Source organism: Liolophura sinensis, chromosome 1, assembly GCF_032854445.1.
Source record: "Liolophura sinensis isolate JHLJ2023 chromosome 1, CUHK_Ljap_v2, whole genome shotgun sequence".
NCBI lineage: Eukaryota > Metazoa > Mollusca > Polyplacophora > Chitonida > Chitonidae > Liolophura > Liolophura sinensis.
In genome coordinates this window covers 47,628,311-47,700,399 of record NC_088295.1, presented here as the reverse complement: position 1 = coordinate 47,700,399, position 72,089 = coordinate 47,628,311, and the positions used below count along the sequence as shown (strand labels likewise).

Below are 72,089 nucleotides of genomic sequence, written 5' to 3'. Positions count from 1 at the left end.
TCGTTCCTTTTCAATCAGTGATAGGACACAGACCCCCATTACAACTTCCGTTTTTCGGTAGGGACGATTGTAGTTCTGTGTATTTTAGGGTGTAAAGTCTTTTTTTGCCGCCAGCCTGCCGTTTTTGGTGTACAGGTGCATGCTTGGTATCAAAATGATGGAAATTGTCTAAGCTTTGGGCAGGTATGAGTTTTAATGGTGAAAGTTTGAAATTCTGAGCGAGAGGACACAAGGAGACAGGTGGTGATGAGGCTGCGAGTGACGTCCCCTTGGCGTTGCTAGGCACCCCTCCCAGCTGCCGGCATGGAAAGGTCCAGATTTTGACGGTCAACCTATGTCAAGACTTTTACAGCTTCTTTCTCACAGGCTGGGCCAGGTATGCACCAAAGCTTATTGGCCTCGGAATGTTTGGGACTGAGCTACAGCGCTAAACGTTAACATTGTCGCTTATGGAAAACTAATGGGGGTCTGTGGCCAGTAGGTGAAGCAGGAACGACAACTCTGGGGAGGTTAAAAATAAACATGCGAAATTCCCTCGGATGACTGAAGACACGACCCGTACTTTGGTCAGTTGAATATCATAAGCAAACCAACAATTACCAGTGTTTTTTTTATTTTTTACCCTAAACCTTCAGAATGCGTGAGATTTTAAAGTAGCTGCGTGAGAGCGTGAGATTGAAGCCGAATGCGTGAGTCTCACGCCGAATGCGTGAGAGTTGAGAGGTCTGAAAAGAGCCCATTGTTGTCCGTCATGATGTGTACAGGGAAATCCAATATATACAAACAGCACTGTATTATCTCCCCTGATCATCACTTTTTTCTCAAATTCTCCAGCCTCGCTTCCAAGTCAGCGTCTGCGTCTAGTGCTCATCCTCCGCCACCTCCTGCAGCTGCAGTGGCCTGTGGTTCCTTAGATGCTGCTGCAGAAAGACTGGCACCAATACTAGGAAGATCTGTAAAAAGAAATTCACAATGAGAATAACTGGAACAAAATTAGTTATGGTATGAAGCCGATTTAACAGGCAAAGATGAAAGGTTTTGTCGATCATGAAACATTTCATTTCAATGGTTATGAATTATCCTAGCAAAGTCTCCTCAAGAATTATATCTGGGTGAAAACCAAATTCTATTACCCTCTAAATTCAAAAACATCTTTTTCTTGGCTGAAAATAAGACTTCAGTACTCGGGAGAAATATTCCCTTATTGTGACAAGGGTTAAGTTTGTGTGCGGGCAGCAAAGGTAGACTAACTGTGGTAGTCCAGACCAGTTGTGTATAGCATTGGGGAAAAAAAGTTTATCCAACAGGCAAGTCCAGTAAATAAGTCAAAATAAATATTTTGACCTGTGAGTTGGGCAACAACGCCTGCAATACATGCACAAACGAAAAGCAATTACAAAATGACACACTATGGTCCAACAGACACATGGACAAGCTTTTTTTTTGATAAATCAAAAATATGCACCGCTGTGAGTGTAAAGATCCCCCACAATTAGCTTTCACAAGATATTTTTCAGAAATTACAGAAAACATGTCCTACAGCCCACAGACAAAACAATCCCTGTGTATATATATATATATATATATATATATATATATATATATATATAGCTAGAAAACTTCTTTTGACATCAGATTACCTGAATAACATGCCGTTAATTGCCTATGGTTCATAAAACTCACTGTACATAGAATTCAAACATTTGGTTGTATTTAACTCTCCTCCAAAAAATCTAAAAAAAAAAAATAAATAAATAAATAAATGAAAGTATTTGTATACCTAGTTATCACCTATCCATCTGATGAGCCTTACTTTTTTTTAGATTTATTTCATTCTAAATAATCAAGCAGTGCAATATTGATAACACTGACTATTTAATAGACAATATATACTATAGATATTTATTTACTTATTTGACATGTGTTTTACGACGTACTCCAGATTATCTCAGAATACGTTTATTATTATTATACGTTTCATTCCCTGCATTAATTTGGAGACCACAAAATCTGATGTGTAATCAACTTGCCCTTCTAACTTACATCTGTACGAGACCGCAGATAAGTACGACCTTCCTGTAGAGTAAGTTAGACCTCGTATTAACAAATGAGCTATGTATGAAACAATGAACTGCGGCTGAACTGAGGCCAAACATTTTGGATGTCTACTTGTACACAAAATTGAAAATAAGAAGCTAAACCAGTTCTTTGGGTTGCGTGTGAATTTTTTGAGACTGCTGCTCGGAGGAGTCTGTCAATTTCATGCTGGAGATCGGAGTATGGAACTCGACTTGGACCGGCTCTGGTGATACATGGGTTGAAGGGGACACTTCTCTGAATCTGTCCCACTGTTTAGGAGAAATTGCGTCGGCCGTTAAATTAACTTGACCAGCAATATGCACCTCTTTAAATGTTATGTTGTGAAGCATTGTATTCAGAACAAAGGGCCTTTACTAGCCCCATGACACGTCTAGATTTAGATGTTTGTCTGTTCAGGATTACAACCAGGGCTTCGTTATCGATATTTAGCAGCACCTTCTTGTTCGATAACTTGCTACCCCATATCATAATAGCTAAAATGACTGGGACGAGTTCGAGAAAAGTTATATCACACGTAACTTCCATCTCAGCCCAAGCAGCTGGCCATGGGTAAAATACCCAGTCTTCATGAAAAATTGCCCCACATCCTAATTCAGTAGACCCGGCACTGTCAGTATACAATTTCAGAACCGATTCAGACGACCAAACATCACTCGAAAAATACACTGTTCTATTAAAGTGGTCCAGAAAATGTGACCACATCTGCATGTCGGAACGAAGCTCTTCGCCAGTTCGAATAAAATGGTAGTTTACTCACTCGACTTGTGGCGTCATGAAAACGTCTAATGAATGCTCTACCTGGCCGAATGGCTTTGCAAAAGAAATTTAGTTTCTTTGCATTTCACGTAAGGTTACTTTCTTACGAGTTAAAAATTCACCCAAAAGGCTTGACAATTCCTCACGTTTGTTTGGCAGGAATTCGCACAAGCATTTGAACAGTGTCAATTTCGAACCCAAGGAAATGTGAAAGTTGTTGAAGGACTAACTGTCTTTTCGGAAGCTAAAGGGACTCCTAATTCAGAACACAGTCTTTCAAATGTTGACATGATATTTTCACATATATTCGTACCTGCAGCTCCAGCAAAAATAAAATCATCTAGGTAGTGATCAATGGTGTTTTCATTTTGTGGTATGTACCGTTAGCCAGTGTAAGAAAGATGAAAATATTTCAAAAACCCGACACGAAATGGCACCACCCATTGGCAAACATTTGTCGATGAAATAGTTACCCTGGAACTTCGTGCCGAGTAAATCAAAATCTCCCGGATAAACGGGTAGTAACCTAAAGGCAGATTTGACATCCATTTTACCAATCTGTTCCCCACAACCTAACCCAGCTATCATTTCTAAAACCTTGTCAAATGTGTAATTTACAGAACACATTTCTGGATCTATAAAATTATTAATACTGTCTGAAGATGGAAATGAAAGGTGAGTAATGAGCCTCCAGCCCCCGTCCGATTTAGGAATCAACCCCATTGGAGACACTCTCAAGTTTGATATCGGACGCTGCGAGAAAGGCCCAGATATTCTACCCAAGTTTACCTCTTTCTGCATCTTTTCCCATAATTCAGACTCATGTTCAAGAGCTCAAATGAGGTTTCTCGATTCTGTAAAAAGCCGAGGGCCATGATAATGTAAACGAAAGCCGAAACGAAACCCCTCAGAAAGTGATCGAGCTGCTTCTCTATCAGGATACAATGCTAGATGTTTACCTAAAGCCTCCAGGTTGACTGGGGTTCGGCCTAAAGCCCATATATCTGGGGGTGTGGGATGGGTTTCGTGCTCTGGGGTTGGTATAGGTGCACCGGTTTGTGTTGAATGTTTGTCTAGTATTAGCGAGAAACTGGAGTGAAGTCCTTCTTTCGCCAAGAAAGGGCTGTTGCTGAGGGAGAAATGATTTTTGCATGTTGCACATTGAAATTGGATGGTCACCTCCACAGCGTATGCACAAATGCAAATATTGACAAGGATGCTTAAAACATGTGCCTTCTAAGTTGTAGTCATAGCATTTGCTCTGACTGCTGCCCTGCTTGTAAGTATGAGAAACAGCTCTTCCACTGTTAGAACCCATGTAAAGAAGCCACAGCTCAATGTCAACCTCTCCCCACGAAGTGGATGGGTTACCTCCCTTTCTTAGCCTGTATTATACATCATACTCTTTCCATCCTATAGCTTCCCTCTTTGCATTTAATCGAATTGTGTAAATGTATTTCTGCATACTACGCGTAGCTATTGGGTGCGCACTGATATAAATATCCATGTAAATGAGAAAAGCATCTACCCATTTGTCTAATGTGTCGATAGATTTGGACTGGACTTCCTTGGAGACAATTTCACCATTATCATTTAAAGACAAACGCCTCTCATTTTGTGTGTCCGTGCTGGACGGAAGTAGAGAGGCCAAATCTACAAATTGACCCTCAATGATTTTTTGTCTAGTTTAATTCGACACATGTAATCCCAAACTAGGTGCGTTACAGGACATGACACTAACAGGGTTGTTTGTATCACCTGTTTCAAGCTCAGGGGCCTGGGTGGGACTGGCAGTTTGGCATAAACTTTGACATATGTCCCTCTGGACCATCCCATCATAACAGGATGTTTCCTGTCCATGATCCACTAGGCCTACATCATCGTGACTTCCTTCACACTGGGGTGGGGTGCTTTACGTCTTTTGGACGCAACAGAACCCGAGGGAGCTGCACTCTTCGATTTGCTTTTGGATTTCGGCATTCTCCTGACCCAACATGCAATTTTATACCTCACAATTAACAACTTACAACTTCTCACACACAGAAAGAGTACGTGAAAACATGGTCCGCCATTTTGCTTAACATGTTGCTGAACTGCAAGATATGACATAAATCAAAACTTATCCACCAAATTCATAACCTTTCAGAACCCATCCGTTAAATTTTTTCTCTTACAACGACAGAACGGTAACCATGCTTTGTAAACAATACTTTATTATTTGGAGATTTTGGTAAACACTGTCATATTTCTGGAGATAATATCCCCTAATTTAACACACAACCCTATCCCTGTTCGTTCATTTAGAAAAGGACTTACGCATTGAAAGCCTTTCGGTATATTGACAATGGTCATAACTCTCAGTTCTGCTACGGAACAAGGGGAATACCTCTAATTTCATTCAGATACAACAGTTATCTCCCTTCGACAACATAAGCTATTTTGGACTACGCCAAACAGCTATGGTAATATTTCACTTATACGACGGCGGTCAGCATTATGGTGGGTGGGAACCGGGCATAGCCCGGGGAAACCCACGACCATCCGCAGGTTGCTAACAGACCTTCCCACGTACGGCCGGAGAGGAAACCAGCATGAGCTGGACTTGAACTCACAGCAACCGCATTGGTGAGAGACTCCTGAGTCATTACGCTGCGCAAGCGCGCTAACCAACTGAGCCATGTATACTATAGATAGTATCTGGTACTACTTGTATAATTACTATTAATATCAGAACTGAGCCTTAGAGCCTGAATCCTTACAAGAGATTTGTAGTGAAGCATTCGTTCTGAATCATTGAAAGATAAATATATACTGATTATCAAATATAAATATATACTGAAAAAAAGACAGTAGTCTTCTTGGTCCGCCCACAGTCCTAAGGCGGGCATTACAGCCGTCAATCAGCCAGACTCCACGCTGATGATCGTCTGAACTATTTACAGGAGCAAACCCACAAAGCAAATCTTAGACATAATTCTTTAACCAAACATAAATCTGATCCAAAGTCGAAATTATTTTAGATTGTTGAAACAGGTTTATTTGAACTCTGCACTATGACCAAGAATAAAACTATATGTCTTTGACAGACCGATGCTGCTCAGAGAGAGAAGGAAATGACAATGTTGCCGAGGAAAAAACAAAACAAAAGGAAACAAATTTGTACTTAAGTCTAACATGAATCCAACAATTCTTGGTTAATAGCCCATTCTAGAAACGTTAGCAATTGGAGTAAAGGATAATGCAATGTATGGTACTATAAAAGTAATGACAAATCAGCATTTAACAGGCATGTTACAGGTCCTGAACTAAAGAGGTAATAATGTAAAAAAAAAAAAAAAAAAAACTAAAGCTGTGGAAATCTTCCCACATGAAGTTTAGAAAACATTAAGTTTAAACTTTGTAATGTTGCATAACCGCTATATGCAACCACAGCATAAAATAAACAAAATTACACACATTGTGAAAGTCAGTGGAACGCGCCGTCATGTTATCGTCACCAGAACTGTGGTTTGCCCTTTAATCATGTGTGCGTGAGGTACGAGTGACGCCAATGTTTTTGGTGTGTCTGGTATGGCACATCTCATGACCTCCTAAGAATCTCCTCTGTCAAGGTTAGCCATGTCAAGAAAGGACAATGCTGACGTTTAACAAGACCATTTTTTTAGCATGAAGGAATAAATGAATGATCATGTTCTAACGTCGCTTCGGCGGTATATTTTAGCAACACATTGCAAAAAATGTATCTGTTAATTTTAACAGAAATTGTGATGCTAGAATGTATTTTGTTATTATGGCATAATACTCTGTTAGTCTAATAGAATTTTTATGTTAAATTAAGCTACATATATGTTGTAACTAACAGAACAATCTTCTGCAAAACGGAATGCATTCTAGCATCACTCAAGACAACAGACTTTCTGTTAAAATTAACAGATGAATGTTTTTAGTGTGTCGAGGAGAGAATAACATGTTTGAACCAGGAAACCGTTTCATTACAACGAAAAAGCAATAGTTGACGGTTTTCTCGAATATACGTTGAGCCGATCTTCATTACATGGCAAAAAAAAAAAGCCCACTACTGGTGTTTTTGTCGAAAACACAACCCGGACATACACGTTTACAAAAGATTTACAGATGTGATAATAACGTAAAACAAACAGCACTCGCATATGTTTGTGCTGGTTTCAAATATTGACAGAATGTCATCAAAGGTATCGCACTCTCTTGCGAGACACAATACCGACATGCAAGTATTGACGGCAAACACTGAACATTTCCATGGAAAGCGGAACCAACAATGCACAGCCTTGTTTGAGGATTTTATATTTCCTCATACACCGTGTTGTTACATAAAATGATAAGTTTCCTAATATACTTTAGTGCTTCTGAAGGCCAATGTACTATAGTATATTACACATAGAATGTGCTGGTCGGGAAGCAAAACAGAGAATGAAACACATATATCGTGAAAGCTATTCAATAATTTTAAATAAACATTAGATTCGGTTTCAGTCTCATTTCGTATTGTTCAGACGTTACACTCAAGACAACAAGCGTCGAAGAAATAGCTGATTATAGACAAAAAAAAATTATTCGCTAAACGTCACATATTAATTTCCGGTATAATATGGGGAAGAATGACTGTGTAGTTCTTAATTTTATCTTACATACGACTCACAAACTCAAAGGGTTCGTTGGCATGTTACATATTTCTTCGTTTTCTTAAGGTCTCTCCGCTTCAGGAAGCGGAAGGAAATCTGCTCAAACATTAGCACAATCAAAGACAACACAGTGCCAGAAGCCACAACAACAAACAGACTTTGCACATCCACCATGGTTAAGACTTCAGACTTCGTCTTTGCAACTGTACAATTGCGCTTTGGAATCCATTTCCGTTTCCATCGCTCAATCTGTCCGTTTTCGTGGAAGTTTCTTATCCTAGGGCAGAAAATAAAAGTATATGCCTGAGAACATGATCGCATTAAATTTTGGGGGATGTTATAAAATTTCGGAGCAAAATGATTTTTTTTCTGCGTTTTCACTAAGCAAACTCTCCTTATTGCCCATTTGGAAGGCGGGAGAGAGGGCCCGAAAGACATGCTTTTAATTTTGGTTAATTATCGTCGACTTAATTGGCCAGTGAAAATTCTTTCTGCATAGAAGGACCTGTATACATTCTACTTTTGACGGGTGTCAGATTGTAAGACTAAATTAAGTATGTATCCTGCAGATTGAGACTCCAAAGAATCTATCACACACTAAAGCGCCTGATCAGGCACTAAAAGTATAGTACCACATTTTTGAAATTCTTATATCGTATACATACTATCAAGTTTTGAACCAGTCTGGATACTTATGTTTTCTCATTCATTGCCAATTACAAATTTATAATTAGACAAAAAAGCACTATTAATTATTTTACTGTAACCTTTTCTGTGTCTCACCATTTTGAGATAAAAGGTGTAAAGGCTGAGCCTTTCGGCAGCGGAAAAGCAAATGGAAGTTCAGCCAATTTGTCGACGCGTACGACGTCGCAATGTTCAGCAACGAACGACTCCATGCTCATAGATGTGGAGATGAAAGCATATTTTTCAGTCAGAATTTTTCGTTTGTGAACCTCTACATTCGCACTCAGCACTTCGCTGTCTGACTTGTTAAAATCAATTATACCGCGATACAATTCTTGAAATTCGGGGGCGGAGGATCTCTGAAAAAAAGATAAATGCATAGGTATAGATTATTTATTTATTTATTTATTTATTTATTCATTATTTGTAATTTCATGTTGAAAAGCATATTTTGTATTCTTATAGTATGCACGGAGGTCAGTTTTATGGATAAAAAAAAACAGAGTAGGCAAGGTAAATCACAGAACTTTGTCAATTTACCAAGAATCTTTTTCACATGTGACATACAGATTTGCACGATAAATTGGTAGAATCTAAGCCTCAAGTCCGACATTCGTATACCACTCGTAAACAACAGACCTCGATAACAGCATAAAAGGGTTCCAAAACAACCTAAAACACCAGTTCCGAAAGGAATATGCAAGAAGTAACATATAAATATTTTATAAAGTAGATAACGTGTCACAGGGAAGTCGTCAACAGTTTTCAGCAATGCATGGAACACAGAAAAGATATTGTAGGCATGATATCCAAATTCAAATTTCAAACTCCTTGTTCGGGAATAATTTCCAGGTCGAATACAAACACAATGACTGTTCATTAAAGCATCAAGCCCCGGATTAAGCGGAACACCGCGAATGATCCAACAAACACGATCAACCGCATATTGTCATCAAGAGGGAATCCAGAAGCCCCTGTCCAGGGATCGGAACTGAGCCCTGGAGTGTCCTAAAGACTGAAAGATTTGTTTTATTTTTGATTGGTACACGCCGTACTCAAGAATATTTCACTTATACGACGGCGGCCAGCATTATGGTGGGTGGAAACCGGGAAGAGCCCAGGTACGGCAGGAGAGGAAGCCAAAAAACTGAAAGAAGAACAACAACTGTAGATAGCAACAGAATATCTCAAAAATAATCGAATGTGACGACCATATCTCTCTGTATCTGTATAGCATCTGTAAATGAGGAAAATGTTTCCTGCACATTTGGTTTGATCCATTCGCACCTGCCTTAAAACCATACCTTGAGAAGCGAAAAGTAGTAACTCTCGTCGCTCCAAACACCCCATTTATACTCGCCATGGTTGAGAAGATCTCCGATGGAATGAAACAAAATGGGCTGTTTGACGAAACCCAAAGCGGGGACGAGATAAGCCGTGAAGGTAATGCTGAGCACCAGGCAGAAGACACACCAAGCTGATAGAACCAGTCGTACAGAGAAATCTTTCTGTGCTTCGTGACTCATTACTTGACCTAAAAACATATGTACACATACATTCATAGCTTTGAGTATCCATAGGTGATAAATAACATGGAGCTAAATGGGCGAAATGCCGATTTTTGCCAATTTCTCAAGTTTAAAGTACTGCGGGAAAAAGAAACTATCATATTAGATGGTTAGGCATATTCTAATTACTTTTCCAGAGAAAAATTCTTGTCTAAAAGCAGATATATTTTTCATTATTCACGCTAAAATCTTATTCAAGACCTATTTCGCCTGAGTTAAATTCAATTTGTTTTCACCTCTAGCACTATAGTCACGTGACTAATAGTGTGCTTATGATTGGTTCAGGGCACAGCTATGACATAACTTCAAAACTATGAATAGGCATATATATATATATATACAGATATATATATATATATATATATATATATATATATATATATATATATATATATATATATATATATATATATATATATATATATATATATTTATATGAAAAAGGCTTTAAAATATTTCATACTCTAATTTAGGTAATTGTAGGACTGGATCTACCTCTTCATTGATTTGTTTAATCATTATTACGTCGTGTTTCAGGGGAAAGCTGGCAGAGTCGTGGGTAGAAAACATTCTACAGTCTATACATCCAAGACTTAACTGATCAACTTAATATACCTGATATAAAATTTACAATTCATATACTGAGAGAAAAGTTTGGGTCAGACGACTCAGAAATCTAAGTTACACAATTGCTCTAATTCAACTCATAAAACTCAGGACAATATGATTAGATCAGCTAACCAAGTCCGACTAACCAAGCGAGTCAGTAATATAATCAGTTGAGATGCATGACTCATCTGATCTGGTCATATGATTCTCTTTCCTGAGATGAATTAGCCCAGTTTTATAAGTCAAACATTTGAGTCAGTTGACCCAAACCAGTTCACCTTCCAGTGAGAACGGAATAAATCCAGAATTAAAAGAGAGTAGTGCAAGCTGATGTCCAGAATTTTGCTAAAGGAGTGGAATGTAATGGGAATATATTGGTCTTTTGGTCTTTGAACGTCAAGGCTAGGTTTTACGAAACTCCCTAACTTCAGTAAAATTGCTTAGGTCAGGAGAGTTTCTCCAAAAAAACTTAAGCACTACATACGTGTGGTATTATGCTGCTTCAGCAAAAACACCTTTGCATAATTTCAAATTTAAAGAGTTTCTTAAAACCGGACCCTGGGGTTGGATGAAAGAAGCACTCGTACATTTACATGTACATAATTACCATGGCAACCAGCCTTGTCGACAGTTAGTCGCCATGGAATTTATATGTACATGCACGTGACGTTAAAATGGTTTGGTGAATCCGATTCCAGAGATAAACTGAATTCCTTCACCCCATACGCTCACCTTGTTTGAACAGATTCCCAAACAAGAACCATATCATATCACAAACTCTCCCTCTACATCCTTCCGCACTGCACGTTAATCCCTGAACATTTCGTACGCTGTAGAAGATCTGCGGCACGAAGGCGGTGCATAACAACGACAAGACTGTCAGGATGAGGGCAGGCCAAGACAGCAGGTCAATCAAAAGCCGCCATCGAAGATCCATCTCTTGCGGAAGCCTGTAGTATATGTGTACCCTATTGAAGTCTGTTGGATAAGTAAAGTCAAACCACTGGGTCCTGTCGGGTGTGATGAAATACGAACTAGCTGTGCTGTCAAGTTCCTAGAAAGGAAATTGTTCTGCATTACCAAAAGAGTAAATGCCTTTGTTGTTTATTTCACATAATAAATAAATAAGTTTTAACTAACACAAAACAAGCAAATAAGAAAGTATCAATGGAAAGGTCATTGGAAACCAAATATATGTATACTTAGTTTATTTTTTGCAGTGGATACAATGGAATGAAGTGTTTGAATATGATATGGTGGGCTTTTGGACCACTTTAGGTTTCAATGAAGTCACAAATTTTACTTGTATTTCAAACACCCTATTTAATGTTCGAATTGCCAGTTTATTGTTTATGAGTACATCATTTCAGACAAAATTTCTCTTAGATTTAAAAATAGGACTAGTATACAGGAAAATATATAGGAAAGTATTTTTAAAATAGATGAAAATTGCCGTACCTTTTTTTTCACCATCTCTGTCAATTTTGACCAGGGATCGACTTCCCCCTTGAGTTCCACGTACTGGATACTGCGAAGGAAGGGTGAGGAATCAAGCGGTTTAAATGTCTAACTATCTGATTGTCAAATGTTTGGCTAAAAAAAACATGGTTTAGCAAAAGGACAAGAAGTGCACTAGAAATTTCAAGTAGTCTTTTTATATTTCACCCATGCATATCTAGGAAAGTTCATCTCCAAGTGTCAAAAACCAAGCTAGCATTGGAGTCTACCGTTTGACATATTCATTTTTTCATTTCATTGGTGTTTTAAGTCAAAGATCAGTAGTTAGAAATCGAAACCCTCAGTTTATCAATGTGTTTAGTTATTTATTTGTTTGGTCAAAGTTTTAAGTGTACTCCTCTCCCCAAATATTGTTATATATGATACTGTTATCACATTTATCAGTTTGATATTGGACAACGGTAAGTTTTGAAACATATAACTGGGAAAATCTGTATCCTTTGGTTAGTATATGCCCCGCCCATGCAGATACCAGCATGGTGATGTTCATACAATCATTTAAAGCGCACATATAGATTCACCTGACATTTAAATACTTGGCCATTTCTTCAAAGACATCAATGCCTAATCCGACGAATCTCTCTGTTCCATTGTCCAGAACTTCTTTTTCGATGTAGGGGTACCACTGCAATCAAATAACATGCTAAGTAGTAGGCAACCACGCATTTGTTAATCTCCGTGTTATTTTAACCATTTTTGAGTTTTACTTTATCAAGAAGCCATATTTATTTATTTATTTATTCGATGGGTGTTTTACGCCGTACTCAAGAATATTTCATTTATACGACGGCGGCCAGCATTATGTTTGGAGGAAAAAGGGCAGAGCCCGGGGGAAACCCACGACCATCCGCAGGTTGCTGGCAGACCTACCCACGTAGGGCTGGGGAGAACAAGAAGCCATAAATCACCTTTGTAATATCAACTGTTTTTCTTCGCTTCTTTGCAGTAGACCCCTTGAGTGAATTGAACGATTATCATTTGACATGAATACTGATTGATCACAGCGGCTTCTTCGCTCTAGCATTTGTAATGATCTCGACGCACTACATGCATTTTAACCGAACTAACGGAATTACCCACTAAAGATGCCAGAGTAAACCTTTAGAAGATGAAGTGATATGACCTTGGGCATAGAGAGAATACACAATATAGACGTACACATATCCACGCCAAATGAGACATGGACGAGGAATCATCGATAGCCCATGTCCTTGGGGTTATCAGATACCTTTTACTGTACGCATGACATACTTTGAGCTCACTCGGCCGTTGAAAAACCTTTGTGTATATATATACTTGTCGGTTAAGTCTCAAAGATCGCTGCATAATTGAAACTTGAGTATCTCCTAAGAGTGTATAGACTATATACATAGACCAAAACGTTTCTGTAAGTCACCGTCTCTTACAGCCATTAACTCACCTCAGCTGCTCCAATCCGAAATGTTTGACCAAAGATACCCCTGTGTACACCGGGGAAAAGCCTCTCCCGGTATGTTCTGCACGAATAATCTTCGCCACCACAGACATCGATGTCCTCAACCTGTCTCATTACTCTGTTATCATTGCTGCGGTCTAAAGTCGTCATTTTTGTTGAGCATCGAAACTTATCCGTCTTCTTGGACTGGGTAACAAAAATATCGTGTTATATAGCAAACTAGAAGACGCTCGAAAAACTCCTCCACAGCTAAATGTACAAATTAAGACACTACAGACAAAATAATCTGCATTTGTATCCATCTCTCAATGGTGAAGGATCATTGGAAAAAATTCCTGATCCAGATCACGATCATACGGCCGAACAAATGCATTTGTTTGATATGTATAAAACAATGCCAGCAGCATTGTGGTGATTATAACCTCTGATGGGAATTTACATGGTATGTGGTTACCATGACAACCGAGCAAGTGGACAAATGTGCCAAACATGGAAAACAGTTGTAGCCCGGACACGAAATCATTTCTATTTATGTAGCATATATAACAAAAATGGCTATCTGGTTAACGTGATAAAAGTGAAAATTGACAAATGTGAGACGCGACATATCTTCATCTGTATATCTATGTATCCTTCAAAAATTAAAACTCTGTGTAGAAAACTGTTGGAGTTACAGCCCGGGCACAAAATCATATCTATTTATATGGCGTACATAGGAAAAATGGTAATCTGGTAATCATGACAACGATGCAAATGTGAGTCGCGCACACATTTTCCTCTGTGTATCTATGTATATACCAAAAAGTAAAATTCTCCGTAGCAAACAATTGGAGATACAGTAAGTACACGAATATGGGCGGACAGACTTACAAGACGGACAAAATCGCCATAACAAAATACGCTCCGTTTAATGGCGCTAGGTTCAAGACCAAGCTGTGCCCAAAATTTCATCCATCGTGCTTAAATGATATATAAAACTCTTGTGCTTTTTTTCTTCTTTTTTTTTTCGCAATTCGGAAGTGCGTATAATGATGTGTGTATAAAACTACAAAAAAGCTTTTCAACTTTATTCTTAATGCTAAAAATGGCATGTATGGCAAATGTATAGGTTTCCTGACCTTAGCGATCAGTGTGGAAATTAAGTAGGATGTTGTGGTGACGTCAACCGATGCTAGCCATAAACAGAACTTTGGCCCTCAGCTCATTTCGAGTTCTCAGTATGTTCATCGACGTCTTTCCGAATATTTCCGACTATTGACGGAAAATATGGATAAAATAGAGGGGTTAATAAGAAATCTGAAATATGCCTCAAAAACAACAACAAAAGATTTTTTTTCGGCATACCTTTTTCCTTTTCCTTAAAACCATGATCTTTATTTAATAGTACCTTTTTATGTATTCTTTAATAGACAAGCAATGATAAGAGTCAGACAGCTAGACAGGTAGATCCAAACACGCCGGGAAATACAATACCTCATTGTTAGAAGCAATATTGACATTTTTGGACAAATATTGACTGGAACTGGTCAAATATTACCAGTTGGCATATTAACAGAATTAAGAATACAATGTTTGCATTGGATCTGCAGTAATGGTATAGTCCTCATCGCAATCTGATTCAATACACCACTGGAAAATGCCATAACCACATGTTAATGAAACCATCTGAAAGGGTAAAAGGGTTGAGAACAGTTAAGATATGTTATCCTCAATGGGATTCTGTTATCTCTTACCTCACGATATAAACATGCGACGTTTTCCAGCTTTTCCACAGTGGATAAAGACAGGCTAGAGTTAGTAATGAATAGCCACTTTGATAAGAACAATTTTTCTTTGCTGACTTCATTTGTAATCTGAAAACACCACGAAAAGGTAAGTTGTAGTTTAGATCTATATCAATTATTAAGAACAAATGCACGTGAACATGCAATATTCATAAAGGCCTATACATGAAGTCCATAAATATAACTATCATGAAGCGGGTTAATTAGTGGCTTACACTACAAGCAGCTTAACTTGTGCTTTACTCACCACATAATTTAAAGGGGAAGATAACTTAAAAAAATGGCACTATAGGCTGAAAAGAGCACATTGTTTACTATCTGGTGGTGTCTGCTGCATAATTTTGCGATATTTCCTCACCAAACACATAAGGCCTGAATACGGCAAAGATAGCATAAATCGCTCAGTCCATGGTGACCTCCATCGTTAACACACTGTAATTCATGCTGTGGGGCGTGCTGACTCTCAGCCATTGAGAGTCCATAAAACTGCTGGCTTGTTCGTGATATTTAATTTTTTTTTCTCCTTTAACTAAAAAGCTAACCAGTGGCTTACTCACCAAGCCGCTTAAGTGGTCGTGTAGTCGTCAAGCCAATTAACTATCTTACTCACCAAGCGTATGATCCTTTCTGCACATTCCAGTGGGCACACAATTATATGCAATCGTTCATCAGATTTTTCCAAAATGTTCCTAATGACGGGATAATGAGAAATGACAGTGTCTAGCCTTGAAAATACTGTCAGTCGAAATATTCCCGCATCTGTTAACGCCTTCAAAAGCATGCTCCACTCTTCTGAAATTTGATAAGTGAAGATTGTTGATAGCAGGAGCTTCGCTCAATGTATAGCAGAATATATTCCACAGTGATAAAGGAAAACATCGGCAAAACAGACATATGGTTTATAATAAGTTACATTTGCAGTAGTCATTCAATACATTATGAGCCAAACCCAAAATTTATACAAAATTCTGAAATTCTGAATATTTTATATTGTAACATTTATTTAATATCTGTTCAAGTAGGACATAAAATCGGCCCCAATAGCTCAGCTGGTAGAGCGTCCGCTTCGGGTCGATAGATTCAGGGTCAGTCCTGGTTCGGGTCACACCTAAGACTTTAAAAGAGGAAGTCGTGGCTTCCTCGCTTGGTGTTCAGCATTAAGGGGATAATGCAACGACTGGTTGACTCGTATCAGTATAATGGCACGGGCTGGGCGAGTTACCTGCCTTAGATAAAGCAGCACTGGAGAAAAAAAGCGCTGGAAACCCGCCTGGCAACAAGGAAGCACATTAAATGCACTCTAAGGACTATTACATTGCCATATGACTGAACAATTGTTAAGTATGACGTTAAACCCAAAGCACTTATTTACTCATTCTGAGAATGTACAAAATTAGTTCAATTAAAAAGCAAAAAAAAAAAAAATTAGTTCGTTGAGGTGTTTCAGAGTAATCATGAACATGTACTGATTTGTTAAAATTGCCCCTGAACACACATTGTACATTCGCAAACAAATGACCAAGTGCAAACACACCTGTCATAAATTGTGATTCTGTATAAAAACTGAGCGATGTCCAGTTAAGACCTCTCACTACTTTACACACTTCCGCCGTGCGGCTTTTAAGCTCTTTGTTTCTCGCTGTAAGTGTTTCCAACAAACGTCCTGTAAAAAAACGCAGAGAAAATCTATATAAGTGATTTCATCAAAATTTTGCCAATGGAGATATAATCAAGCGACGTGGGTGCAAACAAAGCAGAGACGACAGTGTGATAACGGGGTATAATGGTAATCTCAGTTAAAGCTGGACTGACTAGTCTTTTCTTGAAATACATGTGTACTACAAAATCAGTTGTCGTATGAAACATCATGACAGCATGTGGTGAACAATGTTAATGTGACTACGCAGCTTAGGCCTGAGGTAAGGTGACAAGAGGCTGTAATTTATTGGTTACGTGTGGCCATTTCCAGATAGAATACTGTCGTCGTCGATCTGTTTTTTCTCTCTAAATTACAATTCAGATCATTGATCATCACTGCACTTTTTAAAACCTAATCCTGCTTAAGCCATGGTATAAGGGGGCGTGTAGTGTTTAAGCATTTACATGAACAGTTAGAACAAAATGCTAACTGACGTGAATTGACCAGAGGTCGTGTCTCACTGATTACTTCTTTAAAAAAATGAAAATAAATAAATTATTCAATTCATTACTTGAGTTTATATTCTGCCTCTTCATTAAAAGCTAATTTTTAATACATCTTTAAATAATCAAGAAAATATGCAGACATTACCTGGCGCTGATCCTTGCGGACTATATTCATTCTCGATGGAATTTCCCAATATAATAAAGATCACAATCAGTTTGAGCATGGTTCGTACATTTCACGTGCTGGCAGCTGTATACAACTATGCCTTCTGAAGTCGACTTATCGGATGGAAGTAATATTACACCGACATGACCCCGGGATTAAAGACAACCGTCACTATAAGTTATAGAAATTAAATCGCATACATATTGACAGTATAGGACTGGGGCATTTGCCGTGCGGTGATGGTTTACATGGACAATAGTTAAAACCTAAAGCAAATACAGAGCACATACACACATTAGATGATCAAACAGAAGCCTGTATGTTCTGTTGATGGTGTATAGGGTAGTTGTTGCTATTTAATTGTTTGCTGTGCTTTTCACTTTTTCTGAAAGCCTGGAGAAATAGTCTGGTGTAAAAAGCGCATGTAGATTTCTCCAATGAATACTCGTATACCGGAATAATGTAGTTTTCTGCTAAACTGCATGCGCACCTTTCTTAAGTCAATACAGTCATTAACACTGCAACGAAAAAAAGAAAAAATCTGCGAGATTTTCGTGATACCCGTGCTTGCTCTAAGATTTCACGATGGTTCAGTCGCCTGTTTCAATTTAATTTTGATTCCAGTGAACAAGTTCTGTATGTGCATATAGGCCTACAATGTGCCATGCTGTGTATGCTAACTGTATGGGTTGACTTTACGTGATAGAAAGGCAAATTCCAGTACATGCGATAGCAGTCTATCAATATTTGACATATAAACAGACTTTCATGGAAACAAGAACAGCTTTTCGACAACAGTACGGATGTATGTTAGGCATCAGGAAATGTACCAGATGCCAAGAGTTATATTTCGACAAAAGCAAGCGTCTTGTTGGTTGAGCTATAAAGAACTGATACAAAGATCTGCATACTAATTGGTCATGCACATATCAAAGGAAGGCTTACTGCCATGTGTGAACGTGTATGAGGAACTCGTAAAACTCCTTCCCGCCTGTATCAAGACCTGTATAAAACATATATGAAGTACACACGCATTGCAGCGTCACGGGAGAAAACGATTAATTATTTACACATCAGTGAAATCCCAGCATTTCCTTCACTGATAAAAATGATATCTTAACTGCCCTGCCGTGCACTTCCGCACAATATATAGTTCGCCAAAAAAGAGGCAGAAATTCTTCATGTGCTTAATTTACGTAAATACCTATACTGCATTAGCATTAAGCACCTTTGTAGAATGTATATTTAACTTACAGACAGCGTTTAAAACTGTAAAGACGTTTTGTACGGACGTGAACGAAATTGCGGCGCGTATGAATAGAATCAGAAATATGACGAAGATGGCACATTGCTTACTTTTTCACAGATGCAACAGATAAACTGAAACGCATTTATACACATGTAGAAAAATGTCAGGATATATATAATGAATAAAATATTGCACAGTGATGGTTACACACCATAAATATTGTTCTCGTGAAAGGTAGAAATGATAACCGACGAGACGCGAAACGTACATCCTCTATATGTTCCACTGTCATTTGGACCGTCTAAGTGGCTCGTCCTCGAATCTCCCATAAACACATGCCACAAGTCTTGTGTTGTGCAAGCCCAAACATGTTGCGTGCAGAGGTTTTATTGGTGACGTATTTGGTCTACCCTCTGTGGCGTCGCCCTTTTGGCACTGCAGTGGAATGGTCAGCGTCATTGAAATGACGTAATACGTCCCACTTCGGACTTCCCGCCAGTATCCCATCATTGCAGAGCATATACAGGCCTTAACCTTGTCTGTCTTGTATCGAAATGGCTCACGTGCAAATTTCTTCATCTAATATGCACGGAAATTGCAGTGCTTGCCATAAAGAGGGTATTTTGGAGATTTGGGGTAAAAAATCAATATTCACTAATCAAATCAAATTTTCTGGATTTATAAATTTTATATAAGTCATATATGTGAACCCCTTTAAATAAAGTTTAAAAACTTCATTACCGATTTTGAACAGTAACACGTGCACAAATGGAGTTGGCATTATGTGAAAGCTAATTATTTGTTACATTAATGATGTTTTCCCAAAAATCTCAGGTTTACATCTTTTAAGTTCATACTTTGTGTTGTATGTGATTCATGTTGTATGGTTAAATTACCCGATTTTATCCCAGTGGATCATATTGGGCGCGAGATATTTATTGATTACACCTGTACAATTTCTTGTCTCGTGCAGACAGTATGATATTAATTTTTTGTCCGCCTATAAGACTGGCTTTTTACCATGAGATTGTAGCATTTACCATTTACCAAAATGAGATTGTAGAAGACAATTCCTATTAACAACTGAAGGTGACTTAATAAAATTCAAATCCCTGTTTTGGAATTGTAAAGGTGATTTATTTGTTTATTTCACTTTTGCAACGACTACCAGTATTACAGTGGGAGGAAACCGGACAATCATCAGCAAGCTGGTGGTATGGGCCTTCCAACGTACGGTCGGACAGGAGGGAAGCAGTATGGCTTATCACTGGTGATTTTGTGCAAACATGAAGGTTTCCAATAGAGTTGCATGCCTGATGATAGGTGATAAAGATGACAGCCGATCAACATACCTTAATGACCAGCTCTCGACTGCAATATTATTTCTTTGTCTGGTCAATTTTTAAATATCTTCAAACAAAAGACTGCAGAAATTACAGATTTTATTGCAAACCCCTTACGCCAAAACGGGTTTCGCAAATATCGGTTGAAGTATATTTAGACACGTAGACAAGTTTATCCTAAACTGCATGGACAGTAGACGCCATTTATATTCCACTCCATTGTCAACAGTTACCTTAACCTAAATATAAATTAATGATGTGCATGTATACTCAAGTCATTTTACCGTTTAACGGCGTTTTAAGCGTAGCTTATACCGAAGATTATAAACGCGGTGGATTTCCCTTGGGCTTAGCCTTTCACCCCAATGGCGCGTGTCATCGTATGAGTTAAATTCTGACCGCCACCTGTCAGCGTACCTGCATGACTTTGCACGACAACGCGGTACATTCCCTGTGCCAGACATCACTAGCCAATACGTCTGGCAGCTATCTGTGATCGCATGCATTCTCCTTAAGGCGCACGCTTCGTTCTCCACTTTTACGTTAAGCTACTGCCGCCACTAGCAAATTTTTGAAAGGAAAACTCGAACATTGTCAAGGTCACTGGCGTTACGGTGATGCCACAGGGAAGGGATGTCATAAAACACTAAAACTTTGTCGCAACCTTTGGTTTACCAGTATAAAAAAATTAGTGAAATTTTCTGAGAATTCGGAAGCATATTCTATATATCGCTCTGAGGTGGTCGAGTTGTTACGGCATCTGTCTCGTATGCAGTTAAATGCCGACTCAGGTCATGCCACTAAGACTAAATAATGGACAAGCTTGCCATCCGGCATGGAATCGTCGACGTGATGTTCAAATGGCTCGGCGGAAGTACAGTAAGTAACACAATTGAATTCATTTTTATCATGCAGTCATTTTCTGTGGATGCCCATCCTCCACGTGGTGAATTTTTTTTTCATGCGATCCATAGTCATTACAACCCATGTGGCACTCATTACGGTCGCTTTACATCACTGTCACCGCTAGACAAGCTTGATCTTTGGAGCCTGTGCGGCGCGCGTATGCTTGTTTAGCCAGTACGTTCCTTGCCTGGGGGTCCGAGCATGAAGATGGTGGACGACAGTTGCACTTCTCGATTTAAAGTTCTCAACAGCAGGATTGTTGTTAAAGGATAGGATTACACTGTTAATCTGATTTTAATTTTGAACTGGTCACGATCGGGCTATAGTTGTAGCTTAACTCCCAATCAGCCGTGTGTTCTTTATAGCTACTGGTTGGTGTTGACCGGTCAGCACGTGGTTATCCCTTAACCATGACTGGACAGGAAGCTTAACTGGGAACCTTCAGAGCTTTTATCTTAAGTTATGGGCGCTGCTGTAAGCTGACGAGGGCTCTCTGATGTCATTGGCTGTTGTGACAGAAGAAGTAGCAATCGGGGGTGGGGCCTACTTTTGTTTAAGAGTTACTAAGAGTTGTTTTCGTAAACATGCTACTTCTTTTATAGTGAAAAATCCAAAATTGTCCAAATCCAAAAGCATCCATAAATTTAGCATTGTTGTGGACCATGTGTCTAGATAGCGAACACACAATTCCAAATGATGGCCAAGTGCATATAAACCGGCTGCCATGCCTCAGCCCACCTGCATGATTTTGTACTACCACTAACAGCCAACATGCTGTTGTCTTCTCATTTCCTGGGGTAATAATTGAAATAACCACCCTGTCCGATTTCAGAGAAAAAAAATTAGTTAACCTCATGGAAAATGGGCAATTACTTTAGCATTTCCGCATCGACGATTGAACATCACGTTGAAGACAGTACACCATAAGCCAAGCTTTTCCATTATTAGGTCTTAGTGGCATGACCCGAGTAAACATACGAAGTGGGCGCCTTAATAACTCGGCCAGCTCAGTGCGCTATGTAGAATATGCTTCCCAGTTTAAATTTAAATGTCGTCTATGTTATTATCGAAAACTGAATGTTCCGAAATTCATATTTAAATCAAAGAGCCTGTTTAATTTTCCAAATCACAACACCTAAACCGTTCCTTTGTGTCAAAATCAGAATTTATTTTGGAAAACAATATGACAGGCATACAGACGGAGAAAATGACAGACACACAGATTGGAACGGTAAAGTTGGGTGATCCCGAGGACCTTCAGGTACGGACAAAGAAGGCTGAATCCGGAAACCAGTTATATAAGCTTGTCAGAAACTGGCTTGGCAAATAACCAGTTGTCTATGGGGCAGAAAATTACAACATTCTTTTTCAAAACTTAATTTAATCTATGTTTGCTTCCAAAGCACATACAGTGTATATGTAAATTTAAATTTCCACAAAGAGTTCTTTTGACGGGACAGCTTATATAACCAGCAGTTGTTCAGAATAAAACATTTACAGATCAGTTAATTGAAGATATAATAGTAAATTATCGTGGTATTGGTTAAGTTGGATAGTGGTTAAGCTTCCATGAAATTCATTGGCAGCACGGATGTACATATTAAATTTGTACTGGTGTAGAAATATCCATAAGACTGGAGAAGATATACGGCGGTAGTGTTTGATAGTATCTTTTATTCTGAACAACTCGTGACGTACCCCACCTACCCGGAACCATACAGGAGGGTTGTACCTTCATCCTGGAGTACAAACCCCCTGTACGTCACATGGTAGGTCTGGTAACACACCTCCCGGATCAGGCCTCTGGCTGGCCCCAGACGCTGGACCTGAAGATTGATACCCTCCCCCGGGACAAGCACGGCCGCAAACCTGAGGCCCTCTGTGGCCACCCCGACAAACTCTGGGGTCTGGTCCGGGCCCATCTTCGTTGTCCATTTTTGGTCTTTCTTTCGAATACCAATCATTTCAAGAAATGTACTAATCACTTGTCTCATTGCCAGAAATGTGGTTGAGACAGGTCCAATCAAAATCTCACGATATCGTTCTTCACCTTTCGGTTTTCCCTGCAAAAAAGTGACACGCAGCTGTCTGAGTCAGACAGAATTAAAACTTAGCACTTTTGTGCAGTTAGAGATCTATAAAAACCAACAGGGTCCACTTATTATAAGTTTAAGTTTTTATTACATGTTCTAAATATATCTACAAGTTGCTGTTGTGCTTTTCCAACATATTTTAAATTTCTTTTTATAACGCTTACATGTTTGACGAAAATTTCTCCATCGATGTTGGGCTTGCCTTTTGCAACCAGAGCTCTGCTCAAGCAGTTCCCGAACACATCGTCATCCGGAAGTAATCCTTTTGTGTGATAAATATGAGTCATTATAACATACATATAACACACTTCATGATTTAAACTCTAACCACGAAACAGAAATCTTACCACCATAGCAAAATTAAGAAATTTATTGCAATCTTTTAGTCAATACTGAGTCTTTTTTTCTATAACTTTCGTTACGTATATTTGAATTTACGACCTGGGAAAAAGACATAAATGATACTTACTGTCAATGGGCTTTGGCATTGTTGTCGGCATGTCGGGCGGGGCGCATTTGACTACAACAAATAAATACCAAACTAAAACATGCTTTGACCTGCACGGTCATTTATTGTTGACACTGAGTTTATACAGCAGTGTAAGTTTATACACAAATTGGGGTAACATTTAATTACACCGCTATCACAATTCTCAATAAACAACGGTATAATAGCGATCATTCACTTTATCCAAAATTCCGGAAACTCACCTTTTGAGCTAGAGACATTGATTCAATAAAGCATTTTTCCAATGAACGTACGGGCGAAGCTAAACATAACTGTACGGTACTTACTCATGGATTTTCCCCAAATCCAGAACAAAAATATGGCCAGAACCACCGCCATGTGTTGAATGTAGGCTATGAATAAAAGAAAACTCATTACTACATTTGGGTGATTGCGATAGCTTTATAAAATGAAGTGCCAGTAACTCCGCTTACACACGGTAGACTCATTTCTACACACATATTTATATGGATTCAGAGTGAAGCCAGTGTGACTGACAAGTTTGCTTACTCAATAAATTAGGGGACTACATCAGCAGGGCAAACACAGGATAAGTAACCAGGAGCTCCATTCTTACAAGCCAAGACTATTCCCAAACTCAGACAAAATGAACCAGTCCACAAAAAATTATACAATACTTTTGTAATATTTGTTATGTATATAATGTAAAATATATTGTATGTAAATATGTTTACGCCTACACAGCTTCGCTTGCTGATCAAGAGGTCTACACTGTATATGGTTATATGTAGATCACCAGGACAATGAGGCCTTTTGCCATGAGTTGTGCCAGCTACCTTATGAGGTCCCCTGGTTTTAAGCAACTTAAATCTTCCCAGTTTTACCACATTAAGTTAGATACAGCAATGAGATAAACAAAAGACAATTTCTTCCAAAATCAAGAACTCAGGACATATTTCATAATCTTAGCGACTAAGCAGTAAATTTGCTTTAATAATTACTTCTGGTACTGTGTTAAAATATTCGCGAACTTTCTAACAACATCCAAATCACATCCAAACAATGCAAATTATAGCAGCAGAGACAACCACCAATGCCTGGAGCATGTTGAAAGATCGCCATTCCAAGGACACATACAAACAGACATACATGTAAATCTACAATACGAGTTGTGAATCTTTGTCCCAGATTAGAAGAAAAACAGAATCTACATGCACATATATTTATTGTCTTATTTAAATGAATATGCGTCATATTGGTTATTAGTTGATCGCCTGTGGGGAGAAGATTTAATTTGTAAGTGGTGATTTACCTCCTGGTGGGTGGTTTATCCAGCCACAAAGGGCAGGCTTCCACCAAGGCGGTTTTGGCTGCGGAAGTCCGACCAGTCGCCGGAACTTCCCTATCACACTTTCCAGTGTCGTCGGCTCCCTGCATCTGCGATAAAACAGACCGGTCAGTATTAAGTATACACCTGTTCATGCTACCATCTGATAACATGCTCACGTGAAAAACTAACGGGTATTATAAGATGCATAATTCTAAGGTGTGATTCTATTGTCTGAATGCTACCATAAAAGACAACATAAGGTAACAATAGGCATAGGCTAGATGATGTTTTTCACCGCTGGTTATACCTTAATTTACAATAAACATCCGATGATGGTTGTCTTAAAACGTTTAAAGTTGATACTTACTCTTTCTTTAAGCTATCTAGCGACACAAGGTGCTCACTGTTCAAACACAAAAGTAGAACAGTGACTACTAGCAGAGGTAACACGTTCATTTTCACAAATGAAAGCGTCACTCAATGGTTTCTGTGTAACTAGTCCTTGCCAACGACTATGACGTCATCCAGTTTTGAGCTTGTGATTCACGTAATGTAACTATGACGTCACTCCTTTTGTTCAATGTTTTCGAAGAAACGTTGTATTGTTTACGTAACTTTTTCTATATGAGGGATTGTGACGTCATTAAGGACATACCATGAACAAATTCACGTTAGTATACAACTTCATAACAAACGTCATTTAATTAGGTCTAAAGTAGGAAGTAGGACAGCATGTATTTACCATAAAGTCTGAAAATGGTACCAGCCACGATCGGTCTGTGTGATAGCGTCGATCTGTGTGATAACGTATTCGTTATCTATTTGGTTTGACAAGGTTAAAGAGACTGTTGTCCTGAGATAATATCATTTTCTCCACAAACGACATCGGTGTTACGTGTTAGAGAAAAAGATCCTAGTGTGCAGACGAAATTGGTTAGTGGCCTGCGGATCGAACAATAGCAGAAACAAATGCCACAACAACTTGATTGTGTAATAAGGTCATTTTTTTTAAATGACAAATTTATTAAGAATCTAGTAACAGAAAAAAAATGCAAATGAATTTAGCATTGTAAAACTTGGAAATGATATGAAGTTAAAATCCGCAAAAGGTGGGGTCTAAAAAATTTCTTTCACCCAAACCACGTCTTGCCCTCCTGGGAGAAAATTTTGGAATGGCCGCAACGGAGTCACGTTGCCTTCTATGTATTAATATGAACCCTGCCATGTGAAGATCACAAGCGATGGTGCGCAGAGGTTATCAGAACTCAGTCAACTCACTCCAAGAAGGGGAGATCACTCCCACAGCGGAGACCACTTTTCCAAAGGGAGCGCTCGTCTAGAACATTATGAAACGATAATTTGTCCACACATAAAAATCATTATAGCCTGTCTATGATTTGTATTTCTCACACTGCTCGGGCTTCCAGCGCCATTTGAGACTGAGTTAATCATGTTTTTAGTGTTTGACGTTGTCCACTTATATATGACGGCTGAAAGGTTTATAGAAGAAGAATGTGGTCACTTTCACAAAACTTCGTAAATCATTTTTTCGTAACTTTTCTCGTTAGTTACGTCGCCGTATGGCACTATAAGCTAGACGACGCCCTTTACTAATATTGATGACAAATGTCACTTTTGTGGAAGTGGTGGAAACCATCTACCTTCGACCGGGACCACATTCACAAAACTTCATCAATTCGCCCCTTTCCAGTTCAGCGCCTCCTAGCGGGTGAATCGCACACGGAGGAATGTCATGGCCGCGTATGGGGTCATGTAGCAGTTTCGCCTGTTTTCCACAAAAGCTGTCGTCTTTTTCTTTTCATGACATCTGCGTGATTGAGGTGAGGGATTAGAAATAACCATGTATCTATATACTCACGTGTGTTTTGCATGAAACTCATATTTAGTGTTAAAATACAATACTTCGACAACGTAGATGCAGCGGACTCGTTGAAACAACAACAACACTTTCATGTTCAGTAAATGTTTCTTAGATGCAGAATGTAACACTCTGAGATCGAGCAACACAGCTGTGAAACTAACAGAAAGTACATCCCCAAATGTGTCGGATTGTCAGTAAGCGACTTTTACCGCTGTCTACAGTAATTTCGTCTTCCCTGGCGAACCTCACGCTCTTACACATTATCTAACTTAATCTTATATTGACCTTGACAAACATGGACTATGGCAGTAACACTTTCAGGGTCTACCACCATCTTGATAAGGTAATAAATCCTATACACTAGGAAAATGGGATTATTTCACGAACAGACATGATTGCCGTGAAAACTTTAGCTCATAGGCATTTACAGAGGGCAGAGGATTGACAACAATTCTAATGTCTGCGTGAACTGTGGCACATGTCGCTCATGATCAATCCAACATATCTGGAGCTGTTTGCTTCCGTAAATCTCATGAATGTGTTGCTTGATTTCAGAATTACATTAACCAATGTAGTCTTGGTGGGGGAATTTTGAATTTAAATTTTAAGGCTACTTTGTAATGCATAGTGCATAAAATACATAGGTAGTAATTTCTGACTAGTTCATAAATTGCTCTAAGGAAAAATATATCCATTTAGCATGTTTTGAATGCATGTGCAATCTAGGTGTTCATTTAGGTTCACAGCTAAATATAGGCCTGTTAAAATGTATAGTTTACTATTGGTATTCAATGTTTTTGAAATATTTTGGACTTAATAAACCTTATTCATGTTCTTGTACATAAAGAATGGTATAAAAGAGACGAAGGGATGCTAGATCTACACTTATACTGACAACTTATTCTTCTGTTTGCTTCCAGAAAGAATCTAAAATGCCTCATCATTGCCGTGTGCCTTTGTGTTCAAGTGACACTAGACTTGAGAGCTGCAAACATTTGTCATTTCACAGTTTCCCTTCGGACAAAGATTTGGTAAAAAAAATGGATTGTGAACATAAGGAGAGACATTGGTAAAGATTTTGCCATAAACAGACACACTCGTGTGTGCTCTTTACATTTTACAGAGGATTGTTATCCAAAACACCAAGGCATAAGACGTCGTCTTGTGAAGGATGCCATTCCAACAGTTTTTCATTGGTGTAAAGGCACCTCCACTCAGCATTCTAGGAGAAAGATTAAGAAACAGATTTCCTCAGTAGCATCCGAGAACAAGGAGAACAAAGCAGCTACAGGTCTTCAACAGTTTTCTGTGGAGGAGCATTCTTATTCCCGCCAATACACTGATGGGGCTATGTATACTATATATCCTACAACTTTGAGAAGATATTTGGAGAGCAGCAGTAGTGGGGATGACAGTTTAGAAGATTATGAACCTAGCGTCTCACCTGATAAAGCCTCTGTTTTACAGACCAATTTAAATCTGATGACACTGCGCTATGAAGAAAAGTTTACTTTGCTCAGATTTTGCAATTCTGACAGTGACATAAAGTACTATACAGGATTTCAGTCTTATATATCTTTATCATGTTTTTTTCAGTTTCTTCAGCCAGAATGTAATTTTTTATATTATGTGGGCACAGAGAACACATCATCTGGTACACCGTATGACTTATTAAAGAAACGTGGACCATCTAGATCACTCTCACCAATGGAAGAGCTCTTCATAACACTAGTGCGTCTTCGTAAAGGACTACAAGAAAGGTTAATTGGTGATCTGTATAGCATATCTGAGGGTCATGTATCTAAAATTGTCAACACATGGATTATTTTTTTAGCAGATAGATTTCGATCATTACCAATCTGGCCAAAAGCTGAACAAGTGCGAAAGACCATGCCGGCATGCTTTAGAGAACATTATTCAACAACACGTGCTATTGTGGACTGTACAGAACTATTCATTGAACAACCATCTGCATCTGACTGTCAAAGAGAGACTTTCTCATCTTACAAACACCACAACACTGCGAAGGGACTCATTGCAATTTCTCCGGTAGGTCAACTTACTTTTATTTCGCCATTATATGCTGGGAGATGTTCTGACAAAAAGATTATTCGTCACTGTTGGCTCCTAGACTTACTGGAAGATGGTGATAGCCTCATGGTTGATCGGGGATTTGACATTCGCGAAGATGTTGAAAGAAGGGGGGCTTCTCTTATTATTCCACCATTTCTGCATGGACAACAGCAGTTCACAGATGAACAGTTAAAATTCTCAAGGGGAGTTGCAACTGTGCGAGTTCATGTAGAACGAGCAGTGAGAAAAGTTAAGGAATTTGAGATCATTCGGAACATTGTTCCTATATCTTTGTGTCCAATGATAGAGAAAGTTTGGCTTGTGTGTGGCCATTTGTCAAACTTTACAGGTACATTATTTAAAAGTTAGTAACTTAGATCAGTTAGCACTTTGTCTAAAGTAAACTGGTTTTAAAGATTAGAATTGCTTCTCGTTTGCTCGAACATCAAAGGGCTTTAACTGCAGCTTCGAGTCAGTAGGTTATCAGGTACTTGGCGAAGGTCGATGGTTTACTCCAATAAACTATGGTTTTCTTCAACCATACACTTCACGAGCCCTCATATGAGTAAAAAATTCTTAAGTACAGCATTATCAATCAACTAAATGTAAGTTGATAATAAGTAAAAAAAAATTATTTCATAATACATTGGCTGGCTTCAAGAAGTGAATTACAACAATTCAGGATTGGCATGGGATGGAATTGTTACATATCATATGACACTGCGAACAAATTTTGTTTCACTTGGCTTTACTTTTATTTAAGGAAACTCATCATACTCAAAGGAGACATATACATTATCATCACTTGCTCTATATAATAGATGAAGTTCCTTCAAACTCTCTTACAATTTGATTGAAAATGCTTCATTATTAGTATCATGGGAAAATAACAAATGGAAATGTGATTAACGAATCTATGGTATGTAGGCATATTTCTCCAGTCATACACATGTGCATGTAAATAGAGTAAATGATGACTGGACATTCTTGAAAAACATTGCTCCACAATATGTAATTCTGACATGACAATTGAAAATGCTTAATATTTCTACAAATGAGTGTATTGGAGGCGATCAACAAAGCTAGGCAACAAATGATGGAAATAAATATCAGATAGCTTTGGGAGCATTTTGTTTTCAAAAAAGTGTTTGTCTTTTTTAATGGAAACAATAACAATATCATCTGGAGGCACAAACACCACCATATCACAAATATTTACACCAGTAATATTAAGCTGACCTTGAATTTGATAAAAATAATCATGAGTCTCAGACAGTTTCACCTCTCCGTCAACATATTTTAAGTAGAAATTATTTTCCTTAATTTGTTGACAAATTTTGACTTTCTTTTGAAACACACTGTAAGGGCACTTAACTTCTACAAGTTTCAATTCACTGTTGGTAAGCACAATTTTATCAGGACTAACACCTAAATATGGTATTTTGGGATTTATTATTAAACCTGCTGAGCAACTTTCACAGGGTTGGACTTCACTATACTTGGCAAATGCAGCTGACTCATAATCTACACCATGGCGGACACTTCTGCACGTGAAAAACTTCTGCTTTCTATTGAAAGTTGTTATTGGATTAGTACATGATTTTAGTCTACAGAAAGTCCCAAAGTTGGATGCCGTTATTCTATGTTGGCGCTGGTCAAACCAAAACTTACTCTTACTCTGTAATCGAGTTTTCTTTTCAATACATCTAGATGTTTCAATATTTACTTCCACAATGGAACTGTAGTGTTGTTTCTCTGATGCAGTCAATTTAGTTGTGTAATCATCCACACTAAAGTTATATTCTGTTCCATTCATTAATTCAAAAAGTTCAGAATGAAGGCTTCCATCCATTTGCTGTTTAGGCAACACTGGAATACATTGATTGGTCCTGATGGTGTCTATGACTGGTAACTTAATACAATTGGAATCATATAAGTTAACAAGTTTCTGAATTTTTACCTGTGTCACAGTGCTTGCAAACTCAAGTACAGGATTATGTTGCTTCACACTACAACCAAGGTCCCCTTTTGCTGGTCTCTCTGGGTCATGCTTAACAAAGTTTATGTCAGAAAAAAGCAGTGGTTCGTCTGTCACAGGTTTTCAGACATGCCACATTTGAAGTTTTTGTGTGCATGTCTTAGCATCTGGGATTTTGTTTATCCCTAGTCTGTACAGATCTATCAAACAATACAAAGTTGCCACAAGATGCTTACACTGGCCATCGATTCCAGCAGGGCACGAACAGGTTGACCACTTAAGCCTTCGACTGCCCTTGAAACAGATAAACACATTATAGGACAGCTGTCTCATGGATGCCTGACACTGACTACGGAAATATACATAATTTCCGTTTTTATTGCTGCTCAGTCCAGTAACACGACCTTCTCGAAACAGGTTCCAGCCTTCAACACGATGTCTTTTGGTTTCTACTTGAATGACAGACTCATCGATGTCCTCCAACAAAAATTCTTCTCCCCATCCCTCTTTTGGTGCTACTCTCCCTTGAAACCCAAGAAAACCTGAAACGCAGTTTTGACAAATTACCACATGACTGGGTTAACTTTTTCTGTCCTGACGTGTTACTTTACAAATATGATTGTAACAACTGACTGAAAATAGCCTAACATATTAACACTGTCAGATCAATTAAGTCATTACAATAAACTGTCAATATAATATTAATGTGCCCAAAAGTAAGTAGAAGTAAAATGACCCCGTTTTCTATACCTTTACGCGACAGTGATGGATTTTGTGCCATAACATCTGTACATGGTGGGCAGTACCATCTTCCAACATCATTAACTTCACCCTCTTCCAGATCAACACAGGCAGGATGGAACCATTCGTCACAAAAATCACACTGGATCATTGTTCTATCAGGATCATCTAATTGTTTACATAAACAATAAAGGCGAGTGTCCTCCTTTCTGGTTTTTGCATCACTGATATCTTCAGCCACAGTTTGTTTCTTTCTCTTGCAATTCATGGCTCTAGGCGAACTGTTTAAACAAAATTAGAACATCATTGAAAAATGAATATAATCATACATGTATTCATTCACATTTAAATGAATAAGTCTACCTATCCATAAACTAAATTACAGCTGATAGGCCTATTATGTTTTAAAAGCTTACAACATGTGCATACATAAACAAGTCTCTACGGGATTAAAGTAAGGCGTATTACACTACAAAGCAGTTCTCGGGAGAGACTTTCCATCTTACAAACGCCAAAGTACTGCGAAGGTTAGAACATTGTAAATTGTGTTGTTGTTGTTGAGGCTAAGCTAGCTGGTTGTATTTTGTGTAAACAGTACTATTTTAAGTCCTATACCCTTCTCACAACCATTCAGTGAATCATTATAAACAGTTTGTCCTGTTAATTCACTTTACCTTGATTTTCTTGCGGCTTTGGAATGAAACTGGCGCCTGATAACAGAAAAAACTTAGAGACGGCCCGATGACCCCATACGCGGCCATGACAGTCGTCCGTGTACGACCATCCGCTAGGAGGCGCTGAACTGGAAAGTCGCGAATTAATTTTTCTCGTAAATGACGTCGCCTTATGCATGGCATCATAACCCAGAGTGTCTTTAACGAAAAAGTTACAAGAAATATGACTTAAGAAGTGTTTTAGTTTTTATATAGTTTTTAACAACTTGATGTGTGATTTTAAGAGTAACGTGCATAAGTCACATTTGTTAACTGCGGGGTGACTTCAAGCGACTACACCTTTAATGGAAGTTATCCGCCATAAAGGCCCAGGTTGCAGCTTTTCCCCAAGACGGGTCCATGTATAAATTTTAAAGATGTACGTAATATTGAGGCTGTTTATTACTCTTGCTTAACGAAGTACGCTATTTGGCGGAAATGGTATGGATATTTTCTCTACATTCACGGATCTGTAAATTTCTCCAAGATTGTATAAGTAATCCTACGGACTCCAGTAAAGACTAACAAGGGCCAGACTTTTCGTTTTTCTTTCATCCCCATCAGCAGAAGTACTGGACACCTGGTCCACCAGTTAATTAATTAATTTATTTTTTTGATTGGTGTTTTACGCCGTACTCAAGAATATGTTACTTATACGACTGCGGCCAGCATTATGGTAGGTGGAAACCGGGCAGAGCCCAAGGGAAACCCACAACCAACCGATGGTTGCTGTCAGACCTTCCCACTCACAGCGACCGCATTGGTGAGAGGCTCCTGGGTCATTACGCTGCGCTAGCGCGCTAACCGACTGAGCCACGGAGGCCCCTACCAGTTAATTAAGCCTTCTGGTCCCTTTACATTATTTTAATGTTATTGTATATTAAATGTGATAGCAACATACCATTTCGAGTAATTCTAGACCAGTGACATCTAATAAATTGCAATTAACATTACTGCATTTTTTTTACCTAATTCTCCTTATGCATTTAAGTAAACAGTTAGATTAAAACGCCAACTGAGCTAAATTGAAAAGAGACCGCATTTCACCAGTTATGTGTGACCGTTTTCCAAGTATCATAGTGTCGTCGCTGTTCTGGATTTACTCTCTAAGCTGTACATCTTCTACAGTATTCTAATCATAAAACCGGCCATCGTCAAAGAAATGGAATTATTACTCAGTACAGTGTTAAGTACCAATCAAGTAAAAACATAAAATTAACCTACCAAACCATTGTTAACTCTCTCATAACTTAGGATAATCATATATACGGTATTATTAAAGTTTCCACCCAAACAGATCTCTTAAGTGAACCATATCTTGTACCATGCCTTGCGTTAGGATCAGCAGTACAAGCAGGTAAGTTGTAATTATGAGAAATACTGTATTTCACTTAAAGTTTAGCATTTTTCAAGTTTTGGCACATTTTGCTCAACTCCGATTGATTCATCCACTTCATAATTAAAGGCCACTCAAAAACTTTATTTTTGGTAAAGTTTCCTTCAGAAAAACTTCTTTCATCTCATGCTGTACAAAAATCTCATTTTAAGGCATTTATGCACTTACGTACCAATCTTTAGGTGAAATACGGTAGTTATGTCATTGTGATAACCACCTCTATAAAAGGCTTTGGGTGTGTATCAATGATTCACTCCATTATATGTATATCATAAAACTGTACAGAAAAGAACAATAAGAGTTAAGTTACAAAATCCTCTGACATGATTTTATTTTCTTTCATATTTGAGATAATTTAAAACAATTGAATTGTATACAAAATAACATCATATTCGATTATATGCTTGTGTCACTGCCAAGGTAATCCTCTACACTAAGACAATGTGCTACAGTTTATTCACATTTATTCATACCTCATAGTTTTCATAACAAAGAGACCACTTTAAAAGAGATACCATCACACACTGGTTAATTTGGAGAGATGTACATGTATACAGCTTTGATTTGACACGCATGTATATTTACATCAGGGTATCAGAACAAACTGTTAATAAACAATTAAATACGGCCCAGGAAAACTTAAACATACCAGGATGTTCATCCAACCCCAATTTGGCATTTCAACACAAAACTACATAAAATAAACGTGTACAATGTTGAAGTGTTAGGTATCTAGAACCTCTTGTATGCATGTCTATGTAAAACCAAAAAAAATGTGGATGCAGTTCACTTGCCCTGTTTCTGTGTTGATTTCAGAGGAAAACGACACATACTACTACCTCTATACGTGGGTTGGCAAACTCACAATCTTTCAGAATATTTCATCACTCTTCATAAGAAAATACCCTATAATAAAAATAGCTATATTAATAGCGTCTGGCCAGCTAAATCATGCTGCAGATATATCTGACCAGTAGATTCTGATTCCGCAAACAGGGATTGAATTTAATTACCAAGATGACTAAAAGATCCACATGCAAGGATACATGTACGTGGTAATCTGAACATATATGAATGAGAGCTCATTAGCCATACAGAACGGATAACTAACTTAATCACGTAATCATGTATGACCTATCCCACACGATGATTGAGGAAATGCTAATATGCATATACATACATGTACAATGTACAAAAACATCATAGCAGTAGTACGTGTGACGTAGCTAACCAACACTAAACAGAACGAGAGACAAGAACAAAAATGAGCAATAGCATGAACTAAGATACACACCATTGTGCACTAGGTTATTATAATCACAACATAAACTGTAGCAAGACCTCAAAAGATAGTTTAGCAAAACTTAAGTACAGTTTATACATGCTGGATAGGTTTTTTCTCTGAACAGTTTGTTTTAAGGTTATCAATGTTGTACACACAAAAAAAATCAAGGGGTATCATAACATATCCCAGCAACTTCTACATGTTACAGAGTTTGTCAGTTACAGACCAAACCATGGATTAGTGTGACGCAGATTCAAAACACAAGTCCTTATTCTTATCTTACAAATTAACTAGCTATAGAATTAAGGTTTCAAATCTGTGCATGAGATTTTCATCTACATTATACATATTTCAAATTCAATTCAAAGTCTTAGTTATCGTAATGGATGAATTGTGCTATATATATATATATATATATATATATATATATATATATATATGCCTCCCTGATTTAAATATTTGCTTTGGTGATACAAAATACTACAGGAAACAGAACACTTTACTTGGATTAAATGTGCTTTTTTTACATAATGACAAAGAGTCACCCTTTCCTCCTGCAATGTGTACTAAATGTAGGCTGTGTTAAAGCATGTGGATAATAAACATAATTCATAAAATGTGGGTTGTTCCAAGAAGTCAGCTCAGTAGTACAGGTTGTCAACGAACAAATCTAGGGCTCATTCCACTAAGCCAATTTTGACTTAAATCACAAGGTAAAATTTAATTCAAATGCTTTTCGAAACTGAAAACACCTCAAGATGAATGTATCGCAATATGAAAGTTCTTAGGCAATAAACTATGCAGCATATTGAAAATTCTGAATTGTGACTTACACCCAAAATTTGTTCTGTGGAATTGGCTCCAGAGTGTTATATCAACATGTGAACAGAGGCAGATAATAAAAAGTCACGGGAAAGCATAGAATTACATATCACGGGTTACAAGGTTACACACGTAGCCAGGAAGCAGAACTATAGGTAAGGCTTTGCTGTACATCTGTACCTCTGCCTTTAACACAACATATGTAGTCCAGCATGACTTACAAGCAGATGTCACTATACAGTATACAAAAGAGCCCATTGTTGTCCGTCATGATGTGTACAGGGAAATCCAATATATACAAACAGCACTGTATTATCACAGTTATCTGCCCTGATAATCACTTTTTTCTCAAGTTCTCCAGCCTCGCTTCCAAGTCAGCGTCTGCGTCTAGTGCTCCTCCTCCGCCACCTCCTGCAGCTGCAGTGGCCTGTGGTTGCTTAGATGCTGCTGCAGAAAGACTGGCACCAGTACTAGGAAGATCTGTAAAAAGAAATTCACAATGAGAATAACTGGAACAAAATTATTTATGGTATGAAGCCGATTTAACAGGCAAAGATGAAAGGTTTTGTCGATCATGAAACATTTCATTTCAATGGTTATGAATTATCCTAGCAAAGTCTCCTCAAGAATTATATCTGGGTGAAAACCAAATTCTATTACCCTCTAAATGCAAGAACATCTTTTTCTTGGCTGAACAGGTGATTTTAGTAATAGGGAGAAATATTCCTTTATTGTGACAAGGGTTAAGTTTGTGGGTGGACAGGCAAGGTAGACTAACTGTGGTAAACCAGTTGTGTATACCAGTTGTAGTTGTGTAAGATTGGGGAAAAAAGGTACATCCAACAGGTGAGTCCAATATACGTCAAAACAAATATTTTGACCCGTGAGTTGTGCAACAATGCTCGCATTACATGCACAAATAGAAGGCAATTACGAAATGACACACTATGGTCCAACAGACACATGGGCAAGCTTGTGTCTGATAAATCAAAAATATGCACCGCTGATAAGTGTCTCACATATACTGAATGGAGCCCTGTGAGTTTAAAGATCCTCCTCAATTAGCTTTCATAAGATATTTTTCAGAAATTACAGAAAACAGGTCCTACAGCCCGCAGACAAAGCAATCCCTATATATATCTCTCCTCTTTTCAAAAAAAAAAAAGGGACATAATAATACAGATACCGGACACACAGACATAATGACAGGCAGATTTTAAACATTACGACCAAAGGTAAACATTTTATTGAGTAATTGCATATTCATTTTTTTTGTTTTTCATTTTTATTGAGGGAGACAACTGATGCAGAGTAACTTACTTGACAAATCATCCGCCATTTGTAGACCTAACTCATCCAAGACCTGAGAGACCACAGCTTCACTGTAAAAAGGAAAAAAAAAAACCATGTTAGTAGGCATACATTTATTTATTTATTTGATTGATGTTTTATGCCATACTCAAAAATACTGTGGCCAGCATTATAGTAGGGGGAAACCTAGTTAACCGATGACCATCTGCAGGTTGCTGGCAGACTTTCCCACATATGGCTGGTGTAGGCATAATAAAATGATGGCATATTATTCAACATTGGACACCACTTAAACAGGAAACTTTTTCACCTACATGCATAAATACTAGATACCAGTTGCACAGGCTAATGTTTGTTCTGGCTAAGCCCTCAGATACCATTCAAAGGCCACTCCATTATAAAGTTTTGGAACATAAAGTAATACAAAAAGCTGGATTCAAATAATGTGATCTCACAAACAATCTAATGCACATATGTGAGGTTGTGCTAGTGTGATCCAGGAACTTGAATCATTGTTACGTCAAAAATTGATTTATTTATTGTGTTTTATGCCGTACTCAAGAATATTTAACTTGTATGATGGCAGGAAGGTGAGAGGACACTGGGGAGAGCCTGGGGGAAACACATGACTATCCGCAGTTGATGGCAGACCTTCCGAAGTACGGCCGGAGAGAAAGCCAGCAAAAGCTGGGCTTAAACTCCCATCAACCTCAATGGGGAGATGCTCACAAAAAATTGATTGTACAACATCCACAATGTTACAATGTATTACTTTCTACTGTGACGTCTCTCTGCCTTTAATGTGAGATGTGGGGAAAGGAATATTTGAAATCAATAGAATAAGTACTGCCTCAGAGCGCTAACCCCTATTGGTGATTAACATTGTACACAATAAAAAATAGAATAAATTCTTACATCCAGCGCGCAGGAAACTCATCTAAATATTCACAACTAATATGTGGAAACTAGATGGCAGCAGATAAAATGTAGTGGAACAATTTTCAAGGTTTAAGACTCTTGATGTTACTGAACAGATACTATAATATCAGAGCCATTGATGACAAAAACAGCAATACCTGCGTATTTGTTTGACTGCTGTTTAACTCCATCCTCAAGAATTTCCCCCTTATACCATGGGAGACTGTTTATTACATTTCATGTAAACTGTGCAAACAGCCACAAAAACATTGCTGACCACTTCTTGTCACCGATGTACTATAACGGTGAGAGTGAGGCAGTCTATACATTCCCTGTCAGCAAGGTCAGGTCAACAAAAGTGTCCACCTTACTCACTCATCTACATCCAGCATCACAAGTACCACTCATGTATGTACGTGTGCTTGGGGTTTTATGTCCTTCTTAACAATTTTTTTAGTCGTAGGATGATGAAGAGTTATTAGGTTTGTGCACATATACTGCGTCTTCTTGCGGTAGGGCGAGTTCATGCCGCCAAAGTGCAGCGGCCACTGAAGTATCTTGCTGAAGACACCCAACATGACACCCCACCCAGTCACATTATACTGACACAAGGCCAACCAGTCCTGGGGCCACTTTCACAAAGATGTTGTACTGGTAGGATATCACACATCTAAGATATATGTTAATAGCGACGTACAAAATGTCACACATCAAATGTACGATAAGAAAATGTTGTACGCTGCTTTGTGAAAGTGGCCCCTGTTTCCTTGCTCTAGCCTCTCAGTGCTGAGCACCAATCAAGGCAGCAACAAGTACCATTTTTGAAGTCCTTGGTATTGACCTGGACAGGGTTTAATCACAGGTGTATCGAGTTCAGGGCATATGCTTGCACCATTAGGCCACTGAAACAGTCCAAGTACCACTCATCATGATAACATAATAACAGCAAAATGATGATGTTACCTCTCTTCCTCATCATCTTCATCTCCCATAGCATCATCAATGGCATCATTCATCATCTCCTCCTTCATGTCCATGATCTCGGATTGTTTCTCAAATTCCATCATGATCTTCTGGATTTGTGGTAACTTCAGCTGTATACATGGCAAAAGATGAATGTGAGCTAAAGAACTTGAGAACAATTATCATGGAAAACAATCTAAAATTTCATCCATAACTAAACTGCATATTCTGTTTGATTCTGAGAGTTCTAATGGATTTAGAAAGTGTTAAGGTGTTTGTGTGTCTGAAAGGTAGGATCATATCCTATTGAAAAAACCTAAGTTTCAGCACCAAAATCAATATTTTATGACATTTATTTCTAAAATGCATTTTTTAGGGCAAAATTTACAATAACTAATATTTTGTCCTTATTCTTTATTTTATCAATATGTAAGTTAATATTTTAGCCAGCATAAATAATCAGCTTTCTTACAAAAATCTTTAATGCAAACTTTTTCTTATCTCATAGAAAATTTCAGAATTAAATAGCAAATTCACAGAAATCTTTGGGATTATCATGGAAATAATTCAGGCTTTACACCACTTTGATTCATCAATATTATGTGCAGTTACAACAGGTCTTCTAAAACAGCCATATAAATCAGCTTTACACATAAGCTGTCAAAGTTACTTAGCCTGTTGTGAAATAAAGGAGATTATTGGCTAAATCGGCAAAAGAGAATACCTGTTTATTCATGGTTTGCATGGCTTTTGTGACACCTTTCATAGCTTGTGCCATGGCATTGTTGGATCGCAATGTCTGTATTTTTAATGATACTGCTTGAATGTTGGCCCTCATCAAAATGAACTTCTTCACATATCGTCTTGTCCTCACCAGATCTTTGGCCATAATTTTTACTGCATCCTGGGAAATAAAGACATCTACTTGTACCATGGTTTAAAACCTCACAATTAGTTTGGTTTCTGCAGTGGAATCATTCCAAGGCAAATAATACCAGAACGCAGAAATATGGACAGAATTTAAATTCAAGTTTTTATTCAATAAGGGGTAGGTTTACAGATGGAGGAAACCAGAGTACTCAGAGGAAACCACTGACCTTCTCCATGTGCCATATAAACCTCTTGACTTAAGGCCGTGTATTTCCACCAAAGAGCCTGAGGACTTAAATATCATAGTACAGTTTTCTCCCATACATATACAGGACAATAATATAATTTTTACTTAATGTGTTGATTCATAAATACAAAATACTTTGGAATAAAGCCTTTCATACCATCTGACCCTGTTTTGCCATCTTTTTAATATCAGCTATCACTTTCTTTTCCTGCTGTTCCATCTTCTGACGCTCCCTGTCTAAATCTCTCATGGCTTTGTTTAGAGCTCGCTGGTTCTGTCGCAGCATCTCCTCTGGAGTTTTCTTTCGCCCAAACAGCCATTCTAAGGGCATCTTGCTGATCTATGCTCACAGGTCTTTAAACCTGCAACAGAATTTATATTGAAATTTGAAACAAACACATAATATCATATTTACATATGCATAGATTTACATATACTCATGCATGATGGCAAATGTGCTATTGCGCAATTTCAGGGTTCCTCATTATGCACGACAAATGTCAAAAAAAAAAAAAATTTAAAATAACTAATACCACACAACAGTGGCTCTTGGTTCCAGGGACCATAAATTTGTTAGTTATCTAATTGTATTCATTGTGATTCAAGCCTCCACAGTCCATCTGTATCTGAAGTCAGATGTCTTTGTTAAAGGAGTCAGTTTCGTGAAGAGTAACTTTGTGTTGCTACAAACAGTTTGTTGTTGGCCCTTTTCTCTGATGTTCATTATGAAAAGCTGACTATTCCGTGAAGTGACGTCATATTATCTACCACATGACAGAACAACAACATAAACTTTACTAATCACAGTTATGGAAATGTATGTACTACTGAATCAAAGTTAACGTTTGAATTACTACTGTTTGTAACCTTAAAAGATCTCAAAAGCTGGTAAAGGTATATATAGAAAATAAGAACATTTTTTCATTAAATGTTTCCTCCATGAAAGAGCCTTTTACATTTTTGGAACTAGTTATAACATATTGTCCTATCTTGAATAAGTTGAGTGGTACTGTCAATGACTCAATGGATCATGGATCATGGATGTTGTTGTTGATGATGTACACACTACGCTGAACGCACTAAATTCCTTTAACTGTATACTTATTAGTACTTACTTTGACAATTTCCACGACTTGTATTCCCCTGTCTTCAAATTATTGCCTAACTCTGAGAAGGTGCCGTGCCTGTAAATGAGTTTAAGTCTTATTTTAGTTCAGTTCCTTGAATCACTTCGACTCATCGCCTTGTGTTTTGTACACATGACGTCAGAGGAATATGACGTATACTCTCCAACAAAAATCGACCGGTCCTGTTTATTTCGTATTTGTTTCATTACAGATCACACTGTCATTAGATATGGTCACAGAAAATTTTTGTGTGATTTATTTATTTCCAAGTCAAGTTTGAATTTCTATATAATGGGAACATGTGCTCAATCGGATTTTGTGCGTTATGTTTCAGAGATTACTAATAACTTTAATTTCATCATGGCGGCATGCCTCCGGCTGTGCTGATTTGGGGTGAGCGTAAAATATTTAGCAACTGTGTTTTTCTGTTTGGATTACTACTTTATGGGATTCTGTTATTGGGAAGTCTGTTTTCTACTGGTTGTGAAGATATCTAACGGTAGTAGGAACGATTAAAACTTGAAGTGTAAGTCAGCGGATCATCTGCGCAGTTTTGTCCGTGTCAGATTCGACGCGCAAAACTTCTGGCTGCTCAGCCGATGCATTTTAGCTAAATTATGTGAAAGTTTGCATGAGTAGAAGATGATGAGTTACTTTTTGTTTCAGTAGCAGTGAAAACGCAGACACCCTCTCTGTTGCTCTGTAGTAATTCATGTTAATCTGTGACCTTTGAATGGGTTAATACCTTACCTCAAGGGGTCAAAGGTCATCTTCACACTCACTGGCCGTGGATCAACAATGGTTATTAGAGGTTAACCGATTGCATTACTGTTGTATTCCTGAAATTGTTTGATCAGGATACATAGAAAGGTCTAATCTGGCTGCCTCTTTATTGTATCCTGGACACCCAGTTTGTCCAAACATGAGAAAAAGTATGAACACTGCGTGGCATGGTTACAATGCAAAATCTAACAGATGCCCGTGCCCAAAACGCTGGGTATTTTCATGTCCACATTTGGAACCTCTGTAGCGATTTCTGCCTGACATTTGCACAATCAGCAATCCCTGGCCAAGGGTAACATACTTTGTATTATGCCATATTCGACACTGGTTATGATCATGGAGAGTGTTTCTAGCCCACGACCCAGGGAAAAACTTTTGATACATAATAAAACAGTGGACAAACTACACTGGTACATTATGTATCGAATGTTTTTGCCAAGTGGCCTCCCTATTTAAAGATCCTCAGGGCTTCTACTGGCATTCACCATTGTTGCAAATTTAGAGTAATTTTTTGAAATGGCGATAAAATTTGAAAAAATGCGAATGTTTCTGGCGCCAAATTTATTTACTTGAGAAAAAATACAACGTTATACATAATCTACCATGAGAGTTTTCTGGGGTTTGTAGCAGATTTTCGCAGTTTTTCTCATGAAAATAATCCACTTTCATTTCAAACGGCCTCATCTCTGTGAAACATCAACAAAACAGTTCTATGGCGATTACTTGACAGAAATCTACAAAGGGGGTTCAGCATTGTTGCAGTTTGACTTACGTTAAATAAAGCTTGAAAATCATTTTTGTTAGATAAAGAATGAGAATCATGGCATTTTAAGGGATGCCTTTCATCACGAATTGTGAAAACAAAAATTATCAAGGGAGATAAATCAAGGTAAAGTAACACCTGTAAATTAAGTTACCTCCCTTGAAAAACTTAACCTTTTCCGCTTAATAAACTATTTTTTTTGGATCCGAAGTAAATTAAATGTTTCAGAATAAATGTGTACCATGTCTAGTTTTCACCTGTCAAAGAGTGTTACTCCAATGTACTGATCATGATGCTGCATTTGAATAAACTGAATTTATAAATTAATTTCGTAACAGATTTTCTGATAGAGGAAATTACATTTTACTAGGATCTTACAGATAGGTTGAAAAAATGATTGATTTTTTTTTTCAAAAAACAAAACCATGCTGCTAAGCATTGGTCCATTGTTTTGAGAGCAATTGTTCTAAATGTAACGTTTGATAAACTCCAGAAATAGCTTGAAGAAACCAAATTGTTTCTAGCAGCTACACCAAGGCAGATAAAAACAAATTACAGATGGAGACCTACAAGAGTCATGGATAATGCTTCCATTGAATCAGTTGATGATCACAGAAGTCAAGGCCGATAAGGAAGTATGCCGAAAGAAGAATTGTCTTAGCTACAAAATCTGATGAGTGGCTAAAGTGACTGCCTAAAAAAAATACTGACCCAGAGGAAGCCCTGGATCAATTACGGTTAATATTCCATTGGGTAATTCATTATTTGTGGGTCACTGTCTTCATTTTCTTGTTGGCTGACTTTTCGCGGTAAATTTTATGTCCCTAGTATCCTGTCCATAACTCAAATTACACTTATTCGTCAATTTTGGACAAGTAAGGATAATATTTCAAGACAATTTAGATAACACACAGAACAGTCATGTAGATGCACCATCAGAATTGCAGTTATCAGTGGGATGTCTGGCACAGCTCCAAGCCAACTTCTCTAGGTCTTGATCAGCCATGCAATTTGACAAATACTTGCTGCACAGTTCGCAGTGTTTGAGATCAAAGTTCCTCTTATGTTAATGAAGCTGTATTTTCCTCATGGCTGGGTCCTTTAGAATAGCAAAGAAATAAGTCCCACAGTAGTCTGCACTACTGCATCCACTCAGAGTAACCATGGCTTTTTTGTGGCATTGATGGGAAAGATATATTTGTATCCCATCACAAGTCACAACATGTATAGGTAACAAGTATTTTAGACTTTTATCACCCATAGCAATTACTAGTATGTTACCCTTGATAAGTTATTCCTCAACTTTTTCACATATGAAAGAGAATTATTCAGTGCAATTTATACACTTCTTATATTTGATTTTGAAGACAAAACTTCATTAGTGGGATTGGCCAGCTTCTCGGTTTCACAGAAAGCAGGCCTCGACATAAGGATGAATGAGGGAATCGGATAATCATTCTCCTGATTTGTCAGCGAGGAGATCAAAGTTTTGATCACCCTTTTCCCATCAATCATTCCCCTTAAGCTTACACATTTCATCCAGCTTTGTACTGCGCGTTCTTTTCACCAACTTTTTCTGTAATCCAGGGGACGTCACCTTCTACATGTAGATAGGTGTGTGGGAACCCCAAACCCACATATTGACCTTACCGCCATTGACGCAAGACCTGTCTGTGGTTTGTAAAATAAATTTTAACTCAATCTTGACTCCGAATTGGCCGGTAAAATGTTTTTAAACTCTATTTAGCCTCTCAAAAAACTCAATTTTTGAGTTTCTGTTCGTAAAATTTGGACTTCTATGAATCCCTGATGTTTCTCTGTCTCTAAACATTTGGAAAATACTCATCATAAAGATTTTGAATTTATTTTCGCAGTGCAATTTTATTAATTGTGAAGTATATTTCTACAGTGGAAATAGATATTTGAGTGTGATATTTACTAGTTAATATAAAGTAAAGTAAATGTTTACTTTTAAATCTTTAAAAGTTGACCCAAATAAAATGACTTGCTGAACATCAGTTACATCTTGTCACATTCCAAGAAAACGTACTAACATTTAAAAGTTATCTCGACACAAGCCATATCACTTATGTAGGACTTTCAAAAAATGTTCGTCTTATGCATTGGTTTAATTTTGTTCTGTTAAAGTGATGTAGCTAGTCCTATAAGGCAATACAGTTTTCCTATATCAAAATACAATTTTAGGGGCAATACCCACCCCTAGTTAATATAAAGGTACTTATTTTCTGTTTTGGCTGAAAGTGTTGTTCAGAGAACCCTGCAGTCTCACAAATGTTGCACTGATGAAAGAAGCAATTATTATGTACAAAATTGTCAGAACTTGCACCTCTGATGTTGTCTGTCAGATTGCCAGAAATGGCTGAAAATGCATCTCCAGCAATCTAGACCCCCAGAGCTTCAGGGGCCTTAGCGGCCCCTCGACCCCGGCCTATATTTTTTTTTATAGGAAATCAAATAAGGACTCTAGGAAGTTATCTGCCTTCAACCATCAGTATTTAATGGTACATACATCCATGTTGTCCGGTAAAAGATAATGGGCCTCATCGTACAAGCTATATGTTTCTTCATTTTAAGAATCCAGTTATATTGTGTTTGAAAGAAAACTCATACAGAGAAATTGTCGCATATATGTATTGATTTTAACAATATACTTTGATTTTAATGTGGTAATAGCGTTAATTAAAATATTAATCATTAAATTACAGTCGCTATTCTGTTTTGAAGTTATTTTTCAAACCGTGTCAGTCTACAAACTCCTCAGAGGTGTAAACATTTATTTGGGATTATGAAACGAAACATTTCATTGGTCACGCAATTTCCACTGAACCAATCATAGGTCACATTACATATAAGTAGTCTATGCTCAATGAGCCATTTTCATTTTACTGACATCGGTGATCAGTTTTTTTTTTGTATTTAAACCGGCTGTTTGTGTGGATTTTCCTGTAAGAGAAATAAATTTAGCTATCAGCGACCTACTGAGAGCACATTGTACTTGCCAACACATGAAATTATCGTTCACCTGGAGTTTTCATGGTGATTGAAAATTCGTTCTCCTGAATTTATGTTTAGGAGATTGACAGGCGATCGGGCGGTTTGATCGCATCTTATGTTGAGGCCTGAGAAAGTATAATTGTATAAACTTGTACACAATAATGCCTTCAAAATATGCTTCAATAAACACATTGCAAACCTGTGAAAAAGTGGAAGAATTACAGAATATACATGTAGCATATTTGTCATTATGCCCATGTCTACTTGTACATACATTCATAAATACTGATATAGTGCTGATTTAATGACCTCACAAGAAACAAGTTTTTTGGGTGGGGGTGGGGGGTGGAGAATAGTTTTGAATCAGATGTTTGATGGCAGATTCTTGTTAGTCATTCACATTTATATTGTAACCACTAAAACTCATTGTATTTATATATTCAAGGCATTTTTCCTATTGTATATTTTCAGCACTCCAGTTTATGTAGTTGTAGCTCAACTCTTTCCTTCTCCAAGAACGAACAAAGAAGAAAAGGATTCTTTTTCGATCAGCAAAAACTTCTAAAACAACACAACAGAAAAATTGATTCAATTTAGTGGGTGCCCAATCCAAAAACTGCACATGCTGCGCATCTGAGGATTCCAAGTTCTGCACGTATTCTCACGGTTACTTAGACGACGACAACAACGATCACAACTCGAGTGAACAACTGTTCTGCTTTTACTCTTCCTCAAACAGAGGCTGAAGTATACACCTGGTTGATGAAAACTCTATGACCTGTGCAAACGGAATGAACAGTCCTCAGTGGAAAGTAAGTTCAGCATAGTCACTTAGTATAGATCAGATTTACAGTTAATCCTGATTTTTTAAAAACAATGATCTGCAGGCATTAATTGTAGTCGTATAAACGAAATATTTGAAATAAATGATTAAAATAGTAATGGCTGGAGTGAAATGTTATATTAGTGAAGATTCTGTGTAAAAAAAGTTCTGCTGATCTTATTAGAACTTTAATAATCCTTTAAAATCCTGACAAAATCAGTGTTTATACATTTACAGTTGAATGTTCTGTTATCTGACATCTAAAACAACGTTTCAACTTTCGATACACCCCTGCCATTAGTCTGAGGATATTATGTTGTAACGATTTTGTCTGCCTGTCTGTCCATATTAGCGTCTGGGCCAGGTCTCCAATTGCTTCCCACGGAGAATTTGATCTTTTAGGGGATACATAGATACAATGATGACAGAGTGTTGCGACTATTAAAAAAAATAGATAGGATTTCTTGAGCTTCTTTTCTGCATAAAATTTTCATTTCTGGTAGACACATTTGTCCACTTGTGCAGTTATCATGATAACCATGTACCTATCATCAACACCCATGAAGTTTCCTCTCAGAGGTTATACTCACCACAATGCTGAAGGTATTCTGTTATACTTCAAATGCATTTGTTGGGGCGTATGCTGTGTTCATCTGAAGTATTTATTCAAGTGTTCAGTGAGCACTTGCAAAATGTTTGTATGTCAGCTGAGCAATTACTTTCTTGTACTTTTTCCTTCAGAATTTCCAGCCGCCAATGCAGGACCCTGCCATCTTATCTTTTCAACGATCCTCAAACACAATGAATGCCACTCTGATTCAACAGCCCAACAGTAATGGCATAGTAAGGGAAACCGGATTTGTCGAAAAACTTTTGGTGAGTTTGAAAGCGTTGAGGCATAAAATTGATCTCGTGTATTAATTTTATCACTGATTATACCACTTCAGGGGCCTATTGGTTAGAGAGTCCCCCTTGAAGTCGGGCAACCCCGGATCAAAACCGGGTTGGGACATACAAATGGACTCTTTAGCATCTTATGACTAAAAAATTGTAAAGTATGACTTTAAAACCAAGTATACATACATACATACACTACTCATTCAAATGTTGTTAAGTCGGCAGCAGTTGTTGGTATGTGCATCTTAAATATATAAGCAATGATGTGCTGCTTTTTTAGGTTGTTGCAAATTTCATGATTTTTCTGGAAGACATTTTGCTGAAGCGGAAGCTGAAAAGCATATGTGAGGACTGCTGTCTTGAAGTGGTTCATAAGGTGGATGAATCCATCAGAATCGGGGGGAAATGTGTCGAACCATTACTTCTTTAAACCTTTAACTCTAGGTGAAATCCAGTATGTACAGTTATATAGATGTAAATTGGATTCCAGGTACATACGTATGGAAATGACTTTATAATTACTAATAAATCCTTTTTATCTTTTTCCAGCATTCCTATGGTTTTATCCAATGCTGTGACAGGGAGGCCAGACTTTTCTTTCACTTCAGTGAATATAATGACAGTATAGACAACATGAAAATTGGAGGTAAGTGTTTGTGAACTGGTGAAATAGCAAGGCTGCAGCACTTATTGGACTTGTACACCAGGACTTGTTGATGATCAGAGCTCTGCACAAACAGAGATTACTATATTCACAAGAGATTGGCGTTTTTGTTTTTTTTTATTTTTCATGGTTGTATGGGGAAGATCAAGCTTTCATCCTTTCTGTGATAATTATACATGTAGAATAGCAGAGTGCAATTTGGGGAGAGTTTTACTATAGATTTTGTACAGTACATGTATCTGTACATGTATTGGATTTGATTTTTAGTGCATTTTGAAAATGGAAATTCTAAGATGCAAATGATTATTTTTATAAAATGCAACTTTTTGTCCGGTAAGCCTAAAAACACCTTTCTAACATCAGTAGAGAGCGAGTAACTTTGTCGTGGATGAAATTTGAGGTCATTCTTTGTAATTTAGTTCTCACATATTGAAGACCGACGTAAATTTCTGACTGCTTGAATATGTTACACTCCTATTTCACAAGAAATAATCATTTACACCAAGCCTGGAAATGATTTTTCACTTGGTGCACGGCTCATGCTGGCTTCCTCTCCGGCCATAAGTGGGAAGGTCTGCCAGCAACCTGTGGATGGTCGTGGGTTTCCCCCGGGCTGTGAAATATTCTTGAGAACGGCGTAAAACACCAATCAAATAAATAAATAAATCACTTGGTGCAGGACATAAGGGCAAATGTTCCACCTATTCCCCTTATTGCAATAGTTGGAATGTTATTTACATGACAGTTTGACCTGTACCAAACAGGACATTGGTGCAGGACATTGTCCTTGCCGTGCTACATATTTGCAGGTTTGTACATTATTCTGAGTTGTTTTGTGGTTGTATTGCCAGATCCAGTGGAGTTCCAGATGTCGTATGACCGGCGTACCGGGAAGCCTGTGGCCTGCGCTGTGACAAAGGTAGAAAGCCCACTTATTGATGTGGAGGTCCTCAGTGAGGAGAAATATAAAGGAACAATAGTACAAGAAGCTAAACCTCTAAAGAACAAAAATGTAAGTGACTGAGCTTGCATCAAACAAAGTAACTTGAACTGCACATCTTTATAGATCAATTAAAATTAACCCAGATCATTCCTAGATCTCCAGTCCTTAATAGCTAACTAAAATATCTGTAGCTGTGTGAAAGCCATCCAGCCATAGGTCTTGTGCCACAGTCTTGTATCAAGTAGTTCTGAGAAACAACAGGGAGTACTCAGATAACCTCTTGTGTCACATCCAGTGTCATCATTGGATCAGTGTGAATTTGGGGATAAATATGAATTAATTTGAAAAAATACACATTTTTTTTGTTGGGTAGTTTAACACTCATTGCCTGTATATAAAACATCAAGATATTTTTGCCAAGACATACTAGAGTTGCGTTCTGTTACAAGCCAATATTCTCGAAATGGTACACACATAGTTTTCTGTAAAACTTACAATATAAAACATAATTCAGGAACATGGGGTTCTATGTTTGAAATACAAATACGTATTTAAGTGTATTACACTTCTTGAAAGAATGTCTAGTTTTGTCACTATAATTCACCGTGCGGTGAAATCATCATCGGTCATTCTAAACAATTTGTGTGCAGGGCTCATTACCTCAGACTGTTGACGGACTGGGGCGCGTGACATATGAACACAATGGAGAGTGCTTTTTCCTGCCCTACGGGGTAGAAGACATCGTGGATTCCAGCGTTAAGCTGAAAGCTGGAGATCAAGTCAACTTTTCAATATCCACTGACAAAAGGTATGTGTACATATCAAATGGTTAGTTTCATGAATCTTGCAACCGAGGCTTTCAGTTTTCTCCTGGTGTTTATGGAAGGATACAGAATTGACTCGGATTGGCTGGTGTGAGAGATAGGCAAGTCTAGGCTATGCCTAGCCTAAGTAGAATTTTGGGTATGGTACATTTATTCAAGTATGACCAAGACTGCAGGGTTTAACATAGGAAATCCCATCTCCACTGTCAGCCAATCAGCATTGATTCTGTATCCCTTTAAATGCACATTTCTGATCTTTCTGAGTATAGAGTAAAACAACAATGAATTAGATAAATGTGTTTTTGAGAAGTGATTGTTCAGTCATTTCTTACATGTACAACTCTTCTTGTGTTTGATTTTGTAAGGAACGGGAACATCCGTGCTAGACAACTAGATGGGGTGTCGTCTCCTCAGTCAGAGCGACATCAGGGAGTTGTGTGCTCAATGAAAGAGAGCTTTGGCTTTATCGAGCGCGCTGATGTTGTGCGAGAAATATTCTTTCACTACAGCGAATTTAAAGGGAACATCAACGAATTGCTTCTAGGAGATGATGTGGAATTCAACGTTCAAACTAGAAATGTAAGTTTCTTGTATACAAACGTTCTTGTAATTTTGTGCTATGGTTCGTGCAACAGGCCCGATTTTTGTCAGATCTGCTTATCGGTTACAATGGTCAAAATGTGTAATATGCCATTCAAATTGTGCCATCTGAATGCTCTCCTGCAGTGTATTATTCAGTATATTATTGCACCACATACAAATTTTGGCTCATAAATCTCAGGTGCAATTCTGGACGGAAAGCATGATGATTCTAATTATATTCTTCATACAAGTGGGGGGCCTCCGTGGCTCAGTCGGTTAGCGCGCTAGCGCAACATAGTGACCCAGAAGCCTCTCACCAATGCGGTCGCTGTGAGTTCAAGACCAGCTCATGCTGGCTTCCTCTCCAGCCGTACATGGGAAGGTCTGCCAGCAACCTGCGGATGGTCGTGGGTTTCCCCTGGGCTCTGCCCGGTTTCCACTCAACATAGTGCTAGCCGCCGTCGTATATGTGAAATATTCTTGAGTAAGTCGTAAAACACCAATCAAAAAATCAATCATACAAGTGGACTCAAATTATGCACTGACCAGGCTGTTTTTGTAGATTTCAGAGAATTAAACACTGTCTTACCGTGTTGGATTCCAAGGATATATTTGTATGTTTGTGCAAGTGCATATATGTTAATATATTGTGTATGTCATAAAATTATTGTGTAACATATCCGTGATCAGACCAGTTGTCAGTTTTTTCTTGTATTTGTAAAAATGAAAATGCCCAGAAACCCTTTCCATTGATCCGGCCGAGAAGAACACAATAAGCTGCAGCTTTCTGTCACATTTTTCAGGTGTCTTCTGGAGATATGTCATAATGTGGTGGTTTATTTGAGCCTCAGCTCAGTTTCCTTTACCCATACACTTGTTCATGCTCCCATGTAGGATGTAAATGTCCTGTGAAGTCAGTGAATTAATTTTATTGGGTTAATGACAGAATATGTAATTTTCAACTTCTAACATTTGCAGTATTGTCTTGCTATTCCACCAATTTAATTGACTAAATAATTCACAATTTAGTGTGGCACATTGTGGCTGAATTAATGCCAAAGTGGCACTAGTCAGTAATATTCATTCATTGATTCATGCACATTTAGGGTAAAGAAGTGGCTGTGAACATTATTCGACTGGCTGAAGGAACAGTTATCTTTGAAGATATCGCCCTGGATAGAATTAAAGGGACTGTGTTAAAAACTTTGAAAGGGGCGAACAGTAGAAGACAGAGTGATCCCTTGGCTGGAAGGATTGGCTACACGACAGCAAAAGGGTAAGCACGTATTTGTCCGCTGTGACTTAAATCATGGCAGCCTAGTTCACAGAACAGTCCCCACCTGTTTTCTGTTCTTTTGCAAAAATTGGTTCCCTTTGGCTGAGTGGTTAGTTTAATAGAAAGCATACTAGAAATTACTCAGGAAAAATGTCATTTGGTATCTTAAAGGATTCACATCAACATCAGCCGTGTGCCTGTCAGTTCCTGATATTCTGAAGGGGAAGTTGCTGCCATTCCTCGTACAAGGAAGCTTCCAATTGGGCCAGTTTAGATACAGGTGGATTCCTTGCTTGCACGTTAGCCAGGCCACACGGTTCACAACCAATCACATTTTACACATTGATACAGAGGAACATAAACGCATATGTACAAAATGGCCACAGTGAAAACCAAGGGGGGGGGTGGTGCTTAATTAAGTTCTTTGTGTATAGCACAGCACAGTGACCTGGGACCAGTGTGGTGGTTGTGAGTTCAATTCCTGCGCCCACTTGCACGAAGCCCTCGTAAAAAGCACATAACTACCTTGGCGATGTATTGCCCACAGTGCTGGTTGCCATGGTAGTTACGTGTTCTTAACGTTAAGAGGGCTCAGCTCATGTTAGATTCCTCTCAGGTCGTGCGTGGGAATGTCTGTAAGCAGTGGGCGTGGTTGCGGGTTTCCTCCGTGCTCTACCCGTTTTCCTCCCTCCACAATGTTGGCCACTGTGAAAAAATAATAATTGAAATTACAGCATAAAACACAAATCAAATAAATAAATATTGTGCAGAAGACACTAGTAATGGTAGTCAAGGTATTTGGGTTTATTTGTTTCAACTCTGTGAAATGTTTCCTGAAGAAAGGAACTGTAAAGTGTATTAAGTTTTTCTTGCTGGAGCTAGTCTAAGATGAGATGTCTTTATTTTTTCGTCCGCTTCGGGACCGGTAGATCCAGGATCAATCTTTGATCGAGTCACACCTAAGATTTTAAAAGAGGAAGTGGTAACTTCCTCGCTTGGCGTTCAGCATGAAGAGGATAGTGCAACGACTGGTTGACCCCGTATCAGTATAATGGCTCGGGCGGGGCGGCTTACTTGGTAAGTCGTCTCAGTGAAGCCGCACTAAATAAAAGAGCGGTGGAAATCCGTCCTGCAACAAGGAGGCACATTGACTGAATGACTGAAATGACTGAAACATTGTTGAGTACGACGTTAAACCCCAAGCCCTCACTCACTCACTCACTCACTAACTCTCTCTTTATTTTTTTGTGCCAATTTCAGGCTGGTTGAAATACCATATGGAGATAAGGACCAAATCGGGGATTTCACTCTCCTCACAGGGGATGTGGTGGAGTTTAACATAGCTACTGACAGAAGAGACAAGCTTCAGAGGGCCACACATATAGAGCTACTAGATGAAACATTCGTGACATCATCTGAAAAGCGAGATACGGTGAGTCATATATTCCATCTTGCCTTGGTTCATCCCACCTGACTACATTGCTGGCAGCCATCACATAAGTGAAGTAATTTTGAGCACGGCACAAAACTGTCACTACATTTGACCTCAGAATAGCGCAATTATGGGGGAAAAACAGTGGGCCTGTTAACGTGACTAGTGTATATTTGTCCCACAAGAGTTTCCCAGAAGGTTTCATGAACTGTAAATGCAGGAGGGAGTGATATTATGCTTCAAAATACTCCTTTCCATAATGTCACCACAGCCTTTCAGGTGAACGTGTAAATCTTTACGTGATCTCTGACTTGAGGATTAAACGGCAACCAATTGCTCTGATCCCAACATGTGGCAGAGCCTGGGTTCCAGATTCGGATAGAAACAGTGTCCTAGTTACAGAGCTTTACTGTCTCGTTATGACTGCCATAAGCTAAAACTAATGAAATGTGCTTGAAATATTGTATTTTTTTTTTAATGAAGTCACAGCCAAACTCATGTAGATATTAAAATATATTTTACAGTAAACTATACCTTGTTTCACATTGTTGAAGCCCTGAAAAAGGAATTTCCAAATTCTGTTCACCTATACATCCATCGGCATTATGCATGTTTATTAGCCGTTTGTAATTTTCATGTGTGAGTGGTGACTGTAACTCATGACTTGAGGGTTTGTTGAACAGGGTGTTGTGTCCTCGCTAAAGGAGGGGTTTGGCTTCATCCAGTGTACAGATCGAGATGCACGCATGTTTTTCCACTTCAGTGAGCTGATGGACAGCTCAAGGGAGATCACTCTTCAGGACGAATTGGAATTTACTGTGGTCCAGGTATGGTTTCTCAGCCTTCTATTTGTGATAAACAAATTCTTCTGTAGTGATTCAGTGTGGATTACAGTGGTACCTTGTTATAACGCCGGGTTTGTAATCAAAGCTACGTTGGTGGTATAGCCAGTTAGGCAGTACAGTGAGGGTCTGCATATTATGTATAATAAAGCACTCATACATGCATATTCAGTGCTTTAATTATTCCAAACCTCTCTTCATGTTTTTTTTATCACAAAAAGATATCTGATATGACAATTTAGATATAGATTACAGTGCTTATCGAGGTGTTTCGTCGCGGGTAGTGAGATGCAAAAACGTAGGCTGACTGAGCATTGCATTACAGAGATGGAGACTGTTTCCAAACTTGGAATCTTAAACTGTAAAGCTGTTTAAAGTCGTATGCCAAAGGGAACTACAGTTGTAGCTGAATATATTTTATTTTACCTTTGAGATAAAATCACTTCAATCAAACAAATCTATCATTTCATTTGAGCTTTCACCTTACAACAGTCATCACACTAGTGGTCATATGTTCATTAAGTTTGAAGAAAAAATGCTTCCTGAGAGAAAAAATAAATAAATAAGGTTGTGCAGAGTGATTTTGCAGATTTTGCTGTTTTTCTGCCCAACTGCCCCGGGCTGGTTGACAGGGGACACCCAAACGAATCAGCTTCTGAAGGGTGAAGGTCATAATGTTACAATGGCAAAACCAGGAAATAATCCACCCTCCTGTGGGTCCAGTCTGTGGATAGTTTTCTGTGACAAATTATTTTCTTTGTCTGGCAACTGTCTTTGATTGAACACTGAGTTGTCTTCATTTCCTTTTTCCAAATCACAGCATGTGACCGAACACATTAGTTATAAAAGTGAAATTTCATTCATTTTATTGTTGTTTGACTGGCCGGTGAAGGCTAATGGAAATTGACTGAACAGATTTTATGAACAGAAGTTCCCCCTGTTACACATGCCGTAATTCATGGCTTATACTGACTAGCATAGTAGTGTCACTAGAAGCCATAGCTGGCGGAACAGTGAGGGCAATACTAATTGTTTTAATACATTTTGTTCTCAAAAGAGCCTGGTGAATGGTGTTGAGCGAGGAAGGCGGTAGCTTATGGAAAATAGCATTAGGGATTTTTGTACCAGGTCCTTAGGCTGGCGATAAGTGAGGATGGCGTTACAAAGAGAGGCATTATAGTGAGGTTTGATTGTATGAAAGTGGAAAAAATATCATTTTGTAGCTATCCTGGTTACCGTGCTCTTCATGTGTTTATGCACTCTTCTGTGGTGGCAGATTATACATGTAGCAGTGGGAAATTAAACATATATAGTTATCCAGTGGGTAAGCACTTGCTCTGGCCTTGGAAGAGAATTTTTGGATTTCCCTGCTCTCCCTGTTTGTAGGGACAAAGGTAACAGTCAGTGGATGACGGCAGTGTTGAAGATATGTGTTCTTAATGTGTGGAGAAGTTCATGACTAGATTGCCAAAGGTCCCTGGTTTAACCCAGGGTTTCCCCGCCTATAAAACCTACCTTAAAGGGATACAGAATTGTTGCTGATTGGCAGGTGTGAGAGATTTGCCTTACCTGGGCTGAATTTTAAGTATGGTACATTTATTCAAGCTTGACCAAGGCTGCAGGATTTAACCCAGGGAACCCTATCCCCACTGTCAGAAGAAAGTGTTTTTCTCTTTCCAGGACCCAACCAATCGACAAATCGCTATTCGGATCAAGTATCTACCTAAAGGTTCTGTGTCTTTCCTCAATGTTCTCCCTCTGAAATACATTGGCACCGTGGATCGGGAGCCAGCAACTCACAAAAGCCCAAGTAAGTTACTAACATTTACAAGGTCAGGTTTGAGCAGGACTACAAATCCAGAGCATAGTTGTGCAAATGTCAAGAGTTGAGTGGGATAAAAAAGTGCGACTAAAGTTCCTTTGACTTTGTGTTGAGAAAAAAAGGGTTCACATTTAGGTCTGACTTTTTGTTACACATTTAAACAAATGGACTGAGTTGTGCAAAACAAAATGTGAGAGTTGTTCTGGCCAGTGTAATACTGGTAATTAACTATTGCTTGCTGGGGAAACAGTTCACGCAAAAGTTCCAGAAACAGACAAATAGCTGCCTGGGACACTATACCATACAGTAGTTGTGCATTTTTATATGCCCTTGCTAGTAGGTGGAGGGTATTATGTTATTGCGATTTTGTCTGGCTGCCGTCCATATTCATGCCCGGGCTATAAATCCAACAGTTTTCTGCATAGAGTTTTAATTTTTGGTGGATACAAACATACACGGATGACGATGTGTCGCAACTCACATTTGTCCATTTCCGCAGTTGTTGTGGTTACCAGATCTCCAGTTTGCCTAGATATATGCTATATAAATAGATATGATTTCGCGTCCGAGCTATAATTCCAACAGTTTTCCACACAGAGTTTTAATTTTTGGCGAGTACATAGATACACAGATGACGATTTGTTGACACTCACATTTGTGCATTTTCGCAGTTGTCATGGTAACTAGATAACTAGATTTTCCCTATATATATGATATAAACAGATTTGATATTCTTATCTGGCTACATCTTCAACTCTTTTCTCATAAAGTTTGGATTTGAGGTGGACACCTTTGTCACTTGCGATGAAGATTCTCCTTCGGGGTTACACTCAACACAATGTTGCTGGTATTCTTTTATACATTTTTTATACAACAAATGCATTCGGGGCATACGTTGTGTTCACCTGAACTCTTGTTTTATCCTGTGCGCTGAACATATCCAGTGATACATCATGATCGTGGTAAGCAATAAAGTAGGGTTCAATCTGAGCCTCGTCATTCCCAAATCCATATAATTTGCACATTTGGTACTTACTTTATGTTAACTTTTTTTTGTTTTCTTCCTCTCAGCTAAGAACAAAGAAAGTGATATTGGGAACATAGTGTTCGATTATGAAGGTGCTATAGAAAACATACCATACCACCTCAAAGACGTCGTTGACCCAAAATGCCTCCCCAGATATGGCGACAAGGTGAGAAATTTTTAGTTGTCAAAAACACTTTTAAGCATTGATCTAAATATTGTGATTGGAGCGTCTGTCTCAAACTCAAGAAACCGGGGATCACATGGTACTCAACACTGAGAGGCTAGAGCAAGAAAACAGGACTGGTTCGCCAAGTTTCATCATGATGATGCTTCAGTGGTGGCAGCGCTTCGCCTTGCCACGAAAAGACACTTTATATGAACACACACTTAATGACTCCTTGTCTGAAAGGACCCAAAGCATACATTCATACATAGCATTTTTAATGATGTACATGCTTTCCTAATGATTTCCTAATGATTTGTTGCACTCAGGGTTAAGATAGACAAGCTGAAAAGGGAAAAAATTTAAGCTCTTTTCAATAGTTGCTGTGCCTTCATGTTTTTCACAGGTGGATTTTCAAATTGCTGAACAAAAGCGGAATAAAGCCAAGATTGCAGTGAACATCAAGGTTGTCTTGCGGAACACTGCGACTAAATGCTATGGATTTATTGCAACTCTGAAGGAGAACTACGGCTTCATTGAGAATTCCGAACATGACAAAGAGGTGTTTTTCCACTTCAGGTGAGTATATACAATGACAGATATCATTTAGATATCATTTTACTGTAGATTAGTTTTGCATGAAATGAAAAAATAAAGACAAGAAAGACAGAATTTGTTCTAAAAGATGTACAGGTGTCAGCAGACATTATTGAATGTAAATGATCCTGACGTGATATAACTCCTGGCATTTGGTGTGTTAGGCATGGCACTCCATGGAGGCCGCAGTATAAATATATATGTTACAAGGAGATGCCATTGTGAAATAACCAACATCTAACAAAGTGTTGGGTGAATAGCATACTAATGCAGTCCAGTGACCCAGTGGCCTCTCACCAACGCTGTGAGTTCAAGCCCAGCTCATGCTGGCTTTCTCTTCGGCCGTACTTTGGGGAAGGCCTGCTAGCAGCCTACAGATTGTCTAGGGTTTCTTGCCACCATAATGCTGGCTACCATGACCCAAAACTTCAATCAAATAAATAAGTAAACAAAGGTAATCTCCAGCATTTTTACGGAACTGAAGGGTCATTTAGTGTTATTTGCCTTGTCCTACATTAATACAGTAGTTTTGCTCTAAGGGCTGTCAGTCAGATGAACATCTTTTATTGTCGTTGGTAGTGCCTATGATGGGGATGCATCTGAGTTAGATCTCGGAGATGAGGTGGAGTATACACTCACTCGCAAAAGTGCCAAAATTAGTGCCGAAAACATTCGGCGTGTAACTAAGGGAACAGTAGCCCCAGAGGTGAGTGATTTTAGCTGTATGAAGTAAGCGAGGTGTTGTGAGAAGGGAGAAAAGTGTTGGTGTCTCGTTAAGCTCTTTTTTTTTTAGCTCCTGTATAATGGACTCTCATACATGGTTTGAAGGTCAAGGTTTTTCTTTTTAGCTCCCATATAATCGACTCTCATACATGGATTCAAGTTTTAACTCCTGTACACATAAAAAGCTCTAATTCATTGATTGAAGGTTAAGCTTTTTGTTTTTTTTCTTTAGCTCTTGTAAATTGGGCTATTCTACATGGTTTGAAGGTTAGACTTTTTTTGGCTCCCTAGTCTAAAGTAGGGTGTGTAAATGCACATTCTTGTATGGCAGGTTAAGCTTTTTCTTTAGCTCTTGTAAATAGGGCTATCACACATGGATTGAAGGTTAGGCTTTTGGGGGGGGGGGGGGGGGTTGCTCAGTATTTTAAGGTATAGTGTGTAAATGTACAGTCTCAGATGGCAGGTTAGGCTTTTTTTTTTTTAGCTCCTGTATAATGGCAGCAATGGAAAGTTATGTTTTGTTTGTGTTTTTTGTAATATTTCTTTTCGCCTGTGTACATCTACAAAGGGCCTACTGATGAAAGGTTGAACTGTTTTATTGCTTTGTGAATGTTTTTTAACAATTTGAATTGATAGACTTTCATTTCAAAAATTTACCAGTTATGTAAACTTCAGTTTGTTTTCTATAGTAAACACATTCTGTGCAGGGCAACAATTTGCATATCAGATTTTGTGCAGGAACTCTCCACAATGACGACTTTACGACTACGACACTTTCAACTTTTATCTTTATTCTGATTCCATTGTCTATTTGACTGCTGTGTCAACCAGTAGGTGAGCTGGTGGGAATCTCTGAATGCCTTATTTTGGGGGTTTTAGTATTATTATGACTATTATTATTATATATATGTATATATATATTTTTTTTTTTTTAGACTTTTGTGACAAAACTGAAAATTAATATTACAAGTTTGGGATATTACCACAAGTGATGATTGTGTTCACTTAAGTACAAGACAGCTTGGTGATCCTGTGACCTGATGATTTCAGTATACTTCAGCATTACAAGCTGAGTAAACCAGCTGAATAAGTGAATCAAATAATATCCATTTTGGCAGGAAATTCAGCGTGACAAGGGAATCCTCCAGGGGAAGATAATCCGTCCTATGCGGATCGTGAACCCGGAACAAGAGGAGTATGCTGGGTTAGTGCAGGTTGGATTTGACGGTAAGTAGCTGGAAGTGTAACTTTGTAAGTGTAGGCATCTGTGTTGTCCTGAAAAATCTCCAAAAGAACAGGGAATTTGATGTCTTCTTTCAGTCTTTGTGAGAGTTAATCCCATCAGAAAATTTTGTCTGGCAGTGTGGAAAAATATCACATTACCCTATTTCTTCTAAATTTGGGACACCCAGTCTGTTCATTTTAGCCAATATATATGTAATCCTAGCAGGAATATTGAGTTTCTTTTCTCACATGGTTAGACCATCTTTTGAACAACATACTCATATCTTCCCTAATTCCAAAAGGCTGGTAAAGAAGTAATATCTACTTTCAGCACTACTAATATGTGTCCCAACTTTTAAAAGAATTAAGGTAGTGATAGTTTTATGGTTGAAGTATTTTGATATTTGAAGCTGAAGCATGTTACCATGTACTGAATCTTTGACAGCCTAATGCAAAACTTCCATAAACCATACAGTGGGAGGCACGATAAGGTTATGTTTCAGTTTATTTATTTATTTATTTGATTGGTGTTTTAAGCCATACTCACAAATATTTCACTGAGACGACGGCGGCCAGGATTATGGTGGGAGGAAACGGGGCACAGCCTGGGAGAAACCCACAACCATCCGCAGGTTGTTGGGCGACTTTCCCCACGTACAGCCAGAGAGGAAGCCAGCATGAGCCTCCATGGCTCAGTTTTTCAGCTGGCTGGCTGGCTAGCGTAGCGTAATGACACAAGAGCCTCTCTAATGCGGTCTCTGTGAGTGCAAGTCCAGCTCATGCTGGCTTTCTCTCCGGCCGTACGTTGGAAGGTTTGCCATGGGTTTCCCATGGGCTCTGCATAGTTTCCTCCCAGTATAACGCTGGTTGCTGTTGTATAAGTGAAATATTCTTGAATCCGGTGTAAAACACCAATCAAATAAATTGGAGTTGTGTGTTTGAATTGCTTGCTATACAGATGATGTCAAGACAACCTACACATACGGGATCACCAGTCTGGCTGACAAAAGAGACTTCCTACAACAGGGAGACGTAGTCAAGTTTCAGCTAGCCATGGTCAAGTCTAACGGGAAGGTCAGAGCGGTCAACATTGCTGCCACCAGAAAGTACATTCGGGCTAAAGTGGACTCTGTCAAAGGACAGGTAGGCTCTCTGATTTTAATCAAGCTGGCTCTGCATGACAAGCTATATTACATGTTTACCAGTAGAAAAGTACAATCCAAATAAAATGTGTGGAATTAAGAAGCATGCAAGCTGAAAAGGACATTTCGTTGTAAAGTTGTAATTATTCCCTTTTAGTCCTAAACAGCAGTGCCAATTGAAAAGAAGGGAGGTAACCCCTGACTTCATACTTCTTAGACCTGCTAAATCTTAGACATGTTAAGCAAGATTTTAGGTAAAACATCAGTATTCCCTAATTAAATCAGATTTTCTGTATTTGCCAACTATAGCTCTAACTGTTGCCCTTGAGTAAATATCAAACTTGTGTTTGATAAGTGGGAAGGTCTCGCAGCAACCTGTGGATGGTTGTGGGTTTCCCCTGGTTTCCTCCCACCATAATGCTATCCGCCGTCGTATAAGTGAAATATTCTTGAGTACGGCATAAAACACCAATCAAATAAATAAGTAAATATCAAACTTGTGCATGTATTTTTAACAGTCTTAAAATTATCCTGAAGTTTGAAAAAGTTATGATGTGACCCGCTTTACGAGTTTGTGAACTTAATTGCTGATTTGGAATGGTAACATATGCATGCACAAGGCTGATATTTTGTGGAAAGTAAGTATTTGGGCTACTGTAAAAAAATATACATGTGTCTCGGTATAGTCTCTTTAATTTTTGTGGGGATGTTATCCCTGACCATGCGGATTCACTGTTAGAAATGCGTTTTATGTTCAAATGTTTTTTGAACCTGCTGATGCATCAGTATTGGAAACAGCAAAACTGTTGCTGTGTATTATGTAATTAAATGGACAGATTCTTACATTTCATAATATTAATTGGAAATCGGCCTATTTTGTATAAGTGGGATATGATCAAGTATATCTCTGATTTTCTGGATGAATTTCCAATAAATTTATGTTCTGTAACTTTTAGCTTAACCTCCTTTTCTCTTGGCAGTTTGGGTTCATTAATTATGAGGCTGAAGAAGGGAAGAAGTTATTTTTCCACATGACTGAAGTTCACGATGGAGCTGATATTCAAATTGGAGATGAGGTTGAATTTGTTGTGGTACAAAACCAAAGAAATGGCAAATATTCAGCCTGCAGTCTTCGTAAACTAACGTAAGTATTTTATTTGATTGAGGAATCATGAAACTTTTATTGAAATCATAGAAGTTATTGGATCCTGTTGACATCAACAAAGTGGCATATATATATATATATATATATATATATATATATATATATATATAGTAGTCTGATTGGCCCAAAGGCTAGAGACCACAGTGCGCAATAATGTTGCATTTGAAATCAAACCTTAATTTTTCCAAAGTGTATTAGCAGTTAGGCCAGGTATAAACTTTAAACTGGACAAAAGCCCTATTAGTTTAGTCCTGTTAAACCAAGGTGGGTATTAAGATTTAAACCTGTCTTAGCCTTTAATACACTTTTGATTAACTGGACCCTTAAGTTAAAAAGCAGCCTTTAATGAATTTGCAGTCCATTAGTGAATAAATGACGTGTGATCATGTGATCGAAATACAAAGAAGCATGTACAGTATATCCTTTCATTATAGTTAAATATGTAACTGACAAAAGAATTCCATTGTCTAGTGCACATACAGGCACCCTTCAGAAGAGATCATGACATTTTTTCTGTTAAGGATCTAATGTGGCTGCTCGAGTGCATTATTGCAGTCACCTATAGGTCATGCATTCAAGCCTAGCTGCCATTTGCTAGCTGCCAAGTGTGCCTGGCACTTGACAAGGTCCAGTGTGCTTAGGGCTCTGCATGGATTTCCTGAAGGCTCCGCAAGGTTTCTTGAGGCTCTGCATGGATTCCTGAAGGCTCTGCAAGGTTTCTTGAGGTCTCTGCCAGGTTTCCTGGGGGCTCGGCAAGGTTTCCTGAGGACTCTGCAAGGCTTGCTCCTCGTTAATGTGACATCTGTGGTGTAATGGAAATCTTCTGAAGTGCTGTTTAAACAATAATCGTATGATTAAATCGTTTAACAGCTATTTTGTGTGCTCTTCGGAAAATTTTTCGTCTCATTTTTTTCAGTGACCAGCGTCGTCCAGAACGATTACTCAGCCGCTTAAAGAGCATGAATGACGACCCTACGGGACCCAAACTGACAGTCCTGCGCCAGCCTAAAGGCCCGGACGGATCAAAAGGATTCGCAAAAAGAGTGTTGTGGAATCGCTCTTCATAAAAGCCACACAGTGGTATTGGCTTCCAAATGTTGTCTTAAATGAAAGAACCATCTTATGACTCTTTAATGATACAAAGAAAAGAAAAAAAAATGGTGATTTTTCGTCTCATTCAGAGGTTTTATTATGCCCGCTTTTTTGTATGGGCATGGTTTGTTTAAACACTGAAAATAGGAGACAGTTTTTTTGTGTCAGAGAAAAAAAATGTTGGAAAATATTTTGGGAGTATTCACTTTAAAAAGATGTAAGTTTCAGTAAATTTAAATACATGTAAGCAATGCAATATGGGGGCTTTTCTTGCTAAGGTTGGCATACTTCTGGTCAGTATGAAGTGGTGGATTTCACCTTCTACAGCAGTCTCAGTATTATTGAGTGTTTTATGGTGTTCTATAAAAAAAAAGGGTGACAAAATCTGCATAAATGTTAAAAAGAGCAAAAAGTTAGCTGTAAGTACTAATTGAAACCTTGTAGGCGTCAAATGCTTTGGATATGTTCCGATTTCAAGGCCAATCTCCTGTAGTGAATTCACTCATCACCTACGTCAAGTGGTTCTTGTGTTATTTTTACCTCAGATTTTAGTTTTCAGGAATTCTGTGAAATTCTTTTCCTTTTAGTTCGGCCATGTCAGTTTTGATGTATCTAAATTCTGTTGTTTTAACTTTATGTTATGTTTTATGTGCGTTAATGTAAACGTTTTTAATTCTGAGTTCTGATTATGTTGAGGGCATTGCATGAAATTGTGTATCTCCACTTAAAAGCTTCGCTCACAATATATATATATATATTTTTTTTTTTTTACATCTGCTACAGTTTTGTGTATATCTCAGCTTATTGCTTGTCACTGGCCTTCTTGTATTTGGTGCTACTTAGATCAGTTCAGTTGCTCTAAAACATTTATTCATTTTTGTCCAACATTTTTACGTCTTTCTCAGTGTCAACAGAGGCATGTGATAAATGTAGTGTAACTAAAATCTCTAGTACCACTGCTGCCAGCCTACAGAGTCAGCTTCTGCAATTGTCGTTTTTCATTATTACTTGTATCGTGAGTATGTTGTGATCCCCTGTAACCAGTGTCATGTCTGTAGCCACCATTTTTTCTTTGTATTGTTGTTGCCCTCTTCTAATTTCCTCATTTACAAACTGCAGTTACACCCGGGTGGGTTTAATGTGACTGTGGCAGTGGAACCCATCTCAGGTTGTTCCTGATCGCTCAGTGAAATGGTTACAGTAATAAATGTGATCTACTTTAAGCCTGTGGTGGCTGTAATACCTAGTACTTTAAGCCTGTAGTGGCTGTAATACCTAGTACTTTAAGCCTGTAGTGGCTGTAATACCTAGTACTTTAAGCCTTTAGTGGCTGTACTTAAATATGGAACGGTATCTCTTGAAACTTAGTAAGCACCCTCCACCCTCTTTCAAGTGTGATCAAGCCTCTATTTTAGGGCTGGTGTTTCTTGTGCCAGTTTCGTGTGGTGCTTTTTAAAGTTCCTGTACTAGGTATAGCAGGCGTTATACTGAAAACTGCTTCCTCTACATTTGCACTATTTGTCCCCGCCAGCGCTTTCCATCCACATCATCTTTGTTTCCTCATCTTTTGTCGGGAGATTTTAAGATCAGGCCTGCTCTTGAAAGACTAGACACTGTATGTGATTATCTACACTACTTTTGTCGGGAGATTTAAAGATCAGGTTGCTGTCACCTGGTACATTGATATCAATTTATTCAGGGTCCAGCTTTTCAGAATGAACATCTGTGAAGGGGCTCATTGGCTAACAAAAAGATCAGTCTGGTCTTCACAACTGCCAAGCAAACTCCCAGACAGCTCCAGACTTTACGTGCGGTCTGCCCTTGAAAGACTAGAGACATTGTGATTATCTACTCTATGCAGATTGATTGTTTTAACACCAACAGAGATTATGTTTGCATCTCGCATAATTTACAAAGCCTTTCTTCAACAGGTATGTTGGGGTCGGAGATTCACAATAGTACACAATATGTTTCAGCAGTCGTTACCCACTACAAGTGTTAATTAGGGATGATGTAACCTTTATTTAAAATATTGCCAAAAATAGCATAATATTAAATGTTAAGAACGTTGATCTCAGCTTTGTTTTCCTTTAACCTCATTTTTTGGACAGACTTCGAAACATTGTTATTGCAGTGTAACTCGTAATGACAGATTGACAGAAGCTTCATGGGAGACTGTTCTGTTAAAGATGTTGAACTCTCCTCCATTTCTTAGAAAATCAGTGTTAAAATCTTTGTGGTTTCCATAACCTGGTTCAGAGTCAGTGCACCTGGCAAGTGATGACAGTGGCTTTGCTCAGTGTACCTATTTTGGAATGGAAAGCAGTGCCAAGAGGTAAATTGATGAAAGTTCATGGATTGCTAAAGATTTTAATGTGCTGGTGCATTCTAATGACTGAATTGAAATCCTCATTATTGAGGGGTATTGAATACGTGAACGATGTCTTAAAGCTTTACAGTTTGGCTTCTTTCTTGCATAAAGGTTGCCCGACCCCCACACCCCCGACCCCCCTCAAAAGGAAAAAAAAAAAGGAATTTCTGTATGGACTGTTACTTGAATCTGTTTTTCGCGGCCATGAACTCATTTTGCATGCATTGATTTTAAGATTTTTGCACACTGAGCCACGGCGTGGTCAATATTGTATATATTTTCTTTTTTGTGATACCTCTTTTTTTAAGGGGAACGCACTGTAATGTCAATTCCTATTCTGTCGTGATGTGATATTATGTAGGACTATTAGGTATCTGCATCAGAGAGAAATAAATGTTTATCAGCTGTTGTCCTATGTACTATAACCTTCAGCGTTCGACCTCAATTCTGCCCAAGAGATGTCGCTAGTCTACGGCAATATATATATATATATATGTACAAAGAGAGAGAGGCCTGGTGCTGTATATGGAAAGGGGTGTCGAAAGAACACTGTTTTGAGTTAACTTGTTTTGAGTTATACCCGTTGTTGTATTTTGTGTAATCTGAGGGGCTTTGTGTAAATGTTTAACTGTGTTATAAAAGGGGTGTTCAAGAAAAAGGCCTCCCTGTCACAGCTTTGACCCTAAAGCTTTGATGGATATGCAATTAGCTAGTAGACAATCTGTCCCTGTCACAAATTCTGGCTACTCGAAGAGTTTTACTGGACGCGAAATCAAAGAGCACTGAAAAACGTTCGTGCAACTGATGATCATATGTGCTGCGTGAGTTGCATTTCGGGCTCACTCTGTGAAGGTATTCTGGATTATCCTGTTTTGGAAATAAATGTTACAAGTGATGATCCGGACCGTTCTTTTGGTTCTGTTATTTGTTAACAGCGCTATATAATTCATTGATATGGGAAATGTATTCTCCGTTTCTTGTCTGTAGGTAGTTGGATATTGACTTTTGACTTTGGATAAATTTATCCTTTTAGATTAGGTTCGAGTTTGGGATGCCTGCGTCCAGTTTGGACTTCATTTTCAATAAAAATTATGCATGGTCATTTTTTTTAATAGTTATTCTCCCAGAGGTTGGGTGACGTAGTTCAGGGGTACGGGTTCAGTTCCGATCTTCGACTAATGTTTACACTGATATAGGGGCTTTATAAGTAAATATATTAAAACTGATCAAGTATAGGCATAAAAGGCGGGAAGAAGTGAATTATTTAGCACTCCCGTGTCGCACTTTCTTCGAATAAGACGATACAAAGTGTAAATTTATGAGCACGGTAAACAGCCATGTACTGCATTGCAAACCGTGAATACCACACGTCATTTAGTATGTGAATTACTGCGCTTGGACTTACTACCTAGAAAGGGGAAACAAACGGTTCTCCTTGTACACAAGTAATAAAATTGTATATACGCCATATTGATGGGTCCGTAAGTGCCAGAAATTCCACGAAGGCAGGCCCCATGTGTCGACGTGACATCACTGCTCCAGCATACCAGCCACGTGTATTGTCCCCGTTTCTTACCCAGGCCACATCAATAAATCATAGATAACCGATTTTGTCTGTGTTTCACTTTTAAACATTATTAAACTGAACCCCGACTTAATTCATAAAATTACATTAGGGTAAGAGGAGTACACGGGATGTGGGATCAATCCGGGCCTTGGACATAAAAGTTTGAAGATGTAGATTACCCAATTCTTATTGTTAGTGAGGTGTTGGTGACAACAAAAGGGCGATGAACCCGCTCATGAAATCTCTTTAACACGTGGGAAAGCTCCGCAGTCAGTGTTTTATCCGGCTTCAAACAACCATATCCCTGACCCCCCTCGTACAGGTCAAAAGTTCTTAAATGTGACATTAAGCAGCAATTACATAATTGGATATAGTATGATTGCTTCTTCGCTTTGGGGAAAATTAATAATTATTTCAATTTCAGTGATCAAAAAATGTATAGTGTATTTGTGTGTGCTGGGTTTTTACATCGTACATAACAATCTTTCAGTCATATGGCGACGAGGAGTCATTGGGTGTTTGTACATATACTGTACCTCTTTGAGACAGGGCGAGTCCATGCCGCCAAAGTGTTTCCGCCACTGAGGTATCATGCCGAAGACACCAGATGACAACCCGCCCAGTCACATTATACTGACACCGAAACAACCAGTCCTTTACTCTAACCTCTTTGTGCTGAACACTTAAGAAGTGCCTTCTTAAAAGTCCTTGGTTTGACCCGACCAGGGTTTTATCCTATAGTCTTCCGACTTTGAGATCAAAGAATGACCATGCATATAAAAATATGGTTAGAATCTTGATATGGATCTGAACCACACGATTTCCAGAAGTGATCCAATTGTATCCAACGGCCAGCTGTTCAGTTCATTTGAGGAATATGTGTAATACCTGTTTTTTTTACACGTATATGCTGTATGTAACCGTTCTTTACTGGGAGATTCCTAGCGAGCTGACTTGTATACTTAATTATTTTGTTGAGTTCCGATGGAAACAATATTGTTATAAAGGTCGGGGGGACTTGTATACTTAATTATTTTGTTGAGTTCCGATTGAAACAATATTGTTATAAAGGTCTATTTGTATCATGTGCATAGCGTTATATTTACTCTTTGCCCCTTTTGCGCCGAGTACACTCTGCTGCTGATTTGCACCACAGAGTGTCTGAGTTTGATGATTTCCTGTGTGAAATACACACGCACACACATGCACCACTGTGTGTATGACACGGCAACTATGCCCAGTGTGCACACATTTACACCACGTAAATGTGGTGTAACAACCATATCCACGGTGAGTATCAAGTCATTATCATGCCCTGTGCCACTCTGTATTAAGTGACGATTACGTCATTTGTGATGTGTGCACACATTTGCGCCATGGTGTGTATTGCGCGACAACTTTGTAATATGTGTAATGCAAAGGCACACATTTGCACCACGAAGCACATAAAATGACTACCACTTCCTGTTTGTACAGATACTGAAGACGGACTCGGTTGCACCATGGTGTGTGATTGGTGACATGCATTTCCTGTTTGGAATAAACACGTGTTTTAAAGCGATAACCGTTTTCAGTGTTAAAGTGCACACGCACTCCTATATATCATTGCGGGCATTAAGTGAAAACCATGTGCTGTTTCACGTGCACATGCAGGCGTTTGCTCCACATTGTGAAATAAAGGCATAAAAGAAAAGAGTTGTGTATGGGCCATAGACTGATACAGTGCATCCACGTATGTCGCCAATGACAACTTTCCTCAAGCCAGGTTGCTTCGTGTGTTTATATTTATGTAGGGTGAAAAACATTTTATCGAGCAACCAACACAAAGATATTGTTGTGTATCGATACTAAGTGGCCCTTGTTGCCTTCTGACTCGAAATTTCTGGGTTTATATTAAACAAAACAAACGTTTGTGTTACTTGCATGGAGAAAACATACTGTTTTTATTTTCGGTCCATAAAAATAAAAAAGAAGCCCTTTTTTAAATTTGATTGGTGTTTCAGCACTTTGTGGGTGAGAAAAGATGCGTGACGATCGGTTATACTTATAAAGCAAATTTCTTATGTAACTACTGTAGTTTGCTGTGAATTTACGGTCAGAAGAGATCAGCTTATCTACAAAAAAATGCACTGGATCCCAAACTGCGAGCGAAAATTGTAATGTCAAAATACGATATTTGCCGTTTTCCATAGTATCAGTACTGGAACATTGGTTATGAAATTATTCAGCACATCTGTATTATCAAAGGAAGTCTCGTGAAAGAACCCCAAATCTACAGATTTTTTTTTAAAACAGAACACATTCGTTTGTTTCTCGAAGACTTTCGATAGTGCAAAATGGGAGGCCTATGCCTAGTAAAACCATACTCAGGAGTCGCTACAAGGAAAGCGCACAACACTTATTAAAACCTGTACTATAGTCTGTAAAATCTTGTGTTGTTTATTTATTTATTTGATTGGTGTTTCGTGCCGTACTCAAGAGCATTTCACTTACACGACGGCGGCCAGCATTATGGTGGGAGGAAACCGGGCACAGCCTGGGGGAAACCCACGACCATCCGCAGGTTGCTAAAAGACCTTCCCACGTACAAATCCTGTTTGTGCAATGCAGGTCATGAAATGTTTTTTACCCCTCAAATTGCTGTTCACCTCCCCCGTATACGAAACTTGATTGTGCCTATATCAATCCGTTGTCAGTTAAAATTGTCAAATGGCCGAACCAGTCTCGGAGTATGGCCTGAAATAAGCCGTAAAAGTATATATATATATAATAGCTTAAGTTTTAGGTTATCTGAATTAAACATAATTAGAAATATTTATATTTGTGATATTGCTATTTGATTAGTACACAGCCGCTAAGTTCAACTATGACTAATATATACGGTTATATTAGTCATTGGTTACGTGTGTATTTTACATGACAGCTAAGGTTAAACTTATTTAGCACTTACATTGCTTAAATATATTGGCAGGGGAAAGGTGAAAAGAGACCTTCGTTGTTAAAGTCCATCCATAAACACATTTCTCTGAAGCTAATTTCCTGGAACTGGAATTTCTCGGTACTTTTTCTTTTACCGTCAACAGACAGTAAATCACGGACAATACCTGTATATCGGACTTGGGTGAGAAGGTTTTCACCCAGGTGAATTCATTCTGCCCACGGAAACGAGAGCGAGGCTTCTTGCATCGCGTGAGTTTCCACCTGGTTGAAAAGGTTTTCACTTGGGTGAAAAGTTTTTCTCCCAGGTGAAAACGTTTTCACCCAAGTGGAAACCTCAGAAAATGCTACAAAAGTTAAGAAAAAAGCAAAATGTCGTGTATGGGGCACCGTTGGTTTTACTCTCTGTGTTGAACGCGCTTAATTATGTTCGTGATTTCCAGCGTATTGCAGGCCTGTGCATCCATATGTATGTTTTAGCTGGAAATCTTAGCAATACTTTTCCAGGAAACAGGTTTTTGTTATCATGACGGTGAAACTTAAATAGTACCTCGACCACACACTTGAGAGCAACACTGACATACATCGAAGAGTACCTATAACTGCGATGGAGTGCGAATAAATAGGACAGCGTGTTCACAGGCACGAGGCTCTGCCATCTCATTGCCTTTCCCGGTATTCAGTTACATTATATTTTCTGTTTCGCTGAACTCTAGACACAAGATCTGGGGTTTTGCGCTGTTAATTGTCTCTGTGAATCAAGCAAGTGCCCCGATGAAGTGAAATGTACCGAAAATCCACTGTAATTACTAGTGATTATAGTAATTACTTATGCCTACATTCTTGCATAAGTAAGTAGGATTAGTGTTGCTTGCTAATGTTGTGCTGTTCATAGACAAGTTTTAGCTTGATGACAGCCTCGCCAGCTGGGGAAATATTTCTAGATATTACATATTCCTGACAAAAATTGGATATATTCCTGTCATATAAGAGACAAATGCTAGAGAGCGGCGTTAAACACCAATCAAATAAAAATAAATAAATGACATACTGTGCATAGTAAGAGAATACTCCTGAAAAAGACATACGCCGGGTAACAACTTTTCTTGGTCATGGGATCATAGTCTCGGCAAGAATACACTCATGACAAGAACATACACCTGCCAAGAACACACTCCCGGCAAGAACATACTACCGGTAAGAACATACACATGACAATAGCTTATGCATGGGAATTAGAACATATACTTGGCAAAAGCATATTCCTAGTAAAAACATCTTGCGGGTAAGAACATACTCCCGGCAAGAACACACTCATGGCAAGAACATACTCCTGCCAAGAACATACCCCTGCCAAGAACATACTCCCAGTAAGAACATACTACCGCCAAGAAGATACTCCCTATACGCCAAAAAAATGTGATATTAGTAAGGGAATAAGAACCCCACCACTGCGAACATATCCTTATATTTTCGTACGTATGTTCCTTATTTATACTATGTCGTAAAATGTTCCGGTTACGAGTCGCACTAGGACCATGTTTCGTTTGCAAGCCTGGCTAATGGAGACATGGAACAAAAGTTTGGGTTCCGTCAGTTTCAAAAACATGTAACCAGCAGGTCCCGGGATCACGATACAATCTTAGACTTAAGCTAAATTTTTAATCACTAAACATGGTATATTCCTTTCTGTTATTTTAGGTGAAATTTGTTTTACAATAACTTACCCAGAATTTACATTGTCAAGCAATATCTTGACCTTGTTACCTAAGAAATAGCCATTTTAACGTCAAGTGAAACTTTGACTTAAGTCTAAAAACGCTTCGTTATACCGAGGCAGGATGCTGGAAAATGACATTCATGCAGTTAACGTCACTTTCTTTCTACTCTAACCCATACATCTGCTTATACATGCATAAGTTATCCTGTAGATTTTAAATAAATACTCAGGCATGAATGTATGAATACCTCTATAAAGCCTGTACGCACCTAACAGAGATAAGCAACAGAAGACATACCCGTGTGAATAAGTGGTTTGAAAATGAAGCTGTATAAAAGCACTAAAACTTGCATAGTTCCAAAATGCAAAATTGAAACTTAGACAGATATATCGAGACAACCTGACGAATTCTACACAGAACTCTTTCTTTCACACTTTTTGTGTATGGGTATATGTCTGTATACGTGTAAAAACAACCCAGTCTTGCGTGAATTTCATGAAAAGAAGAACTAAACCAAGACATTTTGGTACTGCGGGGCACTTAATCAAT

General features: G+C 38.4%; 3 protein-coding genes and 1 long non-coding RNA gene across 4 annotated transcripts; 1 reads left to right on the top strand and 3 right to left on the bottom strand.

Moving 5' to 3' along the window:
* Positions 1-6,346: 6,346 nt before the first annotated feature.
* On the bottom strand, positions 6,347-9,641 carry LOC135461968 (uncharacterized). The gene is made up of 3 exons (XR_010443417.1): positions 9,509-9,641; positions 8,301-8,563; positions 6,347-7,794 (listed from the first exon to the last, which is right to left on the bottom strand). It is a non-coding gene; the product is annotated as an uncharacterized LOC135461968 (long non-coding RNA).
* Positions 9,642-29,042: 19,401 nt separating this feature from the next.
* Positions 29,043-32,308, bottom strand: LOC135482154 (uncharacterized). Its single transcript, XM_064762010.1, is given in 3 exon segments — positions 29,043-31,294; positions 31,503-31,774; positions 32,168-32,308. Coding segments are annotated over 2 exon segments (1,731 nt in total). The 5' UTR covers positions 31,762-31,774; positions 32,168-32,308; the 3' UTR covers positions 29,043-29,822.
* Positions 32,309-35,332: 3,024 nt separating this feature from the next.
* Positions 35,333-41,267, bottom strand: LOC135481810 (charged multivesicular body protein 2a). The gene is made up of 6 exons (XM_064761530.1): positions 41,134-41,267; positions 40,176-40,380; positions 39,626-39,805; positions 38,902-39,032; positions 37,030-37,091; positions 35,333-36,189 (listed from the first exon to the last, which is right to left on the bottom strand). Exons 2-6 carry the CDS (start codon positions 40,347-40,349, stop codon positions 36,047-36,049), a joined length of 690 nt encoding a protein of 229 aa, XP_064617600.1. The 5' UTR covers positions 40,350-40,380; positions 41,134-41,267; the 3' UTR covers positions 35,333-36,046.
* Positions 41,268-41,511: 244 nt separating this feature from the next.
* On the top strand, positions 41,512-66,512 carry LOC135468087 (cold shock domain-containing protein E1-like). The gene is made up of 18 exons (XM_064746142.1): positions 41,512-41,538; positions 46,178-46,518; positions 47,271-47,405; positions 47,976-48,072; positions 48,942-49,102; positions 49,684-49,841; positions 50,223-50,436; positions 51,546-51,715; positions 52,976-53,147; positions 53,831-53,974; positions 55,670-55,799; positions 56,883-57,004; positions 57,408-57,580; positions 58,178-58,304; positions 59,440-59,548; positions 60,504-60,688; positions 61,668-61,831; positions 62,769-66,512. The coding sequence occupies exons 2-18, from the start codon at positions 46,480-46,482 to the stop codon at positions 62,917-62,919; spliced, it is 2,451 nt and encodes an 816-aa protein (XP_064602212.1). The 5' UTR covers positions 41,512-41,538; positions 46,178-46,479; the 3' UTR covers positions 62,920-66,512.
* The last annotated feature ends 5,577 nt before the right edge of the window (positions 66,513-72,089 follow it).

Excerpts from the sequence above, each read along its gene's own strand:
- LOC135481810 (XM_064761530.1), bottom strand. The coding sequence starts at position 40,349 with ATGCCCTTAGAATGGCTGTTTGGGCGAAAGAAAACTCCAGAGGAGATG. Across the intron at positions 39,033-39,625 it reads TGCAAACCATGAATAAACAG|CTGAAGTTACCACAAATCCA; the intron begins GTATTCTCTTTT and ends CCATGTATACAG. Across the intron at positions 36,190-37,029 it reads AATGGCGGATGATTTGTCAA|ATCTTCCTAGTACTGGTGCC; the intron begins GTAAGTTACTCT and ends TTCTTTTTACAG.
- LOC135468087 (XM_064746142.1), top strand. The coding sequence starts at position 46,480 with ATGACCTGTGCAAACGGAATGAACAGTCCTCAGTGGAAA. Across the intron at positions 51,716-52,975 it reads GGCTACACGACAGCAAAAGG|GCTGGTTGAAATACCATATG; the intron begins GTAAGCACGTAT and ends TGCCAATTTCAG. Across the intron at positions 57,005-57,407 it reads TCCCCAGATATGGCGACAAG|GTGGATTTTCAAATTGCTGA; the intron begins GTGAGAAATTTT and ends TGTTTTTCACAG.